This window comes from Fistularia commersonii, chromosome 4 (assembly GCF_037954325.1).
Source record: "Fistularia commersonii isolate RoL2024-O1a breed Wild chromosome 4, RoL_Fcom_v1.0, whole genome shotgun sequence".
NCBI lineage: Eukaryota > Metazoa > Chordata > Actinopteri > Syngnathiformes > Fistulariidae > Fistularia > Fistularia commersonii.
Window position 1 is genome coordinate 15090619 of NC_141287.1, and position 60948 is coordinate 15151566.

General features: G+C 43.1%; 3 protein-coding genes across 3 annotated transcripts; 1 reads left to right on the forward strand and 2 right to left on the reverse strand.

Moving 5' to 3' along the window:
• Positions 1-22911: 22911 nt before the first annotated feature.
• Positions 22912-25949, reverse strand: vgll3 (vestigial-like family member 3). Its single transcript, XM_086144630.1, has 4 exons — positions 25616-25949; positions 24669-24996; positions 23718-24275; positions 22912-23439 (listed from the first exon to the last, which is right to left on the reverse strand). Exons 1-4 carry the CDS (start codon positions 25712-25714, stop codon positions 23399-23401), a joined length of 1026 nt encoding a protein of 341 aa, XP_086000756.1. The 5' UTR covers positions 25715-25949; the 3' UTR covers positions 22912-23398.
• Positions 25950-38640: 12691 nt separating this feature from the next.
• On the forward strand, positions 38641-47774 carry chmp2ba (charged multivesicular body protein 2Ba). The gene is made up of 6 exons (XM_086145545.1): positions 38641-38845; positions 41119-41210; positions 43403-43597; positions 44744-44846; positions 45133-45239; positions 46173-47774. The coding sequence occupies exons 1-6, from the start codon at positions 38812-38814 to the stop codon at positions 46284-46286; spliced, it is 645 nt and encodes a 214-aa protein (XP_086001671.1). The 5' UTR covers positions 38641-38811; the 3' UTR covers positions 46287-47774.
• Positions 47775-48588: 814 nt separating this feature from the next.
• On the reverse strand, positions 48589-59975 carry pou1f1 (POU class 1 homeobox 1). The gene is made up of 7 exons (XM_086144631.1): positions 59840-59975; positions 58417-58578; positions 57493-57591; positions 51250-51513; positions 51012-51176; positions 49967-50027; positions 48589-49873 (listed from the first exon to the last, which is right to left on the reverse strand). Exons 1-7 carry the CDS (start codon positions 59973-59975, stop codon positions 49690-49692), a joined length of 1071 nt encoding a protein of 356 aa, XP_086000757.1. The 3' UTR covers positions 48589-49689.
• Between the last annotated feature and the right edge of the window lie 973 nt (positions 59976-60948).

The following is a 60948-nucleotide window of genomic DNA, read 5'->3' on the forward strand; positions in this document are numbered from 1 at the left end:
TCACAATGACATCCATTAAGCCTTATGTTGATGTTGGGATTTAGGTTTAATTTCCGGTATCATAACCATTAAAAGGGGGCTTTGATAATAGAATGTATATTTGGGGTTCTGCAAACCTGTTTCAGTTAATAGCACCTGAGAGTTGTCACTGTGGTCCCTTTTGTCAGGCAAACCAGCATAACCGCCAACCCTGAAATAAAACATTGCAATTTACTCACTGAATGCCACTGATCACAAAGATTCGCTATTTCTGTGTACTTTGGCCGGTCGTCCCATCTGACTCACTCCGGAGGAAGCCTGGCAACGGCTTCAAGGAGCTCATGGAAAGTGTTGCCGTAATATATCAATTCTCTCCTTGGCTGCTTGGATTTGTGGGACAGGACAATCCTTCTCACCGCTTCTAAAACAGTGAAGAGAGCAGTTGCAGACAGCTTAAAGCCGTGGTTTGTTGCCAAAAACAAAATGCAATTCGATACAACAAACTGATGAGGATGGTTTGTTAGGAGTGGCACTTACCATCCTTTGTCTCCGAGGCTTTTATCTCTGAAGGCGGCAACTGAAAACACAGGGACAACGCTTGAGGACAGAGTATCCAGCGTCCTGCTGCACACGTCTTTCTACAACAGCTCTTCACCTTCGTGCTGCGTCTTTTCTTTCGATCATCCGGGGCTTTTAGCTCATGTTATGGTTTATATCTTAGGTGCTAGAGCCGTACAACAAGCAAGCCTGTGTTAACTTTAATTGTTTACTTAAGAGACGCCGCGTTAAAGGGAAAATTTAGAGTTTAGGGAGTTTATTGGCGAAAACCTAAACATGACAGTAACAGCACACACTTAACAATTTGAATTCACACTAACGCTAAGGTGTCATAGAATAGTCGATAAACAAACCACGCATCCCAGTCATTTAAAGCATGTCATAACTGTAAATATATTCATTTTTTTACCACCCAAACAAAACAGAAAGGGCATTTTGGTGTAGCAAACAGAATAAATAGACATAAAAAGTAAGTGGAAATGTAATTTACGTGTATCATTCTGGCGTTGAGTTAGAAGTTTCTTCAGCAGCAAAATAGTACGACGGCAGCAAACCGGAACCGGAAGTAAGAGATGAACCGTCAAAATAAAATAGCTGAGTTCTGGAGAGTGAGCTTTTTTGTGCAAATTAAATCGCTCTAAAAATAATCATTAAAACCTTTAAAGAATGTCAAATGTATAAAAAAAACAGGATTTGTATCAATTCCCCCTGATTGGCAACAACCTGTGCAATGAAAGTATAATAGCACTTCGTAATAGAAGCTCTTTTCATTATGTATGCACAGCTTTGGGCATTTACCGTTTATTACTCATTTGTCAAACGAAAAAGGGCAATCAAGATAATTAATATTCAGTCAAACCTGGATTTAGCAGTGTTTTTAAAAATGAATTTATGCCGGATAATTACTTTCTTATCTCCCGAGGCGAGCCATTTTTTTTTTTTTTTTTTTTTTTTGTGGGATGACAGTGACGTTTTAATTTGTCAATGGTGTAGTTGCACTTTGTGGCCAGTAGGTGACACTGTCTCATAAATAGATAGATATAAAGCTTACTAGTATTGGTTTTTACAGGACGTAATATTGTTTTTACTGGATGTGAACACCCAATGAAACCAAGACAAGAACCGGAGCCGGTCATCAGTCATCTCCACTTTGCATAGACTGGTCTACTTTTCAGCATTGTCTTTTGTCTTAAACATTTGGACAACAAAGTTGTTGTACAAGCACAAGACAAACTGATAAAAGTGTAATAGAAAATATTGTGGAAAAATTCTGGAATTCAATTGTATTGACAAACCCTACAAGTACTGTGTGACTCCGTGTGACCAGATTAACCATTTGTCCCGTTCTAGTGCGTGAAATTATTACATTTTGCTGGCAAAGTCAATACACTCAAAATAAACGATATTAAAGTAGACCTTAAGATTAATGTCCCTTCTCTGTGTTTGGCTAATTAGCAGCAGCTGCCATTAACTCACACTCCCATAAATCAATCAAAGTGTCCCTGCAGGGTCTCCATGATGATGAGAGAAATTACCCAGCCAGCATAACACTGATCTTCGTTTGCTTTGGCCCTTTTTGCATGGATATTATTCTTGCGCCGCACTAAATGGTCACAGCGGTTCAGCTGAAGTTTAACCAAAATGTACAGTGTGCAAGCATCCGTTGCATCGCCTTGAATGGTTTTGTCAGAGGTTATAGGGTAAAGACCGTGTGATCTCGACCGTTTCTCCACAGCCACACGTTAATGTGAAAGATAAATGGGTTTCATTGTCACTGGACAGCGTGTCGAACATTTCCGGTCTTACTCATTGTAGAGTCTACGCAGCCAAGAGGTCTCGGTCTTTAGCATGCAGAATATATCTGCGGCATGTGTTTGCCTTTGGACCCTGTGTGTGTGTACAGGGGCACGCGCATCGCTCTACTTTTGACCAGTTCAATGAGGAACTGATTTAACATGGCAAACAATTACATGAAATTGATCACAATCAGGACTGCAGATAATCTGGAGAGGGGACGTTAACGCTGGAAACTCATTGCTGTTTTCTAATAGGTTTGTTGGGATGTTCATGTCAGGTAAAACAAAATGATATACAGTGGTTAAGATATGAATTTGTTCCAGAGGGGGGTTTGTTGATTTTTTTTTTTTTTTGTATGTTAAATGAATTTTCCCCATTTAAAATAACAAATCAATTCATTTCCCCCAAAAACTCACAAAATAAGAATATTAATTGGAAAAAAAACATGAAAACAAAGAATATTTGAGAGAAGGAATTCTGCTAACGTCACAAATTGTTTGGCAGCGCTAGTATCCAAACTAGCTGCCTCCCCATGAATGAATTCCATTAGGTTTTTTAAAGTTTTCAAATCGACCATGGCTGGCTTTAAATTCAGCAATGATTGGTTCGGAAGAACGTTCTCCCCTCTCTGTTGACTCATGTTTTAAATCACGATACTTAGAGCAAGCTTTCTCACTCATGATTGTCTGCTTTATGGTATCGCCAGCAATCTCTTTCTCCTTCATCCACATCAGAAGCCATTTTTTCACGTCGTCGAGTTGAGATGTCCATTTTTGAAACATAATAATAATGCCCTTGGAAGGCTTCATAGCCTTTATAGATTCCTTTTGCTTTAGGATGCTACATATTGTGGATGCAATGCGATTATAGTCACGTGCGATATCGGTCACACGCACACCACATTGGTGCTTCGCTACTATTTTTGCTTAATTTCAGTAGAAAGCATCTTCTTTCTTGTTTCACCACTTGCTTTCATAGGGCCCATGATGATAACAAATAATATACAAAATAAGCACAAAGATAAAAAATGATGGCACACAACAGATAGGAACAAGTCATGAGATATGCGTACTGTACCAACTGGCTGAGGGATGCTGGAAGCTGCGAGGCATTCTGCAAGGTGAGAGCGGTGAGCAGCGCCATGTCAGAAGATGTGGTGGCATCATTAAGCGAACTGGAGTTTGTGGGACCTCGCTGGGTGCAAATTTCAAATTTTGATTTTCTCACTCTTGTATTCGTATTTCAAAGATTTGAAATTAGTTAGAATCGCACTCCGTATCTTAAAAAAAATCGTACATAATGTGATTCGTATCTTAAGGGGCCAATGGATATAAATGCATACAGATTGGAGTGGGCCGTCTGCACTTTGTAGAAGTTGCTACAGGGCAGACAGTCTGAAGGGATGAGGCCAGTTATCATCTTTATCTCCTGTTTTCTGACAAGTAAGGCAATCCCACACAAGAGGGCCCGGGGGACGAGACGAGACAAAACCAATCAAGTTGTATCATTGAATTAACAACATACTGTTTTGTTGCTCAAGCAATTATCTCCCGTCTCATGATTAAAAAAAGAAAAAAAAAAAAAAAAAAGGACATTCCCACGTACACGCAGACACGCGCATACTCAATTAAAGCGGCGGTGGCAGCACTCCGCTGTGAAAATGATTGCTTTTCTATTGCACGGCTTCGAGTCCACAGAGTAGTATTAAGTATGCTAATGCAAGCTGTAAGGATGTATCTGGGGTTCAGGGGGCCCCCACAGCAATTACACTTCCTCAGAGCCATAAGAAGGCACAGCATCCCAGAGAATTTGCAGCGCCCCCCCTTTCTCTTTTATGAGTTTTTCTATATTAGCAGTATTTAAAACATCATAGGGGTAAGCCTGAAAAAGTGAAGTCTGACAGGGGGGCAATAGGGCCTTCAATGAAACATCTTTTTGATTTAGGAATACGGCTAGTGTTTATGATCTCAAATAGTTATTCATATTCACATTTCCCCAAATGTCACAGGTCAACTGCAAGATTTTTCCTTTAAAGTACTTTGGAAAAAAGTGCTGTTAGTTAGATCAATAAATGTTATTATCGTACTTGACTGGATAAATTGCCAGCAAAAATCTTTTAAAAGCATCACCCGGTATCTAAATGACTGTTTAACAGTCAATATGCAAAGAAGTTCTTAATTTCTCCATTTGTCTCGTGATTCTTTGTGCAAAAGTAAATGTCAAGGTAAAAATTGATATAAAAAAAAACAATGTTCTAATATGAGAATATTCAATTTTCATAGCACAGCTTTAAACCACCATAAACAACAATGCAGAAGCATCTGTTTTCTTCAGATTTGAAGGTAATGTAATTAAAAACAATCTATTCATTTTTTAATTCATTCATTATCTATACAGTTTTATCCTGCACTGCATCAAAATCGGGCCAGGGACCTTGATGCTGCGGGGCAGAGGCGCGCTCGCCGTGCTGCCCTGAAAAGAATCCTAAATTTCAAAATCAGATCAGTACCTATGTATGCAAACTGGGTGATTATAAAAAACCCTTTTCACCTGCTGGTACAGGAGATTTAGTGCAGTTCATGGCCCCCGCTGTGTGACGTTTCATTAAAATGGCCTTTTCAGTTTGTGGTTGTCATGACATTTTAATGATTACTGAGGTCAAAGGTCACCATAGTTACCATATAATAGAGTAAACCGTTTTGTATCAGTTCCTTGAAGGACACGGTTTGTTGTCAGTGGCAACAGCCTGCCGGACTTCCCGAGGGAAATTAATCAGAAGTAAAGGACCAGACTAACTAACGGGCTGTAACAAACCTGCGACAGTGGCCTTCTGCAGGAACTTCTTCCCTTCTCGGAGGGGGCGAAGCCACAGTTCCACACCTCTACGCACCCACTGAACCCACGCTTTTCATTTCAGATTGGAAGAAAAAGAAAAAGAAAAAAAAACTAATTTAAAATTTTAAATTCCCTCACGAAGCACATGTAAGAGGTATCTGATCTACTTCGTCCACGCTATATTTTATTAGCGGGAAGTCTAGCAATTAGCATAGTCCTGATTTATCCTCATAATAACCTGGAGCCTGTAATGGCTTTGTCAGCGTATATTTATTAGATTAATTTCAACAGGTTTAATTGATGCATGAATATTTTAATGTTTACCCCTCACTTATGAAGAAAGGTCTCTGGGGGCTTTGGAAATCGGGAGAAAGAGAAGTAAAGTAAATCCCTCGGCGAAAAAGCTTCTGCAAATGTCTCTTTTTTGTAATGGAAGAGCATGAAAATCTTTTAAATTATTCAGCCGGTTTGGACTTTAATCAGGCTTTCAAATGACTCTAATCATTCCCACACTGAAATATGAATGAAATTTACTGATTACGGTTAAGTAACTGACAGAAACAGGATAATAATTGTGACGTAGTGTGTTGTTGTTATCATGAGTGATTACCAAAGGTGTTTTGGATTATCTGGCACAAGTTGCACGCTGCAACGGAGCTCCCGTGAATCGGACCCCTGTGCAGGCTTTGCAGGATGACCGACCTCGATTTCCTGCTTCATCTTTGTTCGGTGACAAATTCATTCATTCATTCATTGGTCAAGAGGGCATGATGTAGCCCACAAGGACAGATGGTAAAGAACTATTCAATATCTTATTCAATATCAATAAGAAAGTTGAGTTTCAATCATTGCTTTTTGTCCACAAGTTCCTTTGTCGGGGTTTAAATAGTGTTTCTGGATGTAATGAGTTTTCATAAAATTCAATGTGCATTTATTATTCATGATAACGAGGACTTTTTATAAGTGTTCTCCTTGCCCGTGTGTGTGTGTGTGTGTGTGTGTGTGTGTGTGTGTCTGTGTGTGCGTGTCCACTCTTATTCTCAGTTGCTATGGAAACATTTGATTTTAATGAATTTCAATCAAGAATTCATTGGTTTTTTTTCTGTCTTTTTTTTCTTTTTTTTTTTTTATGAAATTACTCAAGCAGTGCTGTTTCGCTTTAACCTTGCAAACGCACGGCAGACATCTGCGTGTCAAGAGCAAGTATTCGCTCGGCTGCGTACGAATTTCAGGGATTCAGATTCGCATCTTGACCGTGAAGGTGAGACCTCATGTTTTGGCAATTCACAAAACCGCCGCTCCTTCACAAATTCATCACTGTGATTTTTCGGGATGAGCAGGATTCTGAAGTTCGAGGGAAAATCCTGCAGGGAGTTCAAACTAGTTAAGTGTTAAGTTCCCAAGCGAAAAGACACACATTCTAATTTTAAGAGAGACTTTATTGGATTGTTTCGACCCTGTCGCTATCGGCACTTGAATTAAAATGTACATCCCGTTCGCCACATTTTCAATATTGCGTGTACTGCGTTGTTGTTATAAGTCAATCTTGCATTGTTCTATTTTACACAGTGAGAAAGCCTTGCTCCGTATTTCTTAGGCGGTAAAAGACCCATTTATCACACTTTATATGAGACCTCCTTCAGCCACACAGCCTGAAATATTTTTCAGTGTAAACATAGCGATAAATGAAATACATAGTGCGCATATTTTGTAGTGTGCAAGGTTCAAAGCGGCGTCATAGAGCGACACGGCGAGTCTCCCGGGAGATAACATATCGTGTTCTTATATGAAGGATTTTGGCCAAAAATACTCCAAAAGGCAAGCTTCAAAAGCTACCGCAGTGGACACAGTATTGAGACCAGGGAATGAGTAAAAGATAAAACCAGGCTGTACATACAGCTGATTTTAAAGATGCGCGTACGGGAGTTCATGTGAAATCGTAAATTAATTCCATGGAATTCTCGTCAAATCTCGTGGTCGGTTATGTTGAACGATTTGCCGGTAATCTTTGTAGGCACTGCAAACGATTGGATTGCGGTCTTTTCTCTTCACCATCATTGATGTTGTTGGGATGTTCATCTCCAGCGTTGAAGAAACAGCGGGTGCGATGTTAAACATTTTGCGAGGGTCCCGTTGGTCCTTCTTCATCCCAGCGAGATGAATTGAGTCACTGTCACACAGACGGTCCCTTCAGCCAGTGCAGGCACCAAACACATTCCCTGACAGTGAGTTTTGACCTCAACTCCCACTCACAATGCAACATTCCTCTGGGTGTGTGTGCGTGTGTGTGTGTGTGTGTATTAATCACTGTTGCACAAGTCATTAATCTAAATATTTTCCACATTTGAAACTGCATTTCTAGAAATAAGATCATACAACATCAACACGTGAAGGTATTCATGAAGACCGCGATGAAGATGCCTCTTGCTCGATGCTTCTTTCTCTTGCTGTTACTGAGTTTAATCTTGTCGCAACACGTCCGAGGCGTTGCCGTTCTCGGCAACGCGCGCATATCAGTAAAAATTAATCTTTTTCATGAGCTCGGAAACCGCTGTCCGCTCTCGGTTTTTGCGATGATTCATATTCCAGCTGATCCAAAAGGGGATTTTTGCTTGTTTATTTAGCCTAAGTAGTCTGGGGAAATGTTCTCAACCAATAAAGACACACTTAATCCTTTTGTTTATCTGAAATATTGAAAAGCAACATATTTGGAAATTCATGGCTTTCAGTCAAGAGGAAGGGCTGGAAAAACTATGATTGAAGAAGTACCGCTATTTTCCTGAAATTGTTTTGGAGTACAAAGTGACGTAAAAATACATACACACGTGTGACTTCTCAAGTTTGAATTCAGATTAGAATTTAACACCTGAGAAAACCTTGTCCCCGTCACCGCTGCCGAGTGAGGCCTTCACGCTCCAAACTGACAAACAATAACAAGGATCACCACGGATAAATCAGTTTAGGAGAGTGCGAAGCGATGAAGAAGGAAAAGTACTGAATCGGAGAGAAGAGATGATGAAAATAGAGGAGCTATATCTCTGAGAGGACCTTCGCCAGCGACCCTGGCGGTGCTGTAATTCCTGCAGGATTGTGTCATGTGGGATGTTTCTGTGTAGTCTCGGGGCCGAGCAGCCCTTTTTTGGGAATGTCATGTTTTAACAACTCCGATGCCTTTAAATTCCCGCTTCTGAGAGTCTGTCTGGATGTAATGGAATGTGTGTGAGGCAGCAGGCCAGTTGCTAGTATTTGGAAACAAACTGTCTCTTGGCCTCCCCCGTCTCAGATCGCACAACACGGTGACACGTATGCGCAAACACGGGCGGGCACGCCCTGTGAGAAATAAATCTGTTTTTTATCGATTCACGGAATTACATTCGGCATTGCGTGAACCGACGGCGTACAAAGACGCAACCGGTGGCGCGGTCACAAAAAGAAAGGCTAATTTGTTGTGTTAATATTCCCACAGCGGTACTGGCGAGTATTATGGAATGGCTACTATTCAACTGCTGGGGGCTCCTGGGAGACATGGACCACGCATGTTCATTTTAGAAAACGTGTGTGTTGTGAGTGTGTGTTTATCTTGCAGGCAAGAGGAGGATGTGGAGGAGTGATGAAATTAGGCACAACGACATAAAAGAATTAAACTGTTCCCTGAAGGCGAAGTGTTAGAATAACGCCTACCTCCCACATCCCAGTAGAAGCACTGTTTCCAGATTCAAGACAGCTTTCTTTTTTTTTTCTATTTTGATGACACTGTAATATGCTCAAAATGCCCTGACCGACACAATATCCAGGATAAAATTTGACCTTGTTAACATAAGGAAAGAAATAGCCTATGATTTTTGAATCGGGCTTTAAAAATAATAAAATAAAATAAAATAAAATAAAATAAAATAAAATAAAATAAAATAAAATAAAATAAAATAAAATAAAATAAAATAAAATAATTCCTCAGGCAGGTTCCGGAACACTTGTTTCACAACAGTTGTTGGTTCATTAATCTCTGATGTTGCTTGCAATAGTAGGTTGCTGCAGACCCTGAAACAGCCATTTCTGCAGGTCCATGTCATTCACCTGGATTTCACCCAGCTTACATGATTGCATTACCTGGTTAGATCTAGGGCGGGTTTGGAGACTTGGGACTTGGGATGAATGGGATGAAGTCCTGGAACCCCTGCCTCTGGGTTTGCAGCGACCTACTCCTCATGCAGCTGAGCTGTGTTAGTCCAACAAACAGTTTATATGACTGGAATATGTGGTATATCTTTAGGATGTTCTTATTCCCTAATGAGGCAGGCTCAGATCTGACCTCTGACGTGTCAGCATGAATCCGACATGATTAAAACAAACCTTGTAAATCAGACGCAGCGGAGTCTCTAACTTTGTTTTTGTCCGTGGAACAATTGAATCGTGCAAAAGGAAACCTGAACTCTAAAGTTCCCCGAAATCCTTTTAAAATAGCAAACAAATCAGTCCATTTCGGCGGTGATACAGTGCGTAACCAAACAAAGGGTCAATTCTCCCACTGAGCTCATTTGCATTTTCCTTGGTGTTAGCATCACTGGTTCAGAAACTCTTTCCCCCTCACTTACACATGGAGCCACACACATATGGAGGGGTGTGCGTAGGCAGATAGAAAGGAGAGGAATCCCTGATAAGCCAGTAGCCTGGCGGAGGCCATAGAGAGAGGAATGGCAGCTATGTCGGGCATTCACAACACTGTGTGGTGTTACCAAACAAAGCCTTCCCTTCAACTGCTTGTCAAAGACACCATTGTAGCACAAGGAGAGTGGCTTTATATCACACACACACATTCTTCTCAACACCACACACACACACACACGAATAAAAAAAAAAAACCCTACGACGTTAACCACAAATAACCACTTGAAATTTAGATTTATGTGTGTGTACTGTATTTAAATTCACAGTCAAATGATTCATGCGGAAGCGTCCAATCCCGTCCAGCTGTGCGTGCCAAGCAAGTCATGATTATCTGGATATTGCCGTATGAATCATTTCGATGTGAAGGTAATTCGATTATGTCAGTGTTGCGTGTTGGCCGAAACATTTGACAATTATGGCGCCTGTGCGTGGGAGCATGGAACTGTCACTCACAATAGCACCGGATATGATAGAGTGACGTAAGCGCTGCATTTCACAGGTCAGGAATGTCATATATGGCTCGATAGAAATCGTAAATAACGTCATTATCATGTGAGCATCAATATTAGCGAACTCAGCATCAGCGCAACAGGCGACAAAACCAACACAAGCAGTTCGTAAAAATCGACATTTATCGCCCGGATCGCGTGCAGTAGCTGTGCTCATCTTTATTTCTATGCCATTTCTCAAAGTGGTGGACTGGTGGTGAGTGGACTTCCAGCGGGGATGTTGGCCTTCCCAGCATGGAGCCCCCGGTGAGAGTCACCTGTGAGGGGGGCTGCAGCGAGGGGAAGTTGCTCTGCCCACTGGAAGTCTGGGGATCTAATGACAGCTGACACACTCACAGGGGGGTTGACAGCGAGTGTTTTTTAGGGCCGTCCCTGTGAGAGAGAGAGGGAAGTGTGTGCATAAGAGAGAGAGCTTCCTGTTGCGCCGACACGCTCCTGACTGCTCCTGCCACCGCAACCTCCCCTACAAAGGCCTCATGGGAGGTTGGACATGACAGGAGGGCGGGACTCCCATATGTCTTGTGTCTGACAGTGGAGAGCGGTTCCACAAGCAGCTGTCAATCACTGTCAGGCCGGGTGAGAGTTACTGCAAACACGGAGAAGTTAAATAATAATAACAGGTTCGGCTCAGTGATCTCCCTAATTTTGCTTTTCAAGAGAGTTATTGTCTGCTTATGGAAAGCCCATTCTTCTAATAAGGTATCACAACATGTGTTTTTTTTATTATTAGCATTTTTTTTTGTCCTTATCAGAATCAGAGTCAGAATCAGAATAAAAAAAAACTTTATTTGTCCCCAAAGGAGGGTTGGCAGGCACATAGGGGAAATGGCATCAAATTTTGAACTTAAAAGAATGAAATAATGAAAAAAAATATATGTGTGTGTGAATGTGTATAATAAGATAAAATAATTTTAAGAATAATTTATCCTTTATTTTATATACATATACATATATATGTATATATGCATACACACACACACACACAAATATATATGTGTGTGTGTATATGTATAATAAGATAAAATAATTTTAAGGATAATTTCTCCTTTATTTTATATATATATATATACATATATACAGATATATATATATATATATATATATATATATATACATACACACACACACGCACACACACACACATAAATATATGTAGATATATACATAAATGTATCCATGACTTTATTTATCCATGACAAATGGCCGGCAGGTGGTTCAGTGAGAACCAGTGCAACGTGTGAATGGACTTCATTAACTTTCACTGTTGAGCGGTTGACTCATTAACATTGCCAATTAACTTTCATTGGTTTGCAAACAACCTTAACAAGCAATACAACAAACTTATCCCGGGAGTGTAAATAATTAAAAAGGCTAATTTCATTGACCCTGATTTGGCTATGATGGCGTGTGTGGAAGGATGGGTGGGCAGTAGATGCTGACAGGTTGGGAATTCCTTTTTTTTTTTCTTTTTTTGGGCCGGCGCGGCTGTCAGCCCGGTAGAAAGTGTCTCCACATGGGGGTCATCATCACAAAAGAAGCTCCCAACTTGGCTTCCCCAGATTACAGTGGTGAAACCGACCGAGCTTCTGGTCCAGAACAAGAAGCCCTGCTGGGAGGCTCCCCAGCCTCAGGGGGCGCTCAGTTAGACGGGCGGATAAAGCCTCGGCCGGCAGGGGCCGAGTCCCATAACAATAACGGACAGTAGAAGATCGGTAGGGGAGCATGGAATTACCTTCCAATTAGGTAAAGTCGGTGTGAAGAATGATGGGTGTCAACCCGTCAGAAGCCGGATAAGCACCTTGTTATCCCTGAGATTACACTCTCTGTCTCTCATCAGCCCCCCCACTCACACTCTCACACACACACACACAAATGCAGTATCAAAACACTAGTATTAGCGATTATGCATGAATTGTGGTACAAATCCTTGCTTTAGAGGCCATCCATCGGGTGAATGACTGCAGCCGGACGGTCGTCATCCTGGCCGTCCGACTAATTTCTCCGAAATTAAGATCAGTTTAATCAGCACTCACTCACTCCCTCAGAGAGATTTATGACATGGATTTCTCCAAATTTACTCTCGAAATGGGGATTGGAAGAAATAATGGAATAATGGAAGAAATGGAAGAATTGGGAAGAAATGGAAGAAATAATTTCCATGCATTTTTAATCTGCTTCTGAAGTGGAAATGGGAAATCCTAATAGCTCCACACTGTCGCTTATTTCTTAACTTTATAACAGCAATCTCAGCAAAGCCTCTAGTTTGTCTCTTGTTTTTCACATTTTTCAATTAAAAAATGCTGTTTCCAAGAAGCTGGACTCTAAGTGGACATTATACAAATAATATTTCATTTATATTATATCTGAGCAGTGAAGGGCCTTTAAGTTATATATAATTACGTGTCTATAAACAAATGAAAATAATGAGAAAATGAGACTTGTCTGAATGAACCTTTAAGGATTGAGTTTGTCAAACACGATATTATCGGTATACATTCCATATTAACAATGAAATGAATCATTTCATCAGTGGAAAAACATCAAGCCATCAGGCAAAGTTGAGTGTTTGAACTCTGAAAATAGCATTTTTCCCTGATCTGAAAAGAGGCGGTGACTCGGAAAAGCCGCGTCAGTCCTGTTGTTTTGCACATGTGCATCCTCCAGTTGTTTTACTTCTCGGTGGAAACTCGGTTACACCGACAGCTTTAAAATCAAATACGACAACAACATCGACCACGACAAAAGGATGTGATTCAATGGGGCTGGAATGCCCCTCCGCGGCTGTGGTATGCCTGGAATGGTCACTATGGGCAGCGGGACCGTAGCAGCAGGTAGGGTCACATGAGCGGTCCGGGGTGATTGGCAGGCAGGTGGCAGAGCGAGGGATTCCCCATTGCTACGTGGACAGTTCCCCCTCACAGGGTTGGGCCCTAAAGTGGTTATTTCTCCAGATAAAGGCATTCTTGAGGGGCCATACTGTTGTCTCTTATTTGCGGTAATAACTCCCCTTCCTACTATCACAATAGGCAGCGCAAACATTGTAGTATCCTCCATCCTGACGGGGAAAACCTTCCCCGTGGATGTTGTTCCGGGTAAACGATGACTGAACACAAGTACTCGGTCGATATAGATTGGAGAAGATAGAATATATAAGATAAGGTATAGGGCATAGGTGTCAAACTCTAGCCTGCGGGCCAAAGTTGGCCCGCACTGTAATTAGATTTGGCCCGCAAAGCTATACCAAATGACTATTAGAGCTGGCCCACGGGTATAGTCTACAATGGATGTACTGCTAATTCTACAAATCCCAGAATTTTCTGCTGGTGTTTTGGCATAAAAATCACAACAGGACCCATAAACACCCTCTCCTCTGTGTACAGTAGTCATAGCGACCTTATGCTAATACTGGCACCCTGCTACTTAGGCAGAAAACAGGATTTTCCATGTGTGCAATATTAAGTTATATATTGTATAGTATTAAGCTAGGCTTATTCAAAATGTAGTTTTTAAGCAAAACTTGTTTGGATCCATATGAAAAGGTTCATTGTCATATCTGGAGGAAGATTTTTTTTTCAATATCAATGTTGGCCCGCGACTTTGTCCCAGTTTTGAATTTTGACCCACTGTGTATTCGAGTTTGACACCCCTGGTTAAATGGTATAAGATATAAGGTATAAGGTATAAGGTATACGGTATAAGGTATAAGGTATAAGGTATAAGGTATAAGGTATAAGGTATAAGGTATAAGGTATGAGGTATAAGGTATAAGATAAGATAAGATAAGATAAGATAAGATAAGATAAGATAAGATAAGATAAGATAAGCAAATAGTAATACCGGTGGGCAAATAGAAATAACGGAAAGAATATGCAAGAAAAGGATATAAAATACAAGTAAACTTTTTCCAATATATTTGATAGAATACAGATATAAAGCGAAATAAAAGAAGGGCCTTTGTTCAGGGAATGGTTATAGAGATGTGGGTGCTAAAAGCAAAACAATATAAATATAAGTGTTTAGCTGTTTAGCCTCACAGCAGGAAGGACCCTGGTTCAATTCCGACGAGGGGACCTCTGTGTGGAAATGGAAGACATTGGGAAAATTGCCCCAAATAAGTGAGTGAGTGAATGTTTCCTGTCTTTGTATGTGGCCCTGCGAATGACTAGCGATCAGTCCAGGTTGAACCCCACCTCTCGCACGATGACAGCTGGGTTAGGCTCCAGCATCCCCCACTACCCTGACTGCAGGATAAGCAGAAGACAGATGGATGGATGGAAATATAAATATAATATTGCACCAAAGAGAGTGGTAAGTAAAGATGGGGCAGTGCTAAATCATTAACATACAGTTGGGGTAGGAAACGAAAAGTTATAACAGTTATAAAAAAATAAGCAAAACAAAGTCATTTATTCATTCATTCATATGTCTAAGCTGCTTCCCCTGCACCTGGCGGGCTCTGGAGTCTATCTCAGCTGCCATTGGGCAGAGGCAGGGTTCAACCTGGACCCGTCGCTAGGCCATCAGAGGGTCACGTATGGAGACGTCCGACCGTTCACCCTCGGATCCACAGATTCGGACAACGTGTGGTCTCCAGTGAACCTCCTGCATGTATTTGGTTCGTAGGAGGAACCCTAAGGAACCGCACGCAGACACGGGGAGAACATGGAGACTCCACACCCCTGCGGGAGACCTTCTTGCAGTGAGCAGGAAGCGGAAATAAACTTAAAAATGCAGAGAATCTTGGTTTCAATGGGCCTCTCTCTCTGCAGAGTTTCCTCATATCATTTCTGAGCGACTGTGTTAATTGCGGGGCGTAATTTGGCAGCCTGACATTTCCATAGCAAATAACCGAGGCGTTGTCAGAAACTGGACCGAAAACTCCTTCTGGTCAGCATGCTGTAAAGTTGCAATCTGATTTTTCATTTCCTCTCATTTAAGATGCAAGGAAGGAAAACTGGGAGGCCGGTGCAGTGACCCGTTCTATAAATACAGCCCCGACCCACTTGTAAGAATTTCATATTTCCTGAGTTAAGTTTTACTGCCTTATTAAGATTGAAATCCCGTCCTGTGTTTTTTAGTGGTTGTGACTCGGGGTGAATATCGGTGTTAAAAATAGTCCCCGGGCAGCGGCGTCGCCTTGTGAAAAACCCCGTGAGGAGGAGCCCGGCGCTGCCGAGCGGCAGAGGAAAGTGAGCCGGGGAAACAGGTGCTGGCTGCTAAATGTGCTTTCAGTGAGCAGAGGAATGACAGTTATGCACTGGCCCCTGCGGTTACTGGCACTGCACCCAGAGCGGAGCCGGCAGAAACAACCCGCTGAATGGAGCCGAGCCTCGCTTCCACTGATGGAACCAGTTTTTTTTTTTAGTTTTTTCTGACTTGCCAACCAACAATGAGAGCGAGGAAGTTGTTACGTAATATCTCCATGAGTGTGTTATTTAGTAAACAAACCGAGTCCTGTGTTTTTATAGCGGTCAAAAATTCTTTTGAGCGTCTTTTTTTACAGAAAGGGAAGGGGGATTCGCTCCCGGAAAAAACATCCCGGCGTCCTCCTGCTCTGTGTGTGGGCAGGCCGAGGAATGCGGCGAGCCTCGGCGGCGGCTGAATGTTCTCGCTGTACATTGTGAGCAGCCGTACACGCTGGTGTTTTCCCAAGGTGCGACCATATATCCAATTCTGATTTAACAGGCTGTCCTCAGCTGCTGCAGCTTCAGTGGGTCACCCTCTCCAAATACCAACACTCACCCCATAGAGAAGCTTACAAGCCATTTTATTTAATTCGGAGCCAATAATAAATAAAAACGGTTCAAAGCCTTCCAACTGTTGCAACAGTTTCATCCAGTGAAACAAAAGTATTTTTTAGCGAAACAAGAAACCCAGTAGTAAAGGAATATGAATGGATTTCATTGAGACAGTTAGCGAGCAGGAACTACACTCAATTGCTGTAAATTTTTCTTGATTTTTTTCCTTTCGGCTTTTCCCTTCAGGGGTCACGGCAGTGAATCGACCTTCTCCATCTAACCCTGTTCTCTGTATCCTCCTCTCTCACACAAACTAACTTCATGTCCTCTTTCACTCCATCCATAAATCTTCTCTGTAGTCTTCCTCCAGACCTCCTGCCTGGCAGTTCCACTCCCAGCAACCTTCAATCAAGGTCTTCACCATGGTTTGGACATAAATGAGGGAGTGTTCATGTCCAAACCATCCCAGTCATCACATTGTCTCGGTCATACATGTCCTGCACCCCTGTCGCAAATTCTTCTTAAACGGATTTGAATCAAGGCTGCATTGTGGGCTGAATGATATCGTATTGTTTTGCAAATTTATCACATATTTCTGCTTTCCTGATCACATTTTCTTTGGTAATTCACGAATTCATTCATTTATTTGATGCAAGCTTGTTGTCTGTTTCTTTTTGGCTCTCAGTGAACCATTCACACATCATTAAAGACGATACCAGGACTAAAGGAGTGAATATTTTTTTTTTCTATCCAAGCTAATTGGCTTTTAGATTTTTTTGTACTGCGGATTAAAAGACCACTCATTTTGCAAAGATCCCTCAAGACACATGTGTCAAACTCAAGGCCCGCAGGCAAAATGCGGTCCACCACGTCATTTTATTTGGCCCACGAGAACATCTTAAAAGGTCTTAAAATAAATTGAACAAATGTGTGCATTGACCATAAACTCCATTCCATGTCTATCATGTTACCCAGCAAGTGATGGGATCCCGTCATTAGTTTGCAGTCTATCCACATCAATGCGATTTTCAACAAGTGGAATTGAGAAATGTAAATGATCCCTAAATCTCCAGGAAGAGAAAAGTTGATGCAGATGGAAGACTGTTTCAAAAAAGATGGGACGGTGAATACATGTTTGTGCTTCAAGGAGAAAAACGGATATGCTTTTTGTCTTATGAGGCAGTGTCAGTTGTCAAAGAGTACAATCTAGGTCTACATTTTGACACCAAACACGGCGCTAAGTAAGCTAAAGTTAGCCTTCCAGAAAAACAGCAAATTGTCGAAGAATTAAAAGCCAAACTATGATGGCAGCAGAATGTGTTCAAGAAAGCCGCATCCAAAAACACTGTAGCAGTGAAAGCTAGCTTTGTAACAGAGCACGAAAATTAAATAATTTTTTTTTTACATCTATGCAAATGCATATGTAACATTTTAGATTTGAATGAGTGATAAATTCAGAGTAAATTAACATTAAGGTGGAGTTAAGTTTATTTTACATTACATTTGGTTCCATTTAGCTCCATTTATACTATAACTGTTACATGTGGCCCTTTAAGGGCAACCGTTATGCTGATATTGCCCTCGGTGAAAATGAGTTTGCCTTAAGGAGGAAAATCTATTCTCAAGTGGGTCGGACGGGTAAAATCATGGCATATTAACCACTGTTAATGTACCTATTGTTCGATTCACCCCTGAAACCTGATATCTTTTAGCTTCGCGAGATGGATTAAACCCGTTCGTGGGCCTGATCCAGTCCGTGGGCAACGAGTTTGACACCCCTGCCTCAAGGGTTCCCTTAAGGGTCCCTAACGCCCACTTGGGGGATTCTTTGAGCCCCGAGGAGCGTGCGTTCAGACTCAAGGGACGATCAAACCGAGCACAGGTCGGTGGGAGGACACAGCGGTGAGAGGGATTTGCAGCCGTATTCCCGAAGTATAAAAATCTTGTTTTCATACTCCACATTGTTCTCTGCAGAGTCACCGCTACATCACTAACTGAGGGATGACAGATTAGTTTGGATGGTGCAATGAGTGGAACTCCTCTTCTTCCCCCTGGGTTTCCCTCATTGCTGGAGAAAAGTGATGGGACGAGTGACGAGCGACGCCCCCCTGCACGCGTCACCAGGAGCCCGCGTCGACACAAACATGGCGGTGGAAGCTGAGCTTCTCGTCGATTCCCATTATACCTGTAATTCCTCCCTCTCTAATTATGCAAGGGGTTTCAGTGAAGCTCACCTCCTCTCCTCTCCTCCTCCTCTCCGTGTCTTTATTTATGTAGCACGTTGTCCAGACAGCCGGCATTGTGCTGCCGATTGTCAGACTAATCATCCGCTCAATTACTCTGGAATGTGTGGCCAGCCGTGTTATGACTGATCAGCTTTCTCTTTCTCTCAGTGTTTCTTTTCATCTCCTTTGTGGACCTTGACTCTCTGCGGTCTCCGTCCGCCGCCCCGTTTTGCAGTCCCGTCTCGTTCGTTCCCCTCGTCCATTTCGAACTTGATTGAATTAGATTCGCTTAATTCAGTGACAAACCAATATTTCTTTTGGATAAACAAAGTTGTTTTAACATTACGGGTATGTTGTGAATACGATTAATGGGTGATTGTGGTGCAGCGGCCGAAGGAAAATCAGATTGTTTTACATTCTGCACACGAAATAACAGATTAGGCGCAAACTATCAAATGTAATATGGGTCATATATTGTTTCTTGGTACTCTTAACAAAACCTTGGAAATGAAATCCATTCAGTTGAACAGCTGCATCAGTTCTTTGGAGCCCGTAACATGGAGGACATCAACTGATTCTGTTGAAAATAATCACAATCCGCATTTCAGATATCCATTAATTCACTTTTCATTGTGCATTTAGAGGGGTTCCTATTAACCCGCTCCGAAATACTGGAAAATCAGACGGACGGACTGAAGGGCCAGACTAGAGTCAGGCGGATATCAACTCAGTCTGAGCCAGTAAGCAATAAACCGCCAAAGAAAAGATAAATTATTTAAATAGTAGTTTCCTCATTGAAAAAGGAAGCAAATGTTGGTTGGAAAAGAGGCAATACCAATTAGAAATGGAGAAAAGCCGCAGATGGGGTTTATCTGGTGTGGGATGTGTGTATGTGTGTGTGTGTGTCTGTCTGTCTGTCGTACAGAGTTCACATCCTCAGGTCATGGACATTTCCATGCCATGTCTGGAGCTCAGATTCTCATAATGTTTAAATCTAAACTGAATATGCTCAGTTGCTGCCACGAGTGAATTGCATGGTGTGCAGTTTTACGCCACACCTGACCCCTTTTCCTCAACCACATATGATTGTGAACCGAGGAAAAAGTGTCTGGTGTGCAGAGCCAACGGGAGAATGCATCACATTAAATGCACCATTTTGGCCCCTGTTGTGTCTCAAGCACACACCACTGTATCTAATTAAACATGTATTTTTTATTAAATTCAAAGGCTCAGTCGGTGGAGGAATTAAACATTCAAGACGGAATTATATTGTCATATTGCATGATGTCGTATCGAAATGAAAACAACATTTAATCCGCTGAATATCCCGTAGATCCTCGTGGAGTGTTGGATTTTCACACCTTTATAATATGACAGTAGACAACGCTCCTCTGTCAGCGCCTCCGGCTACAGATGCTACACAGTTTTTTCAGAATTCAATTTTTTTTTTTTCGCCTCCAGGTTTGTGTGTATCTGCTGCTCGGGGTTCTTCCTGGAGCGGAAGTGCCTGCAGTGATTCTGCAAGGTTGCCAGTGGGATGTCTGTTTGCATAAAAGTACACGACATGCTAATGCAGGGGCTACATGCTAATGCTAATTAGGAGGTGTGAGGGGAGAGGAGAAAGGGGAAGAGGAAGGGGCCATATGGTCACACATATCAGAGTTATTAAAATGTCACTCGCACATCGGTGCTCCGTCGCCGAAATAAACAAATCCAAACATGGTAGCAAGACGGAGAAGATAAAAAACGAGAGTTTAGGAAAAATGCTGCATCTCGAGCACTTTGGTCTCAAGTGGGTTCTATCAAAGTTTGGTTGTTGTATTTTGACAAATCCTAAAAGTCAAAGAATTAAAAAGTGACATTATTACTGTATATCCTGGATGTTTCTGGGGGTGAAATTACAATTCACATTTATGTTGAGAGGCGTGTGAATGGGTGAATGGGATCGATGGTAAAAGCGTTGAAACCAGTTTACCATTACTGTGAGCCAGGAGTGCACATACTTTTTCAGCATGCGAGCTACTTATGAAATTTCCAAGTCAAAATGATCAACCTACTATAAAAATGCAAAACATATATTTATTTATAAATATATTAAGAATTATTTTCTATGCACAGTATATGTTGGTGTACCTTGCATAACTGCATGAGCCCACATTGCACAATACAACTCCGGATATTTTTTGTCAAGACCTTACTCCGATGACTTGCACAGAATGGAATCAGCCAGGGATGTATAGTCCGGACCGGAGCGACTGCTAGCCAGCCTCAAGCACACTTCCAAATGATCATCAGTCATGGTAGAACGGTATTTGGTCTTAATGATCTTCATGTGGGAAAAGGCTGACTCACATAAATAAGTGGAGCCGAATAATGCAGTCAAGGAGGTAGCAGATTTCTTCATTTTGGGGTACTTTTCCTCTGTGAGAAAGTTCCAGAACTGTCCATGAGCTGTAAACTTCAGCTGAAATTTGCATCCACCGCTCCAGAAGAGTTCAGGCGAAACCGTCCTGATTTTTGACCTGAGCGAAACAACCTCAGCATCTTCCCGAAAAGGGTAGCACACGATTGCAGCGATTGGCTCGAGTGAAGCAAAGTCTTGAAAACGTTTTTGGCTTCTTATTTGGTCAAGCTCCCCCACTTGTTTAAATGCCCTTTCTAGAGTTTAAAATAAATAAATTGGAGGTAACTCACTAGCTTGCTAGAGTTTTGCAGCACTAAGTGCCTTTGTCTATGCAGAAAAGGTCAGACGTCAGACTGGCTGTACATCAGTTAAGTGACGAATTTCATCATAAGGACGGATGATAGGTTGACATCTATTTTTCTATTTTTATTTTTTTAATACCATCCCATCTACCCACACTACCTTTCCGATCGACCGGTAGATCGGGATTGATGTATTGGGCACCCCCGCTTTAAGCCTTTTATGATATAACGGCATTCGTTTTGGCTTTTTTTTTAATTTAAATTGCACACAACCAGAGCTTGTTCCACGTAATAAAATGCAATATTCTTTCTTCATCCACTCACTGTCTCCTCAGCGCTTCACTCCAACGGCTCACTTCACCACAGCGTCTCTGTGCAGAAAGACGTATGTCGGGTTTGAATGTCGGAGGGCTTTTTTCAAAATCACCCGTGACTGGGAAAGAGATTCTTTGTGTTTGGCGACAAGCGGCGTTTTGTCAGAAATAGTCGTGTCGCACACAACGAGTGGGACTTCCTGCTGGCGTTCACTGAAAAAGGTACTTTCTGAAGAAATCGGAGACAAATTGCGTCAAACTTTTAATATTTACTGTGTCAAACATAATTGTGTCCCTCTGACAGACAACAGCTTCTTTGCGGAATTCTGACAGAAAATCATTCAAAGCAGAGAATGTTTATATACGATAAAACACATTCTGAGAGGATATTTCAATTTCCCTTTTCCACCCAGATTTTCTGCTCGGTGCATTATGATTCGTTCCAGATTCAAACTGCCGCTGGCTAGTTTAGATGGTGAGACGTGGGAGAGGAGACTGGAATGTCAGTAGGCTGCTACTGTTGATCACACCACCTGGCCGGAGCACACACACACACACACACACACACACACACGCATGCACGCACGCACACACGAAAGTTCAGACAGCTGCTGATTATGTCAAGATGGGGCCAAACAATGTTGATCCTCGCGGCGGCGAGTCTGACATATGTTTTTCACTTTTTTTGCGTCATACAATTTACATTCTCCTCATTCCTTGAATATGGAATCGACGAGGAATATCTGTCAAGTTGTTCTGTCAGATTACCTGCCCACATTTATTGTGCAAAACACAGATTTCCAAGATATCAAACGTGGCTGATATACTAGAAATGTGGCTTTGTCTGCATCTCACCAACCAACTTCCTGTCCAGACGGGAAATGCATTCTTTGGTGTCGGACTGGGAGCGTGCATGTGTTTGTGCAAAGAGAGGCAATGAACCCGTTATGGTATCTTACAATAACTTTGTGTGGAATGCAGTCCACTTCCCCTGCAATCGTAGGTCAGAGCACAATAACTCCTGTACGGCACCGTTCGGGACGCCAAGGAGTGAAAGTTGGTGGCGAAGGAGCGGCGGCGGCAATTCCCTTTTAGCATTTTTTTTAAAGACGGTCTCGAAAATGAAATCGGGCCATTTGGGGCACATCTGTATCTGCGAAGCATTAAGGCCAAGTCGGGGCCATGTGCTGGAAACAGCCACCGCAGCTGAGCAAACTGCTCCTTCGGTTTTCAGAAGGAGTTACACAACCCTACTCAGGATCACCGTGCAATGCGTCCACCTGGGTACACTGATTGTGGATATTTGGATTATGTGAATTGGAGTATCTATGAAATGCCCGTCTATTTAAGATGAAATGGCGCTTTTAGACGCAGCCCCAAAGCTTTCAGTTACTTCAGTGAGAGAGCCGAGATAAGAGACGGTAGCACTTTCGGCATCCGGAGGAATTTCACCGTTTAATAAGTGGGGATCAAATCCAATCCTGCACCTGAGGACGGTGTGTGGATACTTTATCGACATTTTCAGTGAAAAGACTCCTCTGACTCCTCATTAATTTGATCGAACGCACACAACAGACTGCAGGGCTCCTTTTGCAAATCATAATTTATCACTCACAGTAACAGAGAGTAGCAACATTTACACTGCACGATACCTGCAGGCAAATTTGTCATAAGGTAACATTAGGGAGTAAATGAAAAAAAGACGTCGTCCAGCAGAAAAAAAGGAAACTCGGAAAAGGCAAAAAACTGTACAACTTTTACAACATTGAACCCACACGAACTGTACAAAAACCGAGTCTAAATCGAGCTCTTGAAACAGAGCCGCTTTGTCGTACGTCGTATGAAAAAAAAAAAAGTTGAAGCCTCTTTTAACAGTTCTTGCCGAAGCTTCATGTCATCGTCCTGGTCTGAGTCCGTGTCCGCACGACTGCGCGGACCGTGTCGGGATAGAATTCCAATCCGTGGCGAGCATCTACGACGTCCAATGAGGACCCCGCAGCCACCACAACGTCTCCTTCGGACCGGGTCGAAATGCAGGAGCGTCCGACCGGTAATTCCCTTCGCGACTTCAGCTAGAACCAAACAGAGGACTTTCCTTTGGTCTGATCAGGAGCTGCGGGAAAAAGGAAATGAATCATTAGTGCCGCTGCTGTCATTTCGACCTGCGACACAAATCGTCCCTGAGATCTCAGTGTCCAAGAGAAGAGCTAACAAAGCTACACTTCTTGGCGAGGGCATACTCCGCCAGAAGCAGTGACTTTCTACTCCGTTATGAGACCGACCAAGGTTTTGGATGGTTTTGCCCGTGCCGTCATCTTTTCCACTCGGAGAAGCTTACGGAATGCTGTTTTTAGTGAATCGTCTCGCGGATCACCTCTTTCTTGCACCTACCTGAGTCATACAAGTCCAGGGATCCCTGGAGGGGTGGGGGCGTCCAGCTGACAGACGAAGCCGTGATGGGGCTGTTGCTGTTGGGGTCCATCTCCGCCTTGCCCACCTCGCTGTGCGGGGAGCTGCCCGAGCTGGCCGCCGGCTGGCTCTGGTTCCTCACGCCGGGCAGCAGCAGTGGACTGAATCTGGACTCCAGCGATGCGCCGTGGGCCGAATAGGAGTGGAACATGGGATGGTGGTGCCGGGTGTGGATGTGGGAGTGGGGGTGTGGGTGGGGGTGCGAGTGGTAGACATCGTGTACGCCGGGGTAGCCGGTCGCACTCTGAGGGTTCAAACTGTACGTCCAGCTGTCGGGGAGCGTCGCCAGAGGGGGCAGACTGGCCTGGGAGAGCACGTGGCCCGCCCACAGGGCTCCGTCCGTATGGTTCAGGGAGATATGGCCGGGGGGAAAGTCTGGATGAACCGAAACGGAGACAGACGGGAGGCAGGTACCGGGATGGGGTGGATAGGAGCTGTTCCAAACCGAAGTACTTTGACTCTCAGGAAGAGGCTCCCCGTCTGAAACACAGAGGGAGCACACTCTAAACCTCCTTTCCAAAACCAAACAAGGTCAATCATATTTTAATTAGCCATTCAACGGTGGTAAATTCTCCATGACAATGCGGGATCTTGGGATTTAGCAGAAGAAATGCCTTTATTGTATTGCACAGAGCACAACATCAGCTAAATTTGACCTCTGCATTTAACCCACCATGGATGCACCATAAGCAGAAGGCAGCTAAGGGTTCAGTGTCTTGCTCAACGGCACTTCGGCAGGCTAGGAGAAACCAGGAATCAAACCTGGAGCGTTCAGGTCCAAGAACGACCTCTCTAACCCCCGCGCCACGGCGCCCCAGCCAATACCGCCGAATTATTTGGGGTAAATTGATGCATAAACACTATTTGACGTACCCTTCCACAGGCCGGTCGAGGTTTGGGGTGTCGGCTGAGACATCCGAATGGGCTTGGTCTCCCTGCCGAAGGTGCCGGCCTGACTGAGAGCCCGGGAGAAGTGCTCGTCCACCACGTCGCCGATGTCCCCTTGGAAGTAGGTAAACAAAATACACCTGGAGTTCAAGTACTCGGCCCCCGTCGGTTGAGCGACGTCCTTCGACTCGCCGTCTGTCGACACGCATCCCGACTGGTGTCCGGGACCCTGATCCCTGGACAGCGGGCCTCGCGCCGCTCCTTGCTGCTGCCCCGAGCAATTCTGCATCTTACTGTGAACACCCGGCTTCCTCTGGAGAGACGGAGAGGGAGACAAAATTCAGCTCTCGGGTATAATCACGAGGATCCTTGACTTTAAGACAAATGTGAAATCCGTTGCTATGACGGCTTCTATATGCAGAAGGAGGCGAGAGAAAAAAAAAAAAGGGGAAAAATATCAAGCCGCGAATGAAAGATGGGATTTATAAATAACTTTATCCTGAGCAATGTCTATCATCAGGACGCCCCGCAGCTACTATTTTCAGAGCATTACTTTCCCTTTACTTCATTCCAGCTTTTGCCATGGCCCATCTGCCCCGCGTCCACATTCCTCAGCGACCGGCCGCCTTCACATCCCCATTTTACCACACATTACCGCCACGCCAGGCCTCGAGAGCACGCCGCGTTTAGGATAAAAACTACGATGATAAATTTGAAACATCAGACAGTATCCAAGGGTAAAATCCAGAGCGTATGGAATAAGTCGAAAGTACTTTCTACCAGTGTTAAAGCTGCATTGGGCTCATTCACACTATTTTATTTGTTTATTTCTCTTCATGATCCCCCCCCCAATAGTAATCATGTAATATGGAATATCACCTGATTGCATTGGTTTCTATAATCCCCACGGCAGAGGTCGGAGGGGGTCCCACCTGTTGCGGATGATGGCTGTGGTGCGGCGCCCTGTGCGCCTCCGCGGGGAAGTAGTGCGCTCCATAGCTCTGGTGGTACATCACATCCAGGCAACTCATGGCGGCGGAGCCCGGAGGGAGAGACGGAGAACCGGGGCGCGGCTGGCGGTGAGTCCCCTTGCGGCTTCAGAGAGGCTGTATCCTCCGAGCCGGCCGTGGCTCCATATATGCCCCGACGCATACAATGCCCATGCCGTCCGGTGTGAATGCAAACAATGCGCGTCCCGCTGTGCGCCGCCCGGGGCCGCGGCACCGACGCAAACCTTATGACAGACACACACACCCCCCCCCTGCAAAAAAAACTCTTCTCTGACCGCTCCTGATTGGAGACTGGCTGAGCATTCCTGTCCCCCTGCGCTCCCCTCCTGTTTGGCGGGGGAGTTGGAGAGGGCTGGAGACTTTTACGCACACCCACCGGGGAAGGGCCGGTCGGGACCGGGGCTCCCGTCGCGATATGTCACAAATAACATCGGTGATGGTCCGTGTCAGATCTGGTTCAAATGTTGAATCGATACTAAAAGATACAAAGCTGCAAAACTCATGAAAACACACGATGTGGGAGTGTGTTTTGCTTATTTTTTCTTTTCTTTTCGTGAACATTGTGATCCAACAATTTTAGCGTAATGAATACAAACATATTGACCAAAAACACAAAGGGTGGGATCAGTTGTTGAGAGACAATAAACACTCATAATAGTAAATAGAAATTTCAAATTTCAACAAATGTCAGATATGTGATGGAAATTCTGAAGAAAAGTACTGTTGCCCCGGAGGATGTCATGGCGGCGCAGCGACAAGATGGTCCCTGGTTGGATTCCCACAGGGGGCCCTTTCTGTGTGGAGTCTCCATGCGTGGGGTTCCTCGGGGTTCTCCGGTTTAAACGTAGAAGTGAAAGTGATTTAAGATGCAAAGTTGATCCGCTGCAAAACACCGTAATGCGGGAGTGTGTTTTGCTGAATGTTGTTTTTTTTTTTGTCTCGTTGTGAACATGTGGTGCCGCTAACAGAAAGGAGGTTAAATTCTCGAGAGGCTCCACGTTCTCCGCGTGTCTGCGTGGGTTCTCCTGGTTCCCCAGGTTTCTCCCACAGTCCAAACAAACACAGGAGGTTCAGTGGAGACCCTAGATTACCCATATTTGTGAATGGGTGAGTAAGTGGTTTACGTCTCATCCAGGGGATCTTCTTCTTTCGGCTTTTCCCTTCAGGGGTCGCCACAGCGAATCAACTTTCTCCATCTAACCCTTTTCTCCGAATCCTCCTCTCTCACACCAACTACCTTCATATCCTCTCTCACTACGTCCATAAATCTTCTCTTTGGTCTTCCTCAAGACCTCTTGCCTGGCAGCTCCAATTCCAGCATCCGTCTATCAATATATTCACTATCCCTCCTCTGTGCATGACCCAACCATCTCCGTCTGGCTTCTCTGACCTTCTCTCCAAAACATCTAACATTTGCCGTTCCTCTGATAGACTCATTCCTGATCCTATCCATCCTGGTCACTCCCAAAGAGAACCTCAACATCTTCATCTCTGTGACCTCTAGTTCTGCCTCCTGTCTTTTCATCATTGTAACAGTTTCTAGTCCATACACCATCGCTGGTCTCACCACTGTCTTGTACACCTTTCCTTTTATTCCGGCCGATCATCCCGCTCAAATGTACCTGATGACAGCTGAGATAGGCTCCGTCCTCCATGAATGAATGAAAAAAGGACCTGAACCCATCCTGAGAAATTAAATCCTGCTGCAGGAATTCAAATACTGCAAATGAGTAAACACGTGGAGGTCGAACCGCATAAAACATCTTCTCGGGTTTGATGCGTTCAGGGCCCGGAGGTCCAAGTGATGAGATATTTGCTGCCACCTGTTGGCGAGGTTGGAGGATTCAAGGGTTCAAAGGTCTTATTGTCCTACGCACACCAAGCAAGTGTTTCCTTGTACAGTAAAATTCTAACTTTGCTGTGAAAAATCAGCTTTGCAATTCAACATGCAGTCAGGCCATGAATGCTCTGAGGTCGATTATGGATGTTTGACGACCGTCGCGCAGCGCCGCCGCCAAGTGTGTGCGTTGGAATCGTGCAGGTTGAAAAGCTGAAACGCAAGTGGTTGCTGAGAAAGGATAGAGGAGCCGACTGTTCTTATAGACTGGGATTTTTACGCAGTTCACAATACCCGTTTTTCACCGACGGAGGGCGAGAGAAAGTGCTATTTAATTCCCAGCATGTGTTTAATGTGAGGCGTAGTGAGTTACGTCCTCCAATAAAACCCCTGTTTCCATCTTCACGTTCAATCTGCAAGCGGTGGCTCCGCCAGAAATGCGTGGATTTCGTTCACACAGGCGAACGAGCTCTGAGGGGCGAAGTGATTTCACGTTCACCCGAGACACAGTGCATTTTCTCCGCTCATTTAAAATCTTATTTAGAGACATGCAGCCCAGGAGTAGGATTTGTGACAACACACACACACAAACACACAAGTGCTTTTTGATGCTCATCACGTCCCAGTGCACATAAGTATAACATTCAGATTTAAGGTTTCCACTTCATATAGAGCAGAAATTGACAGTTGTAAAACAACATAATATTAGCATATTAATAGTTTGTGGAATTCCTGGGGACACACGCTACAGTATTTGTTTTAATGCCACCATTTAAAAGGATCTTTTATGTGTGTGCCATTATCTCCAGACCAAATGCGCCGTGATGTTCTTCATCATACTCCAAACATCTCGGTTAAATATCAAAACCCCAACCAAACCCCCCGCTCGCTGTTTTTTTTTTTTTTTTTTTTTAACCCTAGAGTGGTCAGTCATTGCACTAAATTTAAACACTTGACAAACCTCACATACAGTACAATGCAATAACGCCCTTTTTTTTTAAGCTTTTTTACTTCTTTTTATTTATTCTTCTAAACGTTATTTATAGTTTTAATAATAATAATCATAATAATGTATTGTTGTATTGTTGTGCTCTGTCCTGTTTTTTAAGGTTGTCTAGGAGCTGCTATCTCTAAATTTTGTTGCATTCTGTGTGATGACAACAAAAGTCTTAAATCCTTCACTCCCATCAGCTCGACCGCAGTGATTGTCGATCTTTACCATCACATTCTCATCATTTTCACTCATGTTTCTTCACTTTGATGCCTGGGAAGGAAAAAAAGGTTTTGAATTATTCAGAAACAAACTGATATTGTGATTAGATGCCATCGGCACATGTCGAAGAGCACTATATCTTGTTAAGCTTGCACGGTGGTAAATGTAAGACATGTATCCCTTTCATCATGTTTATTTTAGTTTAACAAAAGCACCAATATGAGCTCAGGGAAATAATTTAAAAAAAGGAAAAAAATCCCCCAAATACATAATTAAAATAGCTATTATGTGACATGTAACAGTGAATGAGGGGGTTATTAATTTACTGCAGAATCTCGGAGATCCTCCTGCAACCCGTTTGCGTGGCACAAAGCCTTGCTGTCAGCAGACCAGAAGATTTATCTCCCACCACATCTCCACATCTCCATCTAGTGTTCCCACCAAAGAAATCCCATGTCGCTCCTTCCTCGCTCGCTGTGGAAGTGGGGCAGTGGAGCATCTGAGTGATGCCCTCAGACACCGGAGGAGCCATCAAACGCGCAAATTTACAGCGGCTCACACACACACACACACACACACACATACACACATTCATGCACGTGTGATGACAACACACCAACGTTTGAGTTCCTGAACAGAGACACTGAACCTTGAGGGTTTTCCTCTCAACATATGGAGCAGCCTGCGCCGCTACTGCTTCACTCCTTAATGAGGCACAGAGATGGTTATTAGTGGATGATCTGGAGGGGGGAAAGAGGGAAAAGGACAGGAATTAAAGCAGAGTTTAAAAATTGTTTGCTTTTCCTGTCGGAGTAGCGACAGGAACCCCCGGTCCTTCACATCTGAAGGAATTTGTCATGATGCAAACACGTTTCAGAGGAACGTTGGACCTAGGGAGGGATGATGTTTTGGGAATGGCTCCCTGAAAAGCAGAAAGCAGGTCGCAGGCGTATGCACGGTGTCCCACATCTGAGTCTCAGAGGAGAAAGTTTAGGAAAAAGAAAGTTCCAGGGCTTTGTTTGAAGTCTGCAGATAATGACATGAGAGGATGGAAATAAAGGAGCTGCACACATGGACATAAAATACAGAAAAAAATCTCAGGTACTTTCACTCATCATCTGTAGCGCTAATGCTGCACTCAGGGGAGCCGATCCCTGCTGTCACGGGTTGAGAGGCGGGGTTCCATCAGAGGGTCACATCGAGAGGCACATGACCATTTATTCATAATATAGATCCAACATTATCTCAGGTTGAATCATACAACCATTCACCATGTCATTCGTATTTCGTCTCCACTGAACCCCCCTGCATGTGTTTGGGCTGTGGGAGAAACCTGGAGAACCAGGAGGAACCCCACGCAGACACAGGGAGAACATGGAGCCTCCCGGGAATCAAACCTCCTTCCTGTGAGCGAAAACACACGTTCGCAAAAAGAAAAGAAAAAAAATGAACAAAACACACTCCCACATTGTGTGTTTTCATGAGTTTTTGCAGCTTTGCGTCTTTAGGAACCCCACGCAGGGAGAACGCAGCTCACCGCTGCCATGACACCCTCCGAGGCGAACGTACTCGTCTTAAGAATTTCCATCGCATATCTGACAGACACTGTAATTTACTTTTACTATTTTAAGTGTTTACTGTCTCTCAGCAACTGATCCCACCCTTTGTTTGAATAATGTTTTTTTTTACAAACAAAAATGGTGTATGCGTTCGTTTGCATTATGCTAAAATTGTTGGATCTTCTTAAAATAGCTCTTCTACACCATTGAATTCTCTGATGTACAGATTTATTGGGGATATAATTATTGTGCATAATAAGTATCACTGCAATTCAGGGGTTGATTCTTCAGCTTTTCTCTGAACAACGGTTTCAGTATCTTGCTCAAATCAATCCAAATCCAAATTCTAATTAGAGGAAAAAACACACAGCATGTTCTTGACGATGCAGGTGTTTGATAATGCTGAGTGCTGAGATAATATCTCACATTAACCAAAGTGCTGCATCATGATTTTTTTTTTTTTGCACGCGCCTGCCATTGTGTTTTGCCCTGGGGAGTCTGTAAAAGGATACACCTGCCCGGGCTGCTGTCTAGAGAGCTATGATGATAGTGAAGATGAAGGACACCAAGGCACCAAGAGACAGACAAGTAAACAAATAAAAACAATCTGCACGGGCCGATCCTAGGATGTGGATTCTCAAAGGTACTCGGGTTGCAGCCTTTTTCTGGCCTTTGTTAGCATCATGAACAATTTTCGCACTTTTAGTCTTAAAACACCTCCACTGTTCGAGCTTTTGTATATATGGGTTGATATGATATATTGGATGGATGACCTCGTGCATGTTTTGACCCGAGTATTAGTATGTGGTTGAGGAATAACGAAAAAACACGGGCAGAGTGCATTGATTGAATACGTGCCGTCAGTCTGGAGAAAGTCTCCCCGGAGAAGCTATCAGCTCTTATCCAAGGGATAAATGTATCCAATATATGCTACAGATGGTTTTAATGCAGAGTACATTTTCGCTGACAAGCAATACTTCATGGCCTGTTGGTGCGCTACAACAGATCGAAACAAGGTCAGGAAAAAATAATGGTTTAGCAATCGAATATTTCCAAAAGCGAGGTGGCACAATGATTGGGGATTTGGCCTCAAAGCACCCTGGTTCGAGTCCGACAAGGGGTCCTTTCTGTGTGGATTTTGTATGTTCTCCCCATGTATCCGTGGGTTTTCCCTGGATTCTCCAGTTTCCCAAAACTTGGGAAAATAACCCTGAATGAATGAGTGAGTGAATATGCTGTATGTCTGTTTATGTGGCCCTGCAATTGACTGGGGACCAGTCCAGGGTGTTCCCCGCCTCTCGCCCGATGACGGCTGAGATAGGCTCCGGCATCCCCCGTGACCCTGAGTGCTGGATAAGCATCAGAAGATGGATGGACATTTACAAAAGACGTCGAAAGATGTAAGTTAAAACATTTTTACGATCGCCATAGGGGAAACTGTTTGTCACAGCAGTGGAACAATAACAATAAATATGAATACAATAATAATAACAACAACAATAACGACAACAACAACAACAACGATAATAATAATAAATAGTAAAAAAATGATATATACAGAAGATAAAATTAAAAGGACAAAGACAATAACAAGGATAGGAATAGATAACAGAATGACAACAAGGATGAAAATAGATAACAGAATGAACAACAACATTGATAAAATACAAGGATAAGAATATATCTCTAAGTGTTGCTGTGAGAGTTTGGGTAACATAGCAGGACAGGAGTCGGGGCACGGAGCTTGTTGAGCAGGACATTTGCTGATGGAAAGAAGCTGTTCCGGTTGAGTGAGGTTTTGTTCTTGATTTGTTCATGCATCTTCCGGGTCCTGGAGTCGTGCAGGTCCTGCAGGAATGACGATCAGAGGGAATGACGCGCTGCAGGTTGTCCTTGTCCTTGGCAGCGTATCAGCAGGTGATGGAGAAGGTGAGGATGGAATCCATGACGGATGTGTAGAAGCGCACCATCATGGTGACGACCGGGAGGGGGGATCGTGCAGGTTGATGGGGGCGACGATGTTTGATGCTGGAATTCGGCTCTGAGCCACAAAATGTCCTTTGGAAACAAGTTTCTTGGAGAAAGTCTTATAATTTGGCATATTTGCATATGGTTTTAATGTGTTACCGTGCATATTTCACCTCTTCCGATGGAGGTAGCAAAGTGATTGGACGAGGCGCTCTCGTTTCTCCTGGGATCATTTAAACCACACGCATGTGGCTTGTTCGGTTATTTGCGCCGTGAAAGCTCGACAGGGTTGCCATGTCATTGCTCATGCGCATTGAAATTAATTTAACATTAATACATTGTATTCATCATCGTTTGTTTGCTTGTTTAATTACAGAAATCAGCCATTGCTGTGTAGCACGGGCAGAATATCGATATACTATTATTTCATAGTAAAGCACACGTGTGATTCAGTGCGACTGGATCCGAATAAATGTTTCGACATTGGCATGCAATTTAAAACCAGAGCGCGTCTTGATGTTTAATTCCCATTTAAGTGAGACACAAAATAACTGTATCAGCCTAATGGGCAAAACACAGTCATTTGTTCTTTAATGAATTTCCATGTTGAGCCGGTGGGAAAAAAATGTTACAGGGGTTTTTGTTTTTTTTGGTGAAAACAGCAATACGCTTTCCATTATCTCTCTGATCTCACATCTCCAGCTCTTAATTGTTCCTGCCATTATTGCACATTTTGCAAAGGGTAATGGGGGTTTTAATTGCAAAGACGAGAGAAACTTCTTTCACAGCGAGTTTCCTTGCATGTCGGATTGTCTGAACCGGGAGCGAACGTCTCGCGACAAAGTGACCGGTGGATCTTCCCCCGTTCCTTCGAGTTTGCTGACTTTGCTTGAAATAGCACATAATTACTTTGTCTTGTCGGTCTCGAGTCTTCTTCTGCACGTGTAAAGATAATGGAGGCTTCCCCGGCCGCCCCGATGGAGGTTAATGAGATGATGGAGACTCAAAGACGGGGTCATTTTGGCAGAAGGGGGGGGGGCTCTGTGTGACAGATGTGACTTTCTGCTGGAGGGTCATTATGTGAAGGGTTGTTTTTTTTTTAAAAAAGCAAATGTTACACATGGATTAAATCTGAAAAACCACAATAAAATGGAAATATACTCCACTGTCCATGCACATTCAACGAGTTCATACTTTGGATATGTGTGAAATTAAACATACGAATGTCGGCCCGTATAATTTGTCCCATTAAAACCAAGTGTCTGGCAGATAAACGTATCGGACAACAACATTTTCTGTCGCTGTAGTGACAAACAACGTTCTTTATTTGCATGTGTGTCGTTGGACTGTCTTTGTATGGGATCTTATCCAAAGGCTCACCCCAGTGATTTAAAAATAATATATGATGGCGGCACAGGGGTTAGCCCTTCCACCTCACAGTATGAGGGTCCCAGGTTTGAGCCTTTAGGTGATGAGTCTCCATGTCCTTCGGGTTCCTAGCACAGTCCGGATGACATGCAGGAGGTTCAGTGGAGGTCCTGAATTGTCCAGACAAGTGAATGAGAGGGTGAATGGTTGTATGACTGTTTAGTGTACCCTGTGATTGACTGGCTGCTTCAGGGTGACCCCCGCCTTTCGCCCAATGACAGTGCAAGATTAGCGGCATCGAGAATGAATGGGTTAAATACACATTGCTGACATCTACTTCACTTTAAAAAGCTTTTCGGGCTCTTTCTATAACTAAATGACTGAGTCCCTCTCATTGCACAGCCCTGCTCCAGTGTTAAATCATCCTGAATGACCTACCTGTAAGAATTTAGTCATAAAGATTATCAATTATCCATACTTGTGGAATAATTGTTCTTTTTTCATTACATTTCAAATTTAATATGAGATTTTTTTTAAGCTCACCACACATATTAGCGGTCACATCTACAGCCTCTTTAAATATTCATTAACAGCCCTCATACAGGATAAATGTATCAGAAGTATCTGACTAATAATGCCTCACATTCCAATGCCATCCCCCAGGAGTCTGTATTAATGGCACACCACTTTTAATGACATTCTGGGATGCAACTTTCTCCGCTGACCCCCTCTTTTGCAGAGAGAAGAACTTGTCCTCCGTTGCCCTTCCAGTTGTAATGACTCTAATTCCCTGATGTTAATGGTGCGTCTGAGCCGCGGCCCCTGCTGGGACTACCAGCCGGCTTCTCCTGGTCACAGAGAGGCCTCGGGGCGATTCGGGCCGGGGACGCCGAGCCGAAGGAGAGAGGATGCAGAGAGAGGGGAAGGGCAATAGAGGCCGTGATACACTGGGCTTCCCTCAGATTGTCCTCCCCGGGCTAAAGAGACCTGTGGATAAAACACAACATCAATAAAGCTTGTAAATCCATCAGAATTGCAACAGATTTGGCTGCACTGGTAAAAATCATCTGCAGAAGTGATGTGGGTTTCATGTGCTTGTATGCTATCCAGACCTATAAACATGTGTAAGTGCGTGTGTGTGCGTGTGTGTGCTCAAAATCATGGGAGGAGGGGGGAGGCTCCGGGTGGCAATGGTGATGAGCAAGCACTACAGGGGAGAAGAATCTTCATTACCCACAATTCCCAGATGCCACACTGCATCAGCGAGTGTGAATCGTCCCACGGGCAGGAGTGAGTGGAGTCACTCAGTCGATTTATTAGACCATCACAAACTCCCTGCCCTCTGGCCCCCTGCTGCCGTTTCCATGTTCTCTCCTGCTTCCTCGTCCCCCTGTCTTTTACCGCTCCCTCAGCCAGCTTTGGGTTTCCATCTGTCCCGAGCCCCTCCATAGTACTTGGTTATATATACAATCAATTAAATATACCGTTGATTTTCAAAGTTTTCCCACATAAGTCGGAACAGCTCCTCAGCGCTCTTGTCAAATGCAATAGCACCTTTTCGACATTTGAATTGGGATTCTTTGAATGCTTTTGCAGTAATTTGATATTTTTTAATGCTTGTTCTCTTGATTGCCATAAATTTTAATGCGTTTTTTTACGATTAAAATATCTTTGATACTTAAACAGCAGAGTAACTTTCCTTTGAAATGCTGGTGACCTCTTATCTTTTCTTCTTCGGACCTTCAGCCGAAAATACCCAATTTTTCTTTTCGGAAAAATCATGATATGCCAAATCCCTCTTTTCCACAGATACGACTGTCTTTTCCTGTTTCCCCTCAAATATCTTCCATATTTTTTAATCCTTGCTTCTTTCTTCTGCCTCCTCCATCCGTCTCCATCCACTTGGGGTCCAGCGATGACACCATCCATCAGACAGCTGAATTGCAGATGAAATCCCAGGCCTGCCATCACATCCCGTTGTTCCTATATGCTTGCATACAAATACATTTCAGCCTAGTTCCATATCAGGGGGGACACGGAAGAGTGTGACATAGTCATAGCTTATCTGCTGCTATAATTCGGGATTTATGCCCAATAAAGATGGAGTATGAGATATATAACCCGGACTCAAGAGGGGTGACTTGATATTCTATTGCACGGGACAAAAGCACAGAAAAAGAAATAGAATTCAGTGTTTTTGTGTGATATATGGGGCAGGAATTGCTCCTGTATCTTGTGAAGGTGACATAATGTGGAGCCATGACGGTCCCTCTTGGGGGATACTAAGATACATATGAGGCTGTAAAATCAGGTGCTTTTTTTTCTTGTGTCCCAGAATAATGTTCAAATTGTGTAGCATTACATATAGGTAGTCTGACAATTATATTCACAGTTTGCACAGATTTTTGAGATGCTTTACATTTTAACTGATGCCTGTTTGAACACAATATTGAAATGATAACATAAATATCAAGAATATTATATTATAATAATGATTATATTTTGTATGTAATTATATTATATATTAGATTATTGTATGATATTAATAATAATGATATTATAATAATAATATTGAAAGTCACAGAATACAAGGAAAAAAACAAATAAATAAATAAATCTGCAACACTGACATGAAAGTGATTCGTACATGGCCCTTTCACAGATTTTTACAATAGTTACATCAAGGATAAGAATAGACAGAATGAGAATAGACAACCAAAACAACAACAATAAGGATAAGAACATAAACAGAATGACAATAGCAATGACAAAAATAAACAGGATGCACATTGACTGACACCAACAAGGATCAAAACAGACAACGGAGTTAGGTTGTGACACGTGTGAATGGGTGAGGTAGTGAGGTTGTTAAGTAAGGAAATCTCTGAGGTCAGTTGGAATAATCCATAACAGAACACTAATGGACGGATTTTAGTGAAAAAGGAATTTTGCCAAGATCAAGTTCTGGGTCTTTTAGCAACCATTGCTTATCATCATTTCTTATACATCTAGATCAAAACTAAAGGGGGCTGGAACTACTAGGAATTGTGTGTTTGTGTGTGTGTGTGTGTGAGACTTGGGGGGGGGGGGGGGGGGGGGTCAGCAATAAAAGGTGGTAGAAACATAATATTGTTCTGTGCGGAAAACATACTAAGACCCCCGAAGGCAGGACATAATGTTCACCTCCCACGTCGTTCATGACTGGCTTTATGCGTGAAGAGGAGGAAGCCAGAGTTGTTATCAGACCGCTGGAACTTCGCAGACATCAGTCGAGAGGATGCTGGAGCGATTTGTTCAATGATACCTCTAAGCTGAAAAGCTGGATGTGGTTTATTGCCGCGACTCCCACTGATTGAGCAGGGATCTCATTTCACACATGAAGTGTCTCTCCCGTGTGTGTGTGTGTGTGTGTGTGTGTGTGTTCTCACACTGGTGTTTGAATGCTACATGTCCTCGTGCCCCAGGCAAGTTGCATAGAGAAGAAGAACGGAGAGAAGGTGGAGGAAGAGAGGGGCAAAATTCTCAGAGGGTGAATTTAGATGTATTTTGCATTTAATTGGGGAGAGATGTTTAGGCTCTATTGTCTGGTGATACGGATCCGTCAAGAATTCATTCATGCTGGAGACAATATCGAAGAAAATTGATTCTTGAAATAGAAATTGAAATTGAAAACTGATAAAGACTTATGGATAACTTTAATTTTAGCCATTGAATTGTTTAAACTCTGCATGTATAGATTTTTTTTTATTCTTTACTTGCATCTGGCCCTATTCTCATTTTTGTTGTTTGACATGCAACACAATTATTTCATATTATCAACTCAAAAACAATTCTTTTTTTCAATTAATGAACAAAAATGGCATGTATTCTTTTGCGTACAACAAAAGTAAATATTAAGAAATACCGACTTCAGGTTTCATTAGAAACCGTGGAGAACGAGTCTGCTGTGTTTTCTGAAAATGCAGAAAAATGGCAGATATATATCAATGTATCCAGCAATCTATCATCAAGAGCTCTGCATATTGATCTACACTTTGCGGCACTAAAATAAGAGAAAAATAAGGCCCCGGTTCCTGAAGGGCCCCTGGGTGCTTGGGGCTAGATTTATCACCACATGGACCCTCTGGAGATGAGGCCATTTAGTGGGGGTCCCCGAAGTCCTCCTCTGATTAGTGGCGAACATCTTCTCTAATAACCTTAACAAGAACAACGCCTCAGGATGGCATGTCCATGCACACAGGCAAGTGTGTGCACACACACACAGACACACACACACCTCCTCAGAGATAGAGGAAAGAGCTGTGGGCTACCTCATCCTCATCCTCCTTCCCTTCCCTCAAAGTCACCTGGCTCCTCTCCGCTCTGCTCGGCTCCCGGGTCTGATGATAGATGCTTCCCCCACTTTACATCTCCTCAGAAACCCACCTACAGATTTGACACACATTTGTTTTTTTTTTGCACAAAGACTTACTTGAGGGGCAATGGTTGATTTGTATTGATTTTAGGACAAATATCTTCTTTATGGCTGGGTTTGGGAAACTCTCTCTCTCTCTCTCTCTCTCTCTCTCTCTCTCTCTCTCTCTCTCTCTCTCTCTCTAACACACACACACACACACACACACACACACGGGTTCGAACAACTTAACTTGGCGTAATAGCTGAGAGAATAAGGCATGAGTTTTGTTGACAATGAGCCCATTACGTCAGCAGTTTCCCCCGGCCCATATGCTGCGTTCAAAAAAATAGGAAATATTACGACTCTGTCAAATAGCCGCGATTGCCGGCATCAGTGCGGTTGTTACGCTAACAAATAATCAGTAGCGTCTATAAACTTTCAAAAAAACTGTTTTTTTCTGTCATATTAGTCAGCTACTAATGATAATAAAACAATAATGAGACGATCTGTTGCGGGGAAAGGGCCGCGCTCAACTCGACGCTTTGTTTTGATGAGGCACAGCGAAGGCATCACGAGAGCCTCGTCGTGACGTCACGGGGAGCCGTTGAGTCAGTCAGCTGAGGGACGAACTCCGACGGCAGAAAGTCAACCAGGAAACCGAAGCTACCGAGGAGCCGCCCCGGTCTGTCCGTCAAACAGCGGCTTTTAGCTCCACGTCCGTTGAGTATACCAGAAAAGGAATTCTATTTGTTATTTAGGTTGTTATAAAGCGTCGCCATGGCTTCCCTGTTCAAGAAGAAGACTGTCGACGGTAAGTTTGCTCTGTGTTTAAGCTAGCTAACTTCATTAGCCTCGGTGAACACACAGCAGCGGTGCTTTTCCCTTCTCCCCCGCCACAGAACTAGTATAACCGGCTTCGGAAAACAGCTTCGAAGTGGTTTCAAATCGAATATACGTTGCTGTTCTATGACACACACACACACACACATTTATATATATATATGTATACAGCAGGATGACACCTTCGCAGTCCACAATAACGGCGATAAACGGCATCACATCAGTTTACATGGTTTAGATCCCTGTATGTTAAGTAATCTGTTGCTATTTTTAAAAGCTAAATTGGTTGAAAATTGAAATTTCTGTTTATTTTCAGTGATACTTCCAAATTCTTCAGGTTAATTCAAGTAACATGACAGAAGTGTTTTTCATTGTCACATATTTCACATGAATTATTCTCTTTTGACTTGTTCATTTCACTCAACTGTATTAATCTCTTCCTTAGTCCGTTGTTCCATATCTACTTTGTGGAGAGAAAAAAAACAAAAACAAATTTAAGTGGGTTTCATTTAGGTTTTGTCTTTTATTGAAATTTGCAATGTATTTCCTCCCGAAGAGAATTGCTGCATTGGAGGAAAAAAAAACAAGCAAAAAACAAACAAACAAAAAGAAATTCACAGAGTAGTTTGCTGGAAAATGACTAAATAATGCCATTTTGTGTTAGACTTTAAATGTGCCACTTTTCTTCAGCACAGATAATCAGTTTCATAAAGGTCGTATCGTAAACCCAGACACTTCTTTGATATAATTGATGAATTATACGATATCAAAATGCAGAAGGCCATAACTGCAAGGGCTGAATCTCCTCAGGTAGAGAAGAAGTCCTCACGTCATCTCGACCTCTTTGGGATGAATTCCACATGAACTGCGAAAACTCCTCTTTTGCAAGTTTATTATTAGGCGTAGAAAATATTCTAAAAACACCACCTAAACCATCCTACCCCTCCCACCCCTGGCATTCCAGACTCCGCCATGGTTTCTACTTACCCTGCCGTGTCGTCTCGCCTCGTTTCTCCGCTGAGCCAGCATCAGATCTCATAAGTTGTGACATTTCATAGGGTTTGATCTCATGTTCTCTTTAAGTGTCTTTAGATTGTACATCCATTGTTGCCCTTGTTCTGTTGGTTGAGGTGAATTCTGGTTACTTCGTGGCGGGGTGGTGGCTGATCACCTATATTAGTAGAACGATATCCCTCCCACTTTAAGACGTCGACGCTGCGTCATCACATACGTATACACATGTTGCTCCGGCAAGTGGTCCAGCACTGTGACGTGTTTGACCAAGGTCATGGTAACTGAACTTTGCTAACAGAATAGGCTTTTTTTAACGTTTTTTTTTTTCAGATCTACGCAACCCAAAACCAATATGCTATTGAAATATGTTTAAATTAAGTTATAATTTTGAAATTAGTCAGCCTTAATATGCTTGAGACATTTTTATACAACAGAGCAATATCTGACATTTTTTTCTACATTATGTATTTAGCACAGCTGTGTGATTATCAGAGATTTCTTTTTTTTCTGTCACCTAGAAGCCTTGGGTAGATGTGCAGCTTTGGGTCAGGCATTATTTCACTGATGACACCACTTCATTTAGGTGTGACTCGGTTTCTGTCTAAGCTTTGTTGGAAGTTTTTGTGCAAAGTCTAAATGTGCGTGTGCACCATCTCATACACATAAACATACACACACACACACAATTGGCTTCTGTTCAGGTGATTTCAGTCCCTTCCAAAGCTCTATAGACCTGGCCGAGACCTTTTTCAATTCCTTTCTGTGTTGCACAAATTGAAATATTTTCATCACTGTGTATTTTCCTTTCTATGTTTTTCAGTCTTTTGAACACTGCTCCAAGTACACCTTGAGAAAATATTAAGAAGTAGAAATTGTATATAACAGTTCAAAAGAGGATCACCACCTTTGCTTCCGATCCTTTACATGTGCTGTCTTGTCCTCTTACAAAGTGTGTGTTTACATGTCTATGCTGTTTAGAGGCCCACTTCAACCTCAGGTTGTTTAAAAGAGAGAAACAATTACAATTCAAGGATTTTCTCTTTGTCACTCTGATTATACAGCTACTGATTTGAAGCCATACAAACCTTTTAAGCCAAAAGTGCAGACAGATTCATTCAGAACTGTGTATTTGCATTTCAGCAACATCTGGAGATAACTGTTGAGTTTTACAAATGTCTAGGTTCTACAGATGAGTGTGAGTGGTCTGTCTTCCTTTCTGTCTCCCCTAAGACATAATCAGGGAACAGTCTAAGGAGCTGCGCGGGACTCAGAGACAGATCACACGAGACAGAGCCGCACTGGAGAAACAAGAGAAGCAAATGGTGAGATGCACATCCAAACATACACGAGGATAACATCGATTTCAACATATTGCATCAAAGGCCTCCAAACACCCTGTGCTTCCCAAATGCATAGTGACAGACTTGCACTGTTTCTATTTTCTACACTCCGGGATTAAACCAGATTGGCTAATGGGCTCAAATTAATAGACAAGATCTTTATTCTGGCTTCAGGCAAGTGAAACCTTTCTCTTCCTCCCGCCTCCCTGTGCACACTCACGCAATGGCAGGATAGGCTGTTTCTGTAGTCACAGAAACACAGAACACTTCCCCTCACTGGAAGATGAAAGAAACTGCCTCTGTCCTCTCTCTATTGTGTTAAGTAAATATCATACAGCACATAATTACCTCCCTGGGGAACCACATTTTATTCCTCATTTATGATTTCCGCTAATTAGTTGAGTGTTAAAGTCTTTGTTGCACATTTTTAATAGAATACATTTTTCGCTAAGAAATAGAAATGACCTATGTCTGCAGTTTAGCCAGGACATGGCTGTCTGTTGCCTGGAGTGCATGCACACACACGCACATTCTCATGGAACACATTTACTCAAATGGCAAAATGTCTTTTAAGTCCTATTTTTAATTACTTTTTGTTTTTACTTTTTGGATTTTGCTTTTGAAATTTTTGCACTACCATGCACAACACAAGAAATGCCAACTCTAACCATGCTTGGTGCATGATCCAATATGTATCTGAATATCTTTGGACTTTCAATAATGTGATTGTGAATGTGATGGCAGTTTTTCGATTCAGTTTCAGCATTGTCCGAGTTATTTATCGAACTGAGTTCATTTGTTGTTTTGACATAATGAAGAAATTGTACTTTCCTGGGTCAGCACACATACCTCCTTAAAGCAAATGATTGTCCATCTGTTCAAAGATGTTGTTCAGAATATGTTGCAATGCACAGAACCCCCGTTTCTACCAAGAAGGTATGAACTGCTTGCAGTTGCTCATGGTAGGGAGAGAACTCTCAATCTATCACCCCCCTCCCCCATCCTCTGTATTTGACAAGGCAGTAAATAAGACATCATAAGTCCTCCACCAGCAGTAGTCCCTCCGCCCTCATCTGCCTTGTTGTACCCATCAATCCCCTCCCGGTTTTACACATCCCATTACATTTGGTATGATTATTGTGTCCATCGAGCCTCTTCCTTAAACTTTCCCCGTAGCAGAGGTGTATATTTTCACTTCAGCTCATAGCGAGAGGTAGCCTGACACTAATGTACCTGTTTTGTGTGCACAGAAGACAGAGCTGAAAATCAAGCATTAATAATATATTATTATTTCCTGTATGGGATTTGTTCAGCACACGCTCAAGAATTATTGAGACCTGATGGGGCAGCGCTGGAAGGCCTGGCTCGTGTACCGTAACTCGGAGCTCCACTCCTGTCTCTTGGGATGCTCACTCATAGTTATACCCACAGACACAGGATCCCTGTTGGCATGAGTGTAGATTCCAATGTTTACCAAAGCTAAAAGCATGCATTTGCATGCCAGTGAGTAAGGCCTGAATCATATGACTGGGTTTCTTATATCTATATTTGTAAACACTTTGCCCCCTGGAGCTTTTGAGATATGTTTGTATTTGTTTTTCAATTCTTGTTTTTTATTTATGCATGTTCCCAAGGATGATTTTGTTTCGCACAATACACTCAGCCATCTTCAACAACATAATCGTCTTTCAACTATCCCGACAGATGAACACAAAACTTAATTTAACAAGATGTATGGCATATGTTGAGGGCCTGCACAATGTATGTTCTTAGACTGGATGCTTAAATATCTGTTTCCTCCTCTACCTTAAGTGAATTAACCCCTAAGCTGGCTTGTGACTAGTAGAAGAATGCCACATTGTCAAAAAGTTTGGGGATCTGTTTTCACAGTAGCTGCAATGACTAACAGTTGTATTGAAGGGCCGTTAATTCAACGTCCACTATCATGATCATTAGTACCTTAATTTCACGTGCACCTTAAGATTTTTCAATTAATTCCTCCAAATACATCAGTGACATATTGGAATTTGAATGTGGTTTCACTGCACTAGCTGTCTCTTTTTCATGATTTGTCTCGATGTTTTTATTAAGAGTTAACTTACTATTAGTGTCTAAGATTTTTGTAAATGTCAGGAACATTTAATTATTCATGATATCTTCTCTCTGCTTTCCAGGAGGCAGAGATCAAGAAAATGGCTAAGAGCGGTAACCGGGAGGCTTGTAAGATCCTTGCAAAGCAGCTGGTCCAACTGAGAAAGCAGAAGAACCGCACTTATGCAGTCAGCTCCAAGGTCACCTCCATGTCTACACAGACTAAAGTCATGAATTCCCAAATGAAAATGGCCGGCGCCATGTCCACTACGGCGAAGGTAGGCTAATCTCTTACTTCATTTGGTGGGATGTGCTTAGTTGTGTGAAACATTAAATTCCTGTACCATTTGTACCAGGTTATAATGCAGATAAGAAATTGGCTGCATGCATTGAAATATTTGTCACTTGGTTAATGAAACAACTGTTGTTTGTACTCAACACTGCTGTCTTTTTGGTCATCTTTGAAGGGAAAAAAAGGAGAAAAGAATTGTATTTTCCAATTTATGTATGATCATCAGAACTAGAGCAGTTTCTGTTAACAGAAAAATCAATAATGGAGTGCTTGCCATTAGCAACACATCGTAGCTTTGCCGTCTCACTACTGTGACCAAGACAAGCTAACCCTCCTTCACCAGAGGGAAACACTGGCCAGACCTTTTTGGTATTTTGGTCTGCCGATAGCCAGCCCTTTATCAATACGTCCTCCATGGAGTTTACTGATTTAAGTTAGGTGTGTTCCAGTTACAAGCATGGACTAGTTTTGTAGTTTACCGTTATCAATATTTCAGTGTTGTAATTAAAGTATTAATGTGGGATCTGTTCATGTTTAAAGGAGAGTCTCTATGTTGTTAATGAAGGATGAGAGGAAATAATTGGCCAGAAGCAAAATGTAGTTCAGAGTAAGACTCAGCAAACAGAGGCAGGTCAAATGTAATTAAGCTTCAGATTAATGAAGTGTGATGAGGTGAGTCTACAGCTGTTTGGGGGAGAGGGGGAAAGCGGAGACAGATATCGAATGAGTGGGTCCATTCGTGTCTGATTTGTCAAAGAAACAAAGGTTTGTTTGTGCACAAAGAAGCTGGAAAAACAAAGCAGTAGTTTTCCTTTGTTTGTCTTTTCCTCCCCCAAATACTTGGAGCTCTTGTTTATCTTGCTTTCGACAGTTCGACAGTGACTGTTACCAACAGGTTTAAAAAAAAAGAATCCTAGATGTATGAGATGACAGTGAAAGTAGGCCAACTTTATGCTGATCCCCCGCAGGACGGATTGAGACGCGTCACCTCAATGTTCACATGGCCTTTTATTGTACCATTTCGGCCTCAGTCATATTGTCGTACTTTCACCACAAAAACCAAACATGAATTGCCTTTTAGTATAACACAAGAAGCTAGGGCGAAGTTATTGAAACCTTTTCACGCCTACAGACAATGCAAGCTGTGAACAAAAAGATGGATCCACAGAAGACCCTGAAGACTATGCAAGACTTCCAGAAGGAGAACATGAAGATGGGCATGACCGAGGACATGAGTAAGAGCATTCACAGCACTCAGGCGCACACACAGCTCTGGTATTTACACGCTCTCCGAAACCAGATAGTCTGGATAAACCTAGTGTTGTGAGCGGCCATGTCTGTATGGTCTTTGTTTTGATAAATACTTGGTTAAATAATCGTCAGGTTATTATCCAAATGGCCATCATTGAGCAATCAGTGCAGCACACTAAATTACAATTTTTTTTTTTTTAAGCGTGTCAACCTTAACGTAAGTCCCTTCTGATAATCACCGTCTTTGACTTTGTATGTCTGTTGCCACAGTAAACGACACTCTGGATGAGATTTTTGACGAGTCTGGTGACGAGGAGGAATCTCAGGACATTGTCAACCAAGTCCTGGATGAGATCGGTATCGAGATCTCAGGAAAGGTATGGATTTCCCAGTTCCCTCCTGGTGAGCTAACCGGGACGAATATGAACCCTAGAATAAATCTAACTTAATTCTAAATCCAAAGTCAGTATTTTATTTTTTATCTAGGTTCCCAGTCAAATAATTTGAGATTGAATATGAACAGCGGCTGTTCTGTAGGAAGTTTTGCCACACGACAATTTTACCCCCGTACCGTCTCCTAATAGAGCAATATGAAGTCAACAATTGTCTCTCCACGTCGCCATTAGTAGACTGCTCTAATGTATCCCAGCTGCCGCGTGGTGGGGCTCGCCCTCAGCTCTTCCAGCCCCAACTACTGTAGTCTGTGTAACTGCGGCCCGGACATCTGCTGTGAGCTGGGCTCCCCCTGGGGGCTCCGTGAGTTATTGCTGTTCACAAAACAACACATTGAGTCTCAGACTGCTTAATAAACAAAACCGCATCTGGAGAGAATAAACAGTCTGCTGCATAAAAACTTTCAATGCTGTTTTTTCCCCCAATATTATTTTCTCAATCAGAATTAAAGACAGAGTAAATAGTCATTAGTGCTCTGCCAAAAGGCACTTCCCTGGAGAAGCGGAACAATAAAACCTCAATCAATCTGAAAGCAGAAAAAATGTTACATGACCACAATCTGGTTGTTTGGGAGACTATTAGATGAGCAGGTACGATTTTCACATTCATTGGAACTTTGTGTCATGTTCAAGCCTCAAGATAGATATGTGTAATGATTCATCAGAAATTCAGAGTAATATTGATTTAATCTAAGCTCTAGATGATGTACATGTCACAAATAGGAAGAAATTTGATTGAGAACTATCTAGGAAAGTCCTAAATTGTGTGGCAGCCTAAAAAATGAGCAAGAAATGACTACTGAATGAATAGAAGTGAACAATTTTCATGACAAGTCACTTTTTCATGTGTGCTTTTAGATGGTGAAAGCACCCTCTGCAGGAAAAAGCGTCCCTGGTGCCACCTCCTCCAAACAAGCGGCTATGACTGATGACGAGATTGAGAGACAGCTCAGAGCCCTGGGAGTGGACTAATGTCACTCTGCTGAAGCGTTCTCTCCGACACCAGAACGAACGAACACTGTTAAAATCGCAAATGTTTGAAACACTGGCTTTGACACGGATGAGATTTTTAGGTTGGAAGGAAGGGTGCATGCCAATGAACACTCCCATACTTTTAAAGGAAAGCAGTAAGACAAATACAAACGCAGATGTTCCCAGGTACGATACCTTGCAGAACATCTGATTTATTGATAATGTAATGTTTATATTCACCAGATTGGCTACATACTGGAATTATGGACTTGACATAGAGAGGTCTGAGCCATCCCAGTCTCTGCAAGGGCTACAGTGTGCACGTCACCTTGGAAGTAGCGTTTTGCATCCCGCAATTTTCGTCTGATTTGGCTCTGGTCTGTTTAATTTCCTTAAAGGCCAACCATCCTTGTTGACATGATTCTGTGTATGAAACGCTGCATTCTGACATAAACAAATCAAAGATACGTACTTGCCTACTTAAATCAAGCTTCCAAGGAGAATCTAGGTTCAGGATCACGTAATCAGTTACTATTTCCACGCAAGTGAAGCGAGTTTGCCATCTCTGTTTGAAATAATTTGATGCATATAATACACAGTTGAAACATGTATGAAATATGTGGGTGAGGTTTTTGTCCCAGAGCAAAGACGCGGCCAGAACTTTACATCAGAAGAACACGTGAGAGTGGTAGGGCACGTTTAGTGGTGGTCAAACTGACCATGAAATCCGCAGCTGCTGTGCTCAACAGATTGAGAATCTGATCAAATCCGGATTGATACTAATGAACGACTGGCATACCAAGGGGTTTTGAAATTATGCGATACTGGGGGTTATTTCGGGCTTCTCGTGTTGTTTTCTATTGATTGTTATACCTTGTACAGAACATGGGATATACTGTGATTGCAGGATGGTTCCTCCCCTGCAGTCCCTCTTGTCTTTCAGCTGCTGTGCAGTTTCTGTGATTTGTTGTTTTGAGCTGCCTCATACATATATACATATGGACGGACACGCACGCACGCAAACACACACACACACACACTACAGCAGTGATTAGATGGAAGGCAGAAATGTTGGTTAAGATGACACTGTGATCCAGGAGGCCTTTGCTCCATGAAAACTGAAGCCAAGTCTTTAGTTCTTCAATTTCTGCCTGAGTGGATTTACAGGAGTGACACTGAAATCTGCTCATTTGTCATCCTCTGTCTTTCCCTCTGTATTGACTGCTGTTTGTCAAAACAAACACAATTTTTGCACATGTCTGACATGGAAAACACACAACCCATTGCCGTTCTTTGCTAAACCCTTTTTTAACATTATTTTCTGAGCAGAAACAATGTTTTGAGAGATTTTGTTTTTGTTGCTGAGTGCAATTGGATTTTAGTAAGTTTTTTCTCACCCTGTAAGTGTATGTATAATCATTGTTTCCTGAATCACTAATGTGACAATGTAAGGGGGATTTTCTAAACAATAAAAATTCTTCAGGTACATTTTGTTAAAACAATTGTCTTTTCCTTTAAAGAAAAAAAAAAGCTAGACTTTATCCTGGTGAGTTTCTGTTTGTTTCTAGGTGTTAAAGTGAACGAAGGGGGAAATGGATTGGCTGAGGAGTATCCCACAATAGAAGGGCTGCACCTGAAAGGTGAGAGCATTCTAATACAACATCGGTAGTTGACGAGACTCAGACCTGGACCCATTTAAAACAGTATCTTACATCTGAGCTGTGCAGAAATATGAAAATATGCACGTTTAACTGCAAAGGCTCGAAAGGAATGGGGAAAGCAGAGGCTCTGAAGTTGCTCTGAATGTGATGTCATTTCAATGATGGGTGCTGGATCAAAAGTATTGACTTGAATAAAGGTTTGAAAAAAATCTGCACTCCAAGAATGACAGAAAATTTATTCTAGCATGATGTTTTGAGCAAAGATACACTCCTCAGGTTTGAACAAAAATGTCATATTATAAAATATTTACATTAAATTATGTATTTTCATTATTTTCATAAAAGTTTTGGTAAGCATTAGAGGAAGGGCATATTTTTGATCTTTATCTTTAATTTTGGCGCGCTCTTGGTGTGCAGATTTTTTTCAAACCTTTATTCGGTTGTCCCTGTCCCACACTGTCATTAAGTTTCATGTCCTCGGACATCTGACGGCGCAGCATCCCTTTCTGCCCCCTCAAAGCACTCTAGGCCGACAGCTGGAGGTGAATCATTCCACAAATCGCTTGTTTGTAAATCCGGTTTTATGTGTTTTATGTATGTTGTCTCCATGACACTGGGAAAGATAATGTGACACTTGGAAGGCACAAGCATAGTTCTGCTTTATTGTTTGGCAGAAAAGAATCAGATCCAGTGTTTAGCTTATTTACATTTGCATACGATAAGGCAGATGCTCTGCGTTCCTGTGAGGTATTTCTGTATTTTATAATTAATTTTTGTTTTTAAGTTCTGCCATGTTAATGTTCCGCTGTAATTGGTAGACCTTGGCTAAGGAGTTGGATAAAGGGAACCCGTGTTATGTAAGTTTGCCTCTCTTCTTTCTTGTGACATTTATCAACACGGCAGGGTCAGTGTCAGTCCGCTGTTCTTTTCTATATAACAGTTTGTCAAGGTGGGAAAAATTTATAGAATATTTGGATCTGACTTACTTTCTAAAAGTTTCGCTTTCCCCTTTGCGTACAGACAACACATCAGATAAGTTGAACTGAGAAAACCTTAATACACAATGTGATTTCATATAAATAATTCTGCATCGACACTCAAACGCGACAACATCCATTTAAATAACAGTTCACGAGAAATTTTAAATACGAGATTAAATAAAGGACAAAACACGGGGAACATGTGGACATAAACTCGGTGAAAACGCAGATTTGAAAGTAGAGTACTCTTCTCCCTGTCTGAGAGCAGGTCTGTGCCACCATGCTGATGGATTAGATCACATTTGGTCTGTAATTGAACTCTGTGTTGGTGTCACACACAGCAAACAAAGATCCAATCCCAATGAGTTTCAGGACCTTCACAGCATTAACTTAGGCACTAGCTGCCCGGAGAAAGTCTTTCCTGGGTAGTGACAGAGCTGCACATTAAGGTCTAAGGATACCACACTGAGAAAATGAGAGCATATAATAATAATAATGATAATTATTTTCTGCAAATCAAATCAGCAATATCCCAACATTCCTTTCAGAAAAGCTACCACCAATAAACCATGTTCTAAACACAAAGGCAATAAACTGCATCCTCCTTGGACCCTTCTGTGCCTCGCTGTTTTCCCACCATTGCATCATTTTTAACTGTCTGCATAAAGATGCTTTGTGAAATATTCAATGCTAACGCATCACAATTATTTCTTTCTATTCCTTGGCATTGTCTCTTAATTATCTGTGCGGTTCAACTGGCAGCTAATTTTGGATGAGCAGATTGAGGCTGGTTTTGACCCGCTTTTCTCGTTGGCGCCTGTTGCAGAACCAGACTCGGACCACCTCCTTCTCCAGATGGAGGCCTTTGGCAATCCGGGCTATTTCCTGAGAGGACGGCTTACTCTTTTCCACAAAGCTGTGCTCGAGAGCCTCCTTGGCTCCCAGGCTACAAAAGAGGAAGGAGGAGACAAGGAGAGGAAATAAACTCTGCACGGACTGATCATCATCACTCCTCAACAATGTTCTCCTCCAATCATACCTTATGGTTGTTCTCCTTTTCCGCTTCCGCTCGTTCATTCCTAGTTTGTCATTATTCAGGGCTGTGGGGGAAAAGCAGAGTATTTGTTGTCACTCGGTCTCAGCGCCTGAACGCCGCAAAGGTTTCGATTTCAACCTCCTCCCCTCGGGGATTCCAATACATCCAATTATGATAAAATAAACTGTTAAATCCTTTATGTTGTTTCCTAGAATGGGCTTATCAGTCAAATCTTGGATACAGTACAGGAGACAAGCAGCCCTGTTTACCTTCAGGGGTCATTTCCACTCCTTCGAAACCGAGCAGTGGAATAAATACTCCTGCTGCAGGGGACCTCGGTTTGGATGGAAATGAATTTAAGGCGAGAGTCTTTCCAAACGGCGTCAAATATGACATATACGAAAGGGTGTTGGCTTCGCTTGAAATCATTTAGAATGATGAGTATTCAGAGAGTGCGATCTCAGTTTGCCCGCTTTATGACAAGAGCGTCTGTCCCACATTTTCACACAAATATACATTTTATTTCTTAAAGCGCAGGATTGATTTTTATATCACCTTCATTTGGCAATGCTTTTGGTGATTTCGTTGTCTGGGTTGGACTTGAAGACGGAGGCCTGAAGGGCTGAAACCTGGAGTACCTGGATGGTCAGACCAGTGACCAGTTCACCTGCACTCAAGTAAGTTTAAAATATTTATTCAACCCCTGTTCCGACCTTTAACAGCCGTAGAATGTGATGCTGATGGTTTAACGCAGTGTCATTTTTTGGTCGCCAGTCAATAATGCACGTCGGTAAGGAGCGGCGCTCCTGCCGGTCGATGTGATGTAAAACAATGAGCTGAGAGACTTTTAATGATTTTCAGGTCAGCTTCTTGGCTGTCAAGGACCGCTTCCAAGGAGCGCCGCTTTTCAGAGTTTCCCAGTATGTCGGTAAGGTGAACGTTCTCTAAAAACACACTGCAAAACGTGTTCTTTTACGACCGACGTTTATCCCCGGAAGTCACGTGTCAAGTTCGGATCAGATCCGTTCAGCCACACGCCGCGACTCACCGCCGGCGAGCTCGGCCTCGTCCAGCCACTTTGCCAGGATGGCCTTCAGTTTGCAGGCGTTCTTGAAACTCAGCTGCAGGTTCTCGAAGCGGCAGATGGTGGTCTGACTGAACTCCGAGCCGTGAACGGCGGCGAGAGCCTCGCCCACGTTAGTCTGGGTGTAGCCTGGTGGAGGGCACACACACCTTGTCAGACACGCTGCCATTCATTAGGATCATTGTCAAGTAAAGAATCTCACCGAGCTTGATCCGCCGTATTTTAAAGTCGTTGGCAAACATCTCCAGCTCTCGTATCTGAGGGGAATCCATGGCGGGGGCATCCTCCAGTTCCCTCATGCCTTTCCTCTGGCCGTCGCTTTTCATCTGGCCCATGGCGGGACCTCCGGGGGCCTCATCGCTCAGCAAAAGGGCAGAGGGCAGCGAGGAGAAGCCGTGGCTCAGAGCGCACGAACTGCTGCTCAGACCGGGATCCGGGAACTTGTACAAACAAGGAGTGAGAGACCCTGAGGAGGTCCAGAAAAAACATATCAGTTGACTTTGCAAAGACTGTTATTATTAGTATTATTATCATTTGTTTGTTGGGAAACACATTCAGTGTCATTGATTTGATATTTACCCTTACTCCGACCTCCTTTCTAATCTTATTCTCCCCGTCGAGAACAGTCATGCAGTCTTATCTATCCGTGGTAACCCCCGGTTACAATCACCAAACATCGGGCGGCGGTGGTGGTGGGCAAACCCTCCGCCGCTGTGTGCCTCTGACAAATAAACGATGGAAGAAGAAAAAAAAAATGCTACGCGGACTTTCCGGCCAAAGACCCCATTGAGAGCGAACCAGCCCGGAGTAGATGAAATGCCTTTTAAGGCGTTACAGAGGACGAACTCTGTACATGAATTACAGGGGATTTAAATTTCAAAAGAAAATATCAAGGCGGTGATTTACTGAGATACTGTTAAAACCATTAAACCATGTTCAATACAGAAATGTTTCTTGTTGCCAATTTTCCACGTTTGCAAGTGTTAAAATACTATATTTCTTCATATCTTGAAGTTTCTCCAGCCAGAAGAAATACTGCATAATCTTTTTAAAAACAGTAATTAATCATGGTTATCATTAATTATATCCAATTTGTGCCTCGACGGATATTCTGCTTTAATATGAGCAACGGATTAAATCGTAGAACTCGTTTTTGTCATCCGTGAGCCGTCTACATGTGAAAATCAAGAAAAGCAAAGGTATTTAAAAATGCATGTATTTTGATTTTTCTCAAAGGTTACCAGATGATCCCGCTCTTCTCAGAGGCGGTTACCCTGACGGTACAACACTGCCCCTTTGTGGTTGTGAGGCTGCACGGCAGGTCATTCCCCCTCTGCTATCAGCCAATCAAATATCTTTGCTTTATTTGTGATTATCATTGAGGTTATTACGGGAACGTTAAAGACTCCCAAACTGAATTTCCCTTTCAGCCTTGAATTCAAGTTGCCTGAAGTGAACTGAAAGGACTGGAGTCACGTATTTAATTGAGACTAAATCACATTAAGATCAATATGTGGTTATTTTGTTATAAAACATTCAACAGGACAGGTGTTGAATGCAATCCAACCGATCGACGCGTATCTATTTTCCTGACCGTCTTCGGCGGAGCCGAAATGGTGAGTTTGAATCGTTCGTTATTTCCCTTTATACAATCGGTGCCGCCGCCTCGCATTTTTCTCCCAGCGTCTGAAAGGACCGTAGGACACCTGGGTTTTTTTTCTGTTCTGTCTATCCTCGACCTGTCTGACAGCACCGGAGGCCCCTGACAGGAGGTGTATGGACCCAAATATATAAGACGAGGTCAAGGGAGAGGTTTGACTTTGTGTTATTTTACCGCACAGCGAGACATACGGGCATCCATTATCTCCTTCGCAATAAGAATAATTTTATTTCATGCCATTAAATTGCATTTTCACACCCAATGTACTTGGCCTTGACTTGTATTCTATTATACAAAATGGATTTTTTTTTACATTTAATTTCTCGCGGGTCGGGGGATTCACAGTTTTAACCATAATCGGGTTATTTTCGTGATTTAGCTATTAGAGATCCACCTCTTCACCCATATTTCCCCCCTGTTTCATTTTCATATTTATCATCAAATTGCTGGTTTTATTCTTTGCAAATCCATAAGCTCTATGACACATTTATCATTTAATACCATATTATGTATGTTATTACGTTTACTTGTTTTCACTTTGATAATTTGGTGGTTAATTTCTCATATCATAAAATGCTGCTAGTTAACTAGGATTAATGGAGAAGAGAAGAAATTATTGTTATTCATTTGATTTGAAAAGCAGTGGGATAAAGAGCCTCAGCGCAAAACTGCGTTTCACTGTGAGAATAATTTAAAACTGCATTAAAGAAACCCAAACCTAACTTTGAATTCACGCCCTGCATTACGATGGATTTTTTATTCTTGTGGAAGGAGACGATCCGTGGTCACTTTCAGGTGTTTCTTTCACTCAATCACAAACAACCATCCACTCTGTCACTAAACAGCATATCCAGACATGCAGCCATTTAGCTTAGCATTCACACAGTATAAAGAGACATGCGACCTCCCATTCACCCGTTTCATTCAATTATCCCGCTGAAAGGATGGAAGATGTTTCTCCAGTTTACCGTTGATTAACGGCTGCACAGCTGATTGAAGTTATAACCAACCTTCCCACTGATATTTTATCCTTTTTTAGCTGTAGCCAGCCAGCTGCATGCCTCAGCCATGTACTTTGATATTCAATACTTGCTATGTTTCCTGTACCAGTTCCCTCTCTGCTTGGTTCAAGTGAAAAGATTTTAGTTTGGGGGCGAGGAGGCCACAGGCCCGGTGTCTCGGAAGCTGCCTCTTTCTTTCCAGACCGCAGGGTTCTGGCCTCCAGCGGTGTCCGGGGCCACTTCCTCTGGCGGCGGATTGCAGGTGTCAGAGCGAACCCGCTGAGCTTTGTGCTGTTTGATCGCAGGTCTCTTGGACAGACGCTTTGAAGGTTTGACGTACAGCAACATATTCTTCTCTTTTTTTTTTTCTTATTTATTTCCTCAGTGGGAGTTGCCTCTGCAATGTGGTCAATTCCAATTATTACATGAGGTGGGAAAACAAGGGTTTTTCGCCGTTATTCCCTTTTAGAAGACGGCCTCACTGTCGTCCCAACTTCCAGTCCCATTAGCCTTGAATATTTAATCGTATATTCCATTAGGATTCACAGGTTCCCAGGGTGCAGGGCTTGATCTTCTGCAGTGTCTCGCCATTCATTCGCACGTGTCATGCCCCAACACCGCTCACTATTTTTATCCTTGTTGGTGTCATTCCGTTCGCATCCTGTTTCCCACTCCATTTTTATGATTGCTATTGTCACTGTTTCTGTTTCTATCCTTGTTTTTGTCGTTTTGGTTAACTATTCTCACCCTTGCTGTTGTTTTTTTTTCATTCTGTTTATTTTCATCTTTGTCATTATTGTTGTTGTATTGGTTGTCTATTCTCACCCTTGCTGTTGTTTTTTTATTTTTTTTCATTCTCCTTATTTTCATCCTTGTCGTTGTTGTTGCTGTTGTTGTATTGGTTGTCTATTGTCACCCTTGCTATTGTTTTTTTCATTCTGTTTATTTTCATCCTTGTCGTCGTTGTATTGGTTGTCTGTTCCCAACCTTGCTGTTGTTTTTTTTTCATTCTGTTTATTCTTATCCTTGTCATTGTTGTTCATTTGGGTGTCTATTCTCACCCTTGCTGTCGTTTTTTTTCATTCTGCTGTCTATTTTTATCCTTGTGGTTCATTTTGCTGTCCATTTTTTGTGGATGTCTTTTCCTATCCTTTAATTATCTCTTATATTTTACTTATATTTATTGATAAGCTGATTGTTGCGCTGCTGTGACAAAAGAATTTGTCCCATGGGGATTATTAAAGTATTATCTTCATTATTTATATTTTATAAACATTAAAGCTATTATTGCCTCATTTCAACTTTTAGCATGGAACTGTTAGCATTACCGGTATTAATAGTGCGAGATCTTTTGTGCTTCTCCCTCCCAGCCCTCGTAACACATCTGCCTCGATGGCGCCGTCCCGCTCTGTCTCTCCTCCTGGTCGAGGCAGAGGGCCGCCTGCATCTGTCTGGGATCCGTCCAACGTTCCTTCTCCAGTAAAGGTGCTTGATCATGGGAGAAACGTTGGCTTTCGGCAAGTCATTTCTAAGTGTGGTTCAGACCTGCTCTGCATGGAAAGTATCGTCGGACAGCCGGGTTGTGGTTTGGCGCCATAGAAGTAAAATCTGTCTCGATCTGAAACCCGGCTTAAAAAGTCCTCAGCAAAGTCAGCACAACAAGATAACCATAGCCAGTAGCCTGAGAGGCAATTGTCTCTCTGCTGTCTACATCCCCGAGAGCAGGGAGAATTTATCTTTCGCAATTAAACCAGCTGTCTTTATTTTACTTCCCCAGGCCTGAGATATTTGGATTCCTTGTTTGTGTGTCCGAGCTCCGCAGCTCCAACCCGAAGCTCTGCGGAGACGAGCCACGCTTCACTGTCCTCCACCAAACTACCTGACTCAGGTTAGAACGACTCCTTCAAAATAGCCTCGGCCGTATTTTTACCCAAATGCGGGTAAAAGATGGAGATTGTGAGCATATCATGGATGTGCAAAGTTCAAAATTCCATTGTTCCAAGAAGGAGAGTTGGGCGAACGGCAGACGGCGGAATTTATTTTCAGAGATGAAAACGGATGGCTGATTTTCACCCTCCGATTTTGAGGGGTTTAAGCAGCTATCCTGGGTGGATTTGGGAGAGCAGGACTGCCTCTTGTAAGACAGTCTTGGGAATTTGAAGCTGGAGAGTTCCCATGCGAGAACATTTTCCGCTTACCATCTGCCTGAATGCCATATAACCAATATAACAATGAAGCTTCATGAGAAAGAAAATATCCTTATTGACTGAATTCACTCGATTTGCGAACTCCAACCTGCTAAGGCTCATCTGTTGATGCGATTCAAACCGGAAGCTCAGCTGCTCAGTCACTGCTCAGAACTGAAACAGCCGGCGGGTCTTTCAGTTCACGCCTAATTCAAATTATCGCACATCCGTTTGTTTTATACCATTTTCTCACGATATATAAATTAGCAGGTGGACGACACGAGCCGCTGCTGGCTGACACGAATTTATGTATTACTTTCAATCGGCCTTTGACTCTCCAAAAGCGGAGAGACCAGCTTTATTGAAGGCAAACGGCGGCACGGTGGCTGGCGTGTCATTTTAACCTCAAAGCGACTCGCCGCAGCCTTTGACGGCGTTGCTCAAAGACGCCCGGCTGCCATTCATGTGCTCAGGTCAGCGTTCTTGGGGTTTTCATTTTGGAGGCTGCGGTTCCATTTTAGAGATGCCCTTTCATGACCTCTTCCCCAAGCTGAGTGCTAATCGCCTCGCAACTCGGCTAAATTACGTGACTTCCGTTTGACCAAAACGTTTTTCTTTTCATCTCATGTAGTTTTTGCATTTTCCTCTCAGAGGGCCTTTGTGTCATCAGAGTACGCTCAAGGAAACGGCATACCTTTTGGTTATTTTTGTCCCTAAATGCGGTTTTACACGCTGCGCGTACAAGACTGACTCCCAGATTTACGGTCGCGCAAAGGCATCAAACGGCTGCGGCGAAAAGGGGAGTGAGTCAATGCAAGGCGTTGAACGTCAGTCCTCGAATTCCCCCCTGACACATCGGAGACATCCGTATGATTAGCCTTCCTCCATAACAAATGGGTTGCAGATTTGGCAAGTTAGTCTTCATGTCGAGTTCGATATCGTGAAAACAGGAGGATTTTTTTTGCCCCAAAATATAACTGGGAGGGCCTTGCGAAGGTACTGCTGTGGCTCCTCCAAGGTGAGACAATGTGTGGGGAAGAGGTCGCCGACTGGACCGCGGAAATGGATTTGGACGCCGCTGAATCCAGAGGAACCTCAGCTGTAAATATTCTGCCTGAGCGATAAACCCAAGTTTGGATGAACTGAACTTGAGTTACAGGGCAGCAAGAAGCACTGAGCCATCTTACCATGAGGAACTAGGCAATCTGGCTCTAATGGAGTGGGCATTGACCCAAATATCTGAGTGTGTGTCAAGCACTGGGTAAACACTTTGAGTGTGTGTGTGTGTGGGTGTGAATCGGCCGAGACTTCCAATACATCTAATTCTGACACAGATCCTTTTAACCTTCCCGTGGCTCTGCCCAGAGACACTGCCAAGCTCCGTCAAACATTCTTTGTCACCACGCAAGTGTTCACATTCAGCATTAACCAAAACTTAAGGTTCTCCTAAAGATCCTGGTCTCGATTCTAAATTCTGCAACAAAGTAAAAGATCTAGACTTTTTGGTTTCCAAGGTGGCACGACCTCCTTCTTAATCTGAGTGTATCGCATGCCGTTGCTGAATATTTTGTGTTAAGTGGAATGTATGTCGTCATTACCTTGCAATGGGTTGGTGGCGCTCACCATGTTTGGGGGCGGGACGCCACATGTCTGCAGGATGCGAGTCTGAGAAATGCTGGCGGAGAGCATCTCCTGAGCTACAGCGACAGAAAGAGAGAGAGGGAAGGGGAGGGGGGGCTTCATTATCACGGATCATGTATCGCCATCATTATTATCACATCTCCATAAACAATGATCTTTATTTGGTTGTCAATGTAAATATAACTGATGGGATTTACTAATAAGGTGTTTTCGCTTCAGTCAGTAATAAAGGACGGCATTCAATAACCAGTCACAGGTAATAAAACGACCTGATTATTCTGTCGCTTGGATAAAATGTTAATGTTTAAGAATGAATGCTGAAATTTAAATTTGAATGTAACTTGGAGAAATGCCTCATCTTGACTTTAACCTTGACAAGTCAAACCTGCTCTTAGAAATCAAAATGAATTCACAAAAAAAAAAAACTCCTTTTATCTTCCTTCTATTCTTCCCCTCGTGCAGTCCCTCATCTTGTCCCTCTCAGGCTGTTCAAATGTTTGTAAAAAAAAAAAAAATATGGTAAAATCCAACTCAGACCTTGAACAGGCCAAGAGAATAGAAGAATATGGAACAAACTCAAAAGGTATTGACATTAAAACTAAAAAGTAAAATGCGTTAAGAACTTTTTTTTTTTTCCTGCAATGTGATTTATCGTATGAATTGATTCATGCATTCATTCTTGATACTGCTTGTCCTGAGACGCTGGGTCATGTCGGGGGGGCACGTAACCATTCATTCGCAGCAACTGAGGTCTCCAATGAACCTCCATGGAGACGCCGCACAGAAAGGGCCCTGATGGGAATCCAAAGGGGGACCTACTGACCGCTGCGTCGCTGTGCCGCTCAAATGACATACATTTACAATTATTTATTACAACCCACCTGCCATGATGCCGTAAGTGGTCTGCTGGTTGCTGTAGTGACAGGGGGTGACGGGGTAATGCAGGCCCGGGGGACTGTTGCCGAGAACATTCCCCAGGGAGGTGGTGGAAAGGTGCATGTGGGAGCGCTTGGACGGCTGGCCCAGGGAAAGCCCAGATGACACTGATGGGAAGAATTGCAGATCGGACTTGAATTATTCCTCATGGATTCATTTTTATGAAGGTTAAAGGCGATCAACAAATATTCCCACCCACCCCCAAGACCTGGCCCGCGTCTGTATTCAGATGCATCGGTGTCTCTTCGCTGGAAAGTCGAGCGAACGTTCCCCTCCGCCCGATTGTGTTCAGACGGAAGCGGCGCTCCGTCCCGGCCACGCTCCCCGCTAATTACATCATGTTCATCGTCCATGCAGTTTGATATTCCTTCAAAGGGCAAACTAATACTGGGGCGGCAGAAGTGCCGAGCTGCACCTCCACGACGCCCGCGAGGCCCATTTCATCATGTATGAGGATTTGACTTGGCTTAACAAAAACTCACGTGACCGCCGTCAGCACAAAAATAACTATTAATTGGGGTCATGCTCTGCCGTGGTCTTTTTATTTCTTACTTCATTGTCAGTTGCTCACATTTCAGAAGAGGCGCTAAATTGTGGGACCGTCAAGAAACGCCTCGAATGAAGATTTTGGCAATTACAGTATGCCGGAACAATGAAGTCCATTATCATTTATTGTTATATATTATATTTTGTATCGGTAGCGATTTGAATAGACTTGCACGGCTGCTGCAGCTGCAGCTTGCTAATCCATCTCTGCAGGGAAAACCCGTGTGCTAAATCCAGCCGGACAATGCTCGCGCTTATGTTATCAGAATGTTTCAATGTCTGCTTTGCCGGTGTGCGTGTCCATAAGATGCCAGACGGTGTAATCGCAGCTCTAGACTTTGGGCGGCGCATTTACACAACGATGATTGTGCGATTGCCGAGGGCGTCGTCCAGGTCGTATCTCTCCATACAGCCGGGTCAAACCATCCGATCAGGTCATCTACATAATTTGGACCGGATATAACCGAACGGATTTGCAACCGGATTTGTTACCGCGCCCACTAATATGGATGCGGCCGCACAGATTCACCGATAGCAGCACAGGGAGTTGCTTCAACGCCTCTCCGACATGAGTCGATGCACCTCTCCTTCAGGAAACCCGCTGCATCTCTACATTTTTAAGGAACAGTGCAAGGCATCATAGAAATTTCATCCCTCGCCAATTACAAATCACTAAATAGTCACCGTTTCGGCTGGAAATCCGGTCATGTTCTAGGTGAATCAAATGCGCTCCAAAGTGCCTTTCACATGCTTTTAGATCAGTCAGCTAATTGATATAATCTTATACTTTCACCATACGGAGGGTGTTTTGGGGGTGTTTACCTGCAGAAACCATGCTGTGGGCATGAGAGGTGGCGGGCAGGCAGTCCCCTGCAGAGCTGTGGTGCATGAAGATTGGCAGAGGCGAGTCTCCCGCCAGAGGAGTGAAAGAATCAGCATTGAACGCCTGGGATGCCATTTGTCTGTGGCCTCCGGCGGCTGCTCCGGGTGAGGTTTGATGCGGTCCCTTTCTCCGGCGGGTCTTATCTCAGCCTCGCTCTCTCTGGAGAACGGTCTCGTCTCATTTGTTCTTCTCACCCATTGTACATCTATTGCTTAACTTGCCTTTTCTCCTTTTTTTCTTATCCTCTGCTGTCACTGTATTGCTAGAATTTTTCTTGATTTGTCTCGCCTTCTTGTCATCGCCGGGGTCTCCTCCGGGTCCGCGTGGTTGTTTTCTCACTGCCTCTGGTCTCCTCTCACTTCTTCCTCCATGTTTCTGTTCCCCCGTTAAAGCCCACGCAACCTCTTTTTTTTTCCCCTTAAAGACCGATATGCGGCAAAGACACGAGCGCTTATCGGCCGAGGCACTTGAAGATCACGGGACGACGAAATCAGGTCGGACAAACTTCGGTAAGGTTGTTTCTCACCTACTGAGAATTATCTCATGAGGGCCTCTGTTTGCGCATGTCGCTCTTTTTCCGCAGGTTTTCGAGAATCTGTCGGACCCTCAGTACTTTGCATCCTTGCCTACTGCAGGTATTTATACCTGCCCTACCTCCAGCTGACCACTCCTCACTCCGACAAGACCCCCCTCTTTCCCAGCAAGCTGCTCACCCCCAATCCACCAATCCCTTGCCGGTGCTGTTATTGTGTTTTCCTTACCTACCGTTTTTGTCATCCCATCTCCAAATCCAGGATTAGGGTACCGAGCGGCTGAGAAACCTGATCTCGTTCTCCTCTCGGCCTCTCGCCGGCTCTATCCCTCTCCCTGATTAGAGGGTCCTCTCCTGATGGCGGTGGGTGACGACAGTAAACACAATGAATCCTGACGGGAGCAAAAACTGATGAATCTGAATTGATTGTTGCCTGATTTTAAATGTTCAAGAAAAGTCAAGAATAATATTTAGAAAAAAAAACGAACAATATCATCCTACATATTATATCACATT

What these genes read in the sequence shown, in the direction of transcription:
- vgll3 (XM_086144630.1), bottom strand. Translation starts at nt 25,714, where the DNA reads ATGAGTTGCCTGGATGTGATGTACCACCAGAGCTATGGAGCGCACTAC. An exon ending in ACAGCCATCATCCGCAACAG is followed by an intron (nt 24,997 to 25,615) that starts GTGGGACCCCCT and finishes CCGTCTCTCCAG; the next exon opens with AGGAAGCCGGGTGTTCACAG. An exon ending in CCTGGACTTGTATGACTCAG is followed by an intron (nt 23,440 to 23,717) that starts GTAGGTGCAAGA and finishes TTTTTCCCGCAG; the next exon opens with CTCCTGATCAGACCAAAGGA.
- chmp2ba (XM_086145545.1), top strand. Translation starts at nt 38,812, where the DNA reads ATGGCTTCCCTGTTCAAGAAGAAGACTGTCGACG. An exon ending in CAAGAAGAAGACTGTCGACG is followed by an intron (nt 38,846 to 41,118) that starts GTAAGTTTGCTC and finishes GTCTCCCCTAAG; the next exon opens with ACATAATCAGGGAACAGTCT. An exon ending in GGGCATGACCGAGGACATGA is followed by an intron (nt 44,847 to 45,132) that starts GTAAGAGCATTC and finishes CTGTTGCCACAG; the next exon opens with TAAACGACACTCTGGATGAG.
- pou1f1 (XM_086144631.1), bottom strand. Translation starts at nt 59,975, where the DNA reads ATGGCATCCCAGGCGTTCAATGCTGATTCTTTCACTCCTCTGGCGGGA. An exon ending in CGCCACCAACCCATTGCAAG is followed by an intron (nt 51,514 to 57,492) that starts GTAATGACGACA and finishes GGACCTCCTCAG; the next exon opens with GGTCTCTCACTCCTTGTTTG. An exon ending in AATACGGCGGATCAAGCTCG is followed by an intron (nt 51,177 to 51,249) that starts GTGAGATTCTTT and finishes GCCCTCCACCAG; the next exon opens with GCTACACCCAGACTAACGTG.